Here is a 72,089-nt window from a genome sequence, read left to right as displayed (position 1 = left end):
AAATGTTCACCAATTCCCTCCACTGAGCGGAACTGTCATCAATCTTCATTGAATGTTCTCGGTTCCGAAAATTCACGAACATGACTTTCTTCTTTGCATAATCTAGTTGAATAAGAACGTCCCCTGGTACCCCGTAGGATCTGAATTGTATCCCTCCAAAGAATTTGTGAACTCGTTAGGACCGGTATTGACATTCTAGGTTCATTCATTCGTTACCAAATGCGAGAATATGACAATAAACAAAAAGATTTCTTCGTTGCATATTCTAGTTGATAAAGAAATTTCGCCTAGTACCCCGTAGGATCCGACTTGTATCCCTCCAAAGACTTTGTGAACTCGTTAGGATCGGTATAGACGTTCCAGGTTCATACGTTCGTCTTCAAATGCGAGAATATGACAATAAACAAAATCCTTTCGAACATTTCCGAATAACCGGTAACAATCATAAATTTTGACGTGCGGAAGCGAACATATCGTGTTGTTTTTGGCCCATAATAGTCGCGTTACCATTTTTGCCATTGCATCGGTAACCGTGACTACCCCACAATTTTTCAAACATCAAGTTTTCATCATCTCTTGTTTTCATCATGCTGCATCACCCCGCGCGCTCCCAAATTCATACGAATTTTGACGTTCACATTTAGAAGCGCGGTTCAAATCATATTCGCGAACACCCGACCCCACTCTGCATCAAAAACCTTTGTTCCAATAGATTTTTTTTTTTTTTTTTTTTTTTTTTTTTTTTGCATTTGCCTAAAACTTCACACCAAATGGGCCCAATAGAGAAATCTAGCAAAATATAACTTTAGGCGCTAGATTTTCACTTTGATACACCTTGTGTGGACGCGACTCGGCTCGGTTCGACTCGGTTTTGACACGGTTAGGTCCGGCTCAAGCCCGACGTCACGACATTCCTCCGTCGTGCGCCCCAGAGTTCGACACGCGAAGCACGGAGCGCCACAAACCCATTCCCGTTTACACCTCACCATGACATCATCATTGTGATGTCATGGTGATGTCACAACCTTGTCTCATGTTGACTAAATGAAAGATTAATTTCCAAACATGTGGGCCGAGACATATGTTGGGCCGTGAACATAGACAACAAACAACCCATAAGCTTAGTGGTCAATTGGACGGTGCCTTGGACAGTGGAACTTGGCGGTGATTAACAAACAACACACAACCAAAAGTTATTGGGCGGTTGGGGCGGTGCACCACACAATTCAACAAAACGATGGTGCCTTTTTTTTTTTTTTTTTTTTTATTTAATCAACAACAGTAGCAGCAGCCGTTCTTTCTCTCTCCTGAACCTTTTTCGATACATACCTCCAAAACAGCCACCAAACATGTCACAGATCTTTCGAATCATATCAGTTGAAGTCTTTCGAGCACCCTAACATTCGAGATCTGTTTAATCCTTTGATGTCTGTCACATCTTTCGAAGTCTGTCTCATCCTTCGATAGTTGTGATCCTTCGAAAAAGGTGGAATGATCTGACCCTTCGACAACTTTGAAAATCGTGAAGTTGACTTTTCTGGCACATGTCAGATCTGGATCTGACAAACATGCTGCTATCAGAACTGATCTTTCAAACATTTGACCCTTCGAAACAAAGAATGATCTTTCGAAGAGAAGGTTGACCTTTCGAAAATTTATAAGTTGACCCTTCGAATCAAGGACTGATCTTTCAAAGTTTGAAGATGATATGAACAACAAGAACACAGCAAATGTTCAAATCTGCAGATTTGATGAAAACGTTTTGAAAACGGTTTTTGATGATGATAACTTGAATTTTTAGGAGAAAAACATAAAACCCAACACTCGTTTTATCACAGATCTGGATATTCGGGTCCAGATCTGAGTTTTTCTCATTTTCACTATTTTTACATCTTGAACAAAAACCCACAAAAATCACAGATCTAGAGCACATGTGACTTAGTAAACGGTTAGTTTTACTAAATCGGGCACCATGGCTCTGATACCAATTGTAGGTCCCTGTTTCGGGATCGAATCCGTGAATTTCATGAGTATGTTCAAAGACGGAAGAGATAAGAGATGATAAACAAACAACTTTGTATTAATCCGGTAGTAAAACATTACAAGTCGGCCCGATTACATGATAACCGAACTAATACCAAAGGAGTATACATTCGGGGAGAGATCAAGTGGTGATCTCTCCCAGACACACTGAAGCTCACAGGGAACTCACAAATGAGCTCCCCTTCTCTCTTGTGTTGCAAATGACCAAGTGTTGGTATTTATACCCAACACAGGTTGTATGGTCGAAGGATCTAACTGACTGATCGATAGATCATCTGTCGATCATCCAGCTATCGAAAGATACACATATACCTCGAAGGATCACATATCCTTCGAGGTCCATCCTTCGATGGATATCTTTCGAGCTCATCGAAGGATATACATAATCCTTCGATGCCTTATCCTTCGACACCAACATATACAACCATAATTTGTCTAGCAAACACACACGGTCAACCGAATAACCCTCTCGTTTGACCACTTCAAACGAGCGGGTCTATACACGTTCGATAGACCGTTTCACTAACTATTACAAATTCAGCGTAAATTAATAACTAATCTATTCGACAAGCATCGGACACAAAATCTGCATCAACAGCATTCCACATCATCAACCAATTGGCCAGTGGTCAATTGTCAATGATCATCCACATCACTAACCATGTGAACATATTTTTTTTTTCTAATGCCAAATCCACTGATAATCACTTTAACATTTTTTTTCTAGGTTAAAAAAGTTAAAGCAATAGATACAAATCCATTAATACTACAGGGTCTTGTTTAATTCAGGTTGCCTCTCTCTCATTCCTTGTTGTTATGCATATATGTTCTAAATTCACATTTGTTTATAGTGATTTTATCGATGTTCTTGTCCTCTTGGTCAACATAAATTAACAATTCTTTTGTTTGGGAGTAGGTTAAGTGTAGGTATGCTCTCAGCTAGCTACATAACAATGAATTGGTTTGTACTTTTTTATAAAATTTCATGAATTGTATTATAATTAATGGCAAGTTGTCAATGGTTAAAGAAATGGTTTTTTTTTTCTTTTTGAATGGCAACTTTCATTAAAACGACCCAAAGAGGCCAAATACAGTTAACGAGAAACTAAGACGGAGATGCTACAAAACACAGAAAGAAATCGTTTTATTGCTGTGTTACACCCATGGTCTGATGAAAGAAATTGTTTATTGAGCTTGAATGAAAATAAACTAATATGAAGTTTGTATGACTAGAAAACTTGGCCATTTATTTAGTTTAGTGTAAACGAACGCAATAGTATAGTTATACCACCCCCTTGATACATATTACAAAGGTAACTAATTTGAAAGGCCAACGCCTACTAGTAAACAAAGCAGCAATGCTTGAACATTGTGTGATTTACCGATGTTTTAACAATGTTAGATATGATAGCTGAAAGTTTGACTCCATGTTTTGACAACATATTCTCAAATCTGTGACCGGTTGGACGTCATGTGATGACTCAATAAGTTAACAATGATATATACATAGGTAGGCAGGTAAGGTGATTGACGTTGCTCTATTAAATGATGATTTCATATAGGCTCAACCTTTGGTTCAATATAAGTTAGAGTAACGATGGTATTAAAATCTCCATTAATAATGATTTATGACACTAACTAACATATAAAATATATTCTTAATATACCAAAGTGCTTAAATCGTTAATTTTGTAATTTTATTTAAGCATCCTATATAAAAGTCCATTGTTAGTTAACTTGTAGCAATAATTAACGTGTATACTCCTATACCTGATACAATTTGGGCCTACATGGGCTGAAAATGGGAAATTAAGTGGCCATTTGCCTATGATAGATAGTTGTTGTTGGGCTCAAACCAGCAGCCCAAATGCACTACATATTCTATATTCTATTCTATATTCTATATTCTATATTCTATATTCTATATTCTATAATATAACAATTGATGAAACTCCTTGTGAATAGTATATTAATTGGGCAACTATAACATACTAATTACATTTTGGTCATCCATCTTTTTTGTGTGGAAAAAAAACCTTTTTTATCCACCAATCATATTTATCAAAGATATTTATCAAAGTTAAGTGATGTACTTAGAATATAACTTAACTAGGTTATAACCCGGGTGCTACCCGGGTTGGAGAAAACTATTAAGATAAATATCAAATGTATAAATAAAATAAAATACAAAGGGTTTAAATATATAATATAAACTTTAGTGTCGATACTATATAATATAAACTTTGGTGTCGATACTAAGCTTGTTGAGATATTGGGACAAAAACGCACCAAGTTACTTAGGTATATATAATTCTTAATACAATCACACTATTTCAATCATAAAAACAACTAAACTTTATATAATTGTTTCACATCAATCTTAAATGAATCAAATACTCTAATTGACAATATGGTTTGAAACCTGTACAATCATATCTTGATAACTTGATGTATTTCGATGATCAACCTCCAACTTCAACAACTTCCCTTTGATATGTTGCTTCAAATCCATAATTGATTACCAGTTGGACCCATTCCAAATTATCTGACCAAACTAAGTCTATGGTAAATGTGTGCTTGTAAAGTGAAAAAACACATCCATTATTCAAAAATACTTTCAAGCCATTCAATAGCTTTAAACCTTGTCATAGCTACAAAAAAATGAAAAAAAAAATCAAATAATCAACAACGTTTCTATTGTTTTGTTAGAAATAATTTGAAGGCAAAATTTTAATATATAGATAACTGCTCTTTGGACTTACCTTGAAGGTAGAGTAACACTAAACAATACAGTTTCAAACTTGAGCGAAAAAAACACTAAAGGATACCGTTTCGTAATTATGACATCAGCGAGGACTACATAGCATACCTGAGAGATTGACACGTAGCCAATTCTATGTCATCATATAAGCTCCTTTAATAGATAACATCATGTTCAAGATAACCTCTTTCGTGTTCATGTGAGCAAGAAGAGAGAAAGACACAAAGGATGTGTCAAACACAGTTCACATGATACAAATTTGACACTTGAACCTGTATCATCTGAACTATGTTTCACACCTCCTTTGTGTCTTCCTTTATTCTTTCTCACATGAACACGAAAGAGCTTATATTGAACATGAGTAATAACACAGCTGTCTTCTACATCCATCGCTATATTCAAAGGGCAAATATGGTGAAAATCAAGAAACACAAGATTAATAATACTTAATGTTTTGAATTTGATGGTTGATACCTTTAAGATGAAATCGAAGTGGTGGAAACCATGGTTCTCTTTCACCTCCGCTCCTTCATCTTGGTTTTTGAAACACGCAACTGCATTTGTGATTTCTTGTACTAAATCGACGATTACGCCCATAAGATATTGAGCGTGTATCGCTTCGGGGACACTGCTGTTAAAAGTATAAACGTGGTGACCCGTTTATTCAGTGTTTAATGGTTTTTATTCGATATAATAAAAGGAAGTAAATTGAAAGCTTACTTTAATTTGCCATAAATAAGGAGGGAAAGATTTGATTCTTTTTATTTCTCTTACTGATGTAGGGTTTCTGAATATACCATTGGCTTCAAGAACAACTCTGTCCAATCCGCCGGATATGGCCAGCTTCTTTGCTTCTTCTAATAAATTCATACGCTCGTCATCAAAAATCTCATTTCCGTCACGTATCAAGCAGACCTGACAATGAAAATATATCTAGTTATGACTGGGTCAATTCATGTTGTGTTTTATCTCAAAAAGTTATAAATCTCAAAACCTAAGATTTAAGAAAGGAAAATAGTTTAAACAGGTAGGTTGAAAGTTAATAAAAAACTATTTTAATGGTTTAAACGGTTATCACCCGGGATTGCTTCCCGGGTTGAGAAAATTATTTATATTAGAAAATATTTATGACTAATGCTACTTAAATGTATAAATAAAAAGACTAAACCATGAGGTCAACTAAAGTCCATAAGGTTTTTCCAACACATACAGTATCAAAATATGTCGAAAATTTAACTTTTAATTTTTAACAATTTAATTTATTGTTTTTCACAAGAACAATGGTTATTATCTAATCTTTGAATTCTGGTATGAGGACCCGTAAAACAAATATGAAAACTTAGTAAATTAATTACCTTTGAATACCAAAATCACATATTTTAAGTATTTTTAACACGAGGAGTTGCGCTTCCAACAGTGTATTTTCAAGCTTAAGATATCGGTAACAAATTTCCTGCAACACAATAATCGATTCAGAATAGAGCTAGAGGTGATATTGTTATGAACAAAGAAAGGGTAGAATGGTAAACTGAACGAAAAGATTGTATACCATTGAATGACAATAACTAATTCATGATATAAGTTGTTTAGGTTAATTATTATTATTAATTAATACACACTTAAGATCATACAAAAAAACATGATATATTAATGTCTTCACTATAAGAAGAGTTATAAATTTTTCATGAACTTTTCTTGGCTATATTGAGTTAATATATCCTATTTAAGTGTATGTAGTATTATCACACGAGTGCAATAATTTTTCCATGTCCTGTTTATTTCCAAAATGTTATAATCGTTACCCCCAAGAATCATTTTAACATAGGTTAATCTACAAGAGTTGACCCGGACTAATGTTGCCAAAGTAAAAAAAAACTCCAGTGAATTGAACTCCAATAAATAAAGCATGGTATATACTAACCTCAATTTGATTGCAGATTTGAATGATTGAAGACTGAAAAACAAAACACACATCTCAAAATAATCTGTTAACCTATTAACCTAAAACAGTTCCACACCCACTTACTTAGTACCATCCTTTCCGGTAATTTAAGATCTTGAAATCCCCCAATAAGTCAAAATCGCAACCTGATCCCTGGCCACTATCGCCATATCAAAACGACGAAACTTTAACACTACCACTGCTACCATCCCAGCGACTTCACCACTGCCTTTTTGTCTCTGGTCATCGTGTTTTTCTCCCTCTGCATCACGTTAGAACATACATATAAGATATCAATTTGACCCATTTCCTTTAAAAAAGTAATTTTACACATTTGACCCATTAGCAATAAGATAACCCAAATCAGCCCGTTAGCACAACCATATTCAGTAAAATGACAATATAAAGCAGTTTAAAGATTAGGCGTAGGCTAATTGTCGATGTTGGTTTGAAGCCTATTTCATGTTTATGATATCCATTATATATACCGCCTTGCATATAAGAATAAATATCGGTAATGTTGTACTTGCAGGCTCACCACCCCTGCATGGAATAAAAACATACATGTATTCCACGCAGCCGCAAATATGCCACATAATCAATCTAACAATCACACTTTGAGCCACCAAATGGTCCACGGTCTCTTCCTCATATCCACATATCACACAAGAGGTATCCGAAACGGAAACCACACGCTGCAGAAGCGCATTTTTTTCAGCGATGCAGCCCTGCACGAGCTTCTAGATAAAGAAAATGACCTTTTCTGGAACCCATGGTTCCATCTAAAACCTTCAGCCGCCACCTTGTTCCAGATCTGATTCGCCACCTCATCTCTAAACTGAGTGACTGTGAATTTTTTCCCTCTCCATCCGCGCTTTGACCCCCAACTTTTCTGACCCACCTACTCCAGCTTTGATAGTGTCTTTCAAAACCGAGCATATATCCTTCCAATTTCCAACCAGTACTTCTTAAAGCAAATATATGGAGCCTTCAACTTATAATATGAGTGGGTTGATTTGGATTATATTTTATTTTAAATGGGGAAAATGTTATAACTAAATATAAAAGGGTTATAATAAATAGGTCAAATGGGTCCACGAAGTGTATTTTTAATACAAGACAACGCCTTAACCATTATATTAACTATCACCACAAAAATGAAATCACTTTCTTTATATTGCACACACGACACACTAAATAAGTTATAAAATATATAAAAATATCATACAAAAAGAGTTTTGTGTCAACCCAATCCAACCCATACAATGGTGTTAGAATTTTTAACAACTAACCTTCTCTTTTTTCCCAAGTCTATACTCCAATACCAGTTGAGATCAACTCCGCTACCTGCAAACAACATCAAATACAAAGCTATAAAACTAACAATATTATCTCTTTCAAAATACAAAGCTACCTGCAAACAACATCAAATACCTGCAAGACCATTTCTTCTTTCAAAATGGTCTCCTGCTTCGACTTTCTTGCGTCCATTCAGATTTTCCACGGGTACCACCTGAGAGACCATAATCAGTTGACATTAATCGTATAATTCTAAAGGCTACATATTCAATCAGATCTATATACTAACTCTATTATAGAAAAAAAACCAAATTTGAAAAAAAAAAAAAAAAAACCTTCACTTCCAGAATTCTGAGTAATACTTGGATCTGATACAAAGAGTACACAAGCTTCTATAACCGCCTTTACATTGGAATGTAAATCAAACTTGTCATGACAAAAAAGTTAATATCTCAAGGTGAAATCTTTCGTTGTCTTTTTAACAAAAACAACTAAGCTTAACAAACTAATATCTGATTAGAAGACAACGCACGGTCCTTTAAACCGCAACACTCGAATAGACGAAAATGCGAATTAACAGCAGCAATGGCCGACCGCCGCTGGTAGTCATCACTGGAGTCTAAAATCACAAACTCTGTCCTCTAACAACAATCGAATGCCACAAAATCAACCGTCGGATGTTTGGTAAAAGAAAAGTCTCCTGCTTTCAACGCCTCCAAACCATTTCTTCTTTCAAAAAGGTCCCCTGCTTCGACTTTCTTGCGTCCATTCAGATTTTCCACGGGTGCCAGCTGAGAGACAATAATCAGTTGACATTAATCGTATAATTCTAAAGGCTATATATTCAATCAGATCTTTATACTAACTCTACTATAAAAAAAAAACCAAATTTGAAAAAAAAAACCTTCACTTCCAGAATTCTGAGTAATACGACCTCAGCATCACCAAGTCGACAGTTATAACACAGGAAATTTTCTGTAGGAAAGATTGTTAAGGTTCAAATATTATGTTTAACCGCAAGTGTCTAAATCCAAGTCGAACAGGATAACTGGCGTTGCGAGACATACAAACTGCACTTGAAAAGACTGCATCTGAAATTAACAAAATTTATAAAGTGAAAGTCAAAATTTAAAAACAGATTTTACTCGTATTCCTACTTCTCTATCGTAATTCCAGTTTGATTACACAGATTTTTCAGCCAAAGAAGAGATTAAGGATTCAATAAATCGGAAGTTAAATCATACTCCGTATAAGTTATATCCATTGTAAACTAACCATGAATCCTTCTCAAACAAAGAAGGTGGAGGCGCTGATGATCAAAACGGGGCAACAACTTACCGGTACCTGCCGAAACCAAAATCGGTCAGATTTATGTGTTGGTGGAACCCTAGCCGCCGTCCTTTCGCCATTGCCTAGAACCACAACCATCACAAGAACACCAATGGAGAAACCCTAAATCAACCCATGTCTTGTCGTCTTCCCTCTTCAGGTGACCACCACCGTCACCATCTTCCTCTTGGGCGATGAAACAGACAAATTTTAGAAAAAAGTGAGCTGATAAACGAATGTAAAGTATAGAATCAATATACCTGCAAGTGAATCGGTTTGATTTTGGAACAGCAGGGAGAAGAATGAAGCGGCGGTGAAAGAGATGAAGATTTAGGGTTTCAGAACATTTTTTTGTGTATATTATGAACAAAAGATCTATTATATACGGATCCATTTTTTGATGGGTGGGTCGGAATCAAGATATTCGGATGCCGCATACCCGAATTAATAAGGAGAAATTTTTTGGAGCCAAAACCACTTTCAAGAAGCCCTGTGGTGATGCCACATCATCTCTCAAGCCCTAATAACATGACACCTAAGCCCTTATTTATCATGTTTATATATATATATATAGATTTTGATTTATTAAATTTGTATTCAAATGTAATTTTAATTAGTTACCTTATTTTCTCTATTTAAATCTTGATAAATTTTATTAGAAAAGTTTTTATATTAAGTAATAAGAATGTGTTTTTCTATTTATTTGTTTCTTTTGATCTGAAAATACTCTAGACATAGTTTTTTTCTTTTAATTATGATAGTGAGTGCCAATACCTTAAAGAAGCAAAACGACACCGATCAAACTCCCGTCGCGAAGCACGGAAGAATTCTACTAGTTTTTAAAAACAATCACAGTGGGCCGCTTGCAATTGTTCTTCACATCAGGTGCGTGCTTTCGAACCGCCACTTTTCCCCATAATCACGCTCCCAAAAAGTAATTTATGCCTCCGTTTTAGTTGCTGTTTTGATTCAATCGTTGCCCCCTTTGTGGGTTTGTTGTTTTTTATTGTAAATTTCTGCTATTTGTGACTAGTGTTTTCTTGTTCGTGTTTTTTTTGCGGTTGATTTATGAAATAGAGGGTTTTTACGCAGATGTGAAATTGTGAATGTATGTTGCGCTCTTGTATGTTTGTTGGTTTTGTTTTTGCTTGTTTTGGAAGGGATTTTAGCTATTTAGTTTGCATGCACACCAGGTGTTTGGTTTAATGCCTCAATGAAAGATGCCTCTTTTTTGTTACAATTTTTGAAATGACTTTGTTTTCAGTGTGTAACTATGTGGCGTTTTGGAGCGGATCTCGGTTTGTTAATTTGTATAGAACATCAGATGATGGCTTTGGGTATTTTGTTCTATTCATATCTAAATCATAGATGTAATTGAACACTTGGTAAAATGAATGAAGAGACGAAAGTAACACCATTGGTTTCAATATGTTGGGAATAACTAAGTGTTGGTGCACTTGTGTCTGTACTTTGTCTGTATTCGGTCTGTATATAACGATGTCCTGTCTTGTGTTGTAAGTTGACCAAGTCAACCATCCTCCGGTTTGACTTGGACAACAGATTGTATGTTGAAAGATGTTCTGATCGAAGGATAGTTCCTCGATGGATGGTGTTAATCCTTCGAGGTGCACGAAAGATATGGTTCGACTGATTAGACCTCGAAGGATGATCCTTCGAGGTCAATGCTGATCATTCGAACAACTTGTGATCGATAGATGATCCTTCGGACCATCTATCGGAACCTTCGGATCCTTCGATCAGACATCAGATGTTTCGGGTATATATACCCATGCAGTGTTGAGGACAGAACATAGATGCACACAGACAAGAACAGAGAGAGCATTCTGTCCGAAACACTCACACACACTTAGAGAGTTTATAGAACATTTCTGTAAACATTGAGCTTGTAACCGCACCCTCATTGCATTAATACAAGTTGTGTTAATCGGTGAACTTGTGTGTTTGTTTCTCTACTTGCTACTAACTCGGTTTGCTTGCTAGCTTGGATTCCGCACTCGCTAGTAGGTTTGTATAACAAGGTTTAGGTTCGTAATCCTCCGCGAAATAGGGACCTACAAGTGGTATCAGAGCCTCGCTCTTTACCTTGTTTAAAACCGGGTTTTTACAAGTTTTGGTGTGTTGAAACACTTGGTTTTGCACCTGTTTTTACTTGTTTTCTTGGATTTTCTTTGAGTAAAAACGTGTCTAAACTAACCGGGAGTGTTTAAAGTTGGGTTGGGTAACTTGGAAATTGGTTTTTAAGAAACTTTGTGTTTTCCGGCTAATTTCCGGTGTGTTTCCGGTGACTGGTTCTAGGATAAGGTTATCCATTTTTGGCATAGTTTATTTCAAATCTTGGTTGGTAAGATTGTTGTCAGTCTGCCATACCCTTTTGCCGAAAGTTGACTTACCAACCAATCACCTTTTCACCAACCTTTCACATCAGATCAGTTTGTGTCAGAATCTCTCGAAAGATATCTTTCGACATCGAAAGACTATCCTTCGACATCTGTCGATCAAGGAAGGCTCGAAAGATTGTTATCCTTCGACCCATCCTTCGAAGTCTGAATCATATCCTTCGAGAAAGGAATCTAATCGAAAGACAAGTGTCCGAAAGATAAGGATCCTTCGTATTGGTGAATCTTTCGAGATCTGTTGTTCGAAAGATAGGGATTTAACTCGAAAGATAAGGATCTTTCAAAGGAGAATCCTTCGAGTTCTTGAATCTTTCGACATCATTGTTCGAGATTCAACAGTAATCTTTCGAGTACTGTTGATCCTTCGAACAAGTGTTAATCTTTCGATTGTGGTCAGTTTGTTGTTAACAAGTTTCTGTGATTTCAGATCCTTCGACCAGGATCTTTCAGCTGTGTATCTTTCGGATCATTCTTACTTAGCATTTATTTTGCTCATCTATCATGAATCCGAGTTGGTGGGGAAGTCCGGCTCCAGACAGTGGAAAATACATGAATACCAGTCAATCTCCATCATGGGCCGAATCTCCGGTATCTACATCCTCACAAACAAATGCCACTCAAGCTGGTCAATGGGCATTTGTTTCAAATCAAACTCCGAGTATTCAAAGTCTTCTACTAAGTGAAAGTGAAACCGGAAGTTTAAACAGGCCTCCAAAGTTGATGCATCTTAATGAATATCCGGGATGGGTTGATCGTTTCCATACATACATTCTTGGTCAAAATACAGAGTTATGGTTGCGGTTCACTACAGAATTCGATCAAACTATCGAGGTTGCTGCTTCTTCGACAGCTACATTTGCCGATCTTCCTGATGATCAAAAGAAGACGTATGACTTAGAAAAGAAAGCATACGCTATTCTTACTCAAGCACTGAGCAAGGATATTTATCATCAGTTCGTCAGTTTCAAGACTACGAAGAAGCTGTGGGATGCATTAAAGACAAGAGGAGTAGGTAATGAAGCCACACGTCAACTACGACGAGATCTACTGAAGAAAGAATTCGATGGCTTCACATGTATGGATAAGGAGTCCTTGGGAGATATGACAAGCCGTTTCTATCACCTTCTTACTGAGCTGACCAATTTTGAAGTCACAACGACTCCAACAGAGGTGGTAAAGAAGTTTGCCGATGCATTGCCTCCTCAATGGAATAACTTCCTGGAAATCTTGAAATACAACGGAACGTTGAAAACTACAAATATCAACGATTTCGTGCAGCTTCTGGAGAACAAGGATCAGGAAGAAACGTTGAAGGCAAAGAGAGTTGCAGTGCCACAAAATCCAGAGATGTATTATGGCACCTCCACTACTTCATCTGCAAAAGCCGGTTCACATGCTCCACTTCAAACGGCGTTTGTCACTAGCACGGATATGTATGGCAATCCAGTGCAAGTTCCTGTAAAGCCGCCTCCAACCACAGATCTGTATGGAAATCCAATACAACCACCTCCTCCTCCTCCTGCTCAACAACCACAATATGCATGTTATGGAGGAACATCATCTGCTGCAGGTCAACAATGAAAGCCAAATACAGTACAGCTTGACACTTCAAGTTTCTCTAAAATCAGTGTAGAAGTAGCTAAGGAACACATGGAGCTGCTTAACACTGTAGTGAGCGCGTACTGTGGGTTGATAGAAGGTCAGATTGGGAACATTAATCTGACACAAGAAGATTACAGGCAGATTGATAAGGAAGAGATGGACTTGATGGATATCAAGTGGGCCTTTGCGAGTGCTGTGAGAAGAGCAAAGGATTGGATGGAAAGTACTGGCAGAACCAGCTTGGAAAGTAAGCGAGACACCAAGTATGGGTTCGATAAGCAGGCTGTTAAGTGCTTCAACTGTGGTGAACGGGGCCACTTTAAAAGGGAATGTACAAAGCCAGCACAGCACGGGAATCAAAATCCCTTCAGAAACCGAGGCAACCAGCAGAATCAGAACAGAAACACTGAGCGGTCATTGGTGCCTGCAAATAACCAAACCAACCGAGCACTAGCAGTTCAGGTGGATGAAGGTTGTGACTGGTCAATCCAGTTGGGTGCTGATGCTCCTGATGAAACAGCATGTTTTGCTCAGGTTGTGAAGAAGTTAGTTCACACCAGTGGTGGAGAATCTTCTGCCAGTGGTGGTGAATCATCTGAAGATGAAGATTCGTCTGGTTACAGTGGAAGTGTTGATGAAGAATCATCCAATTCTGGTGATGATCATGTGGGTGAGACATCGAATGCAGCAATTGATGCAGATATTGATGAACTCTTGGAGGAAGCTGCAGCAGAAACTCAAAGAAGATCTATTCTGGTGGATCAAGCTGCTTATACTTCGTCTTCTCTCCATTCAGCCTTTATGGCTAATGTCGACGGTTCATCAAGTCAGGTATGTGTCGATGAACCCACTGCTGTTAATTGTGATGAATGTGCTAGGTTGCATGCTAGATGTGCTGAAATGGAGAAAAGTATGTCTGAGTTGCAAGGCAAACATGATGCTTTACAAGCTAGTTTGTTTGACTTGCAAGACAAACATACTACTGTGAATGAGAATTTGAGTGACTTGCAAAGTAAGCATGACGCTTTGCAAGAGAAATATGATGTGACCTTTCTCCACAATCAGAAATTGACTGTGGATCTCTCAAAATGCACAGAAGCCAACATGTTTCATGAAAACCATGAAAAAGAATTTAAGTCAATGATTGAAACATTAAAGAAAGATAAAACTGAATTGACAAAAATGGTTTCAAGAAAACAGACGGACATTAATTTGTATATCTCTCGTCTTGAAACAATGCAAAAAGAGATGGCTTGTGTGAAAACTGAAAGTGATGCGATCCAACTCAAGCTAGACAGTTATTTGAGCTCTAGCTATGTGTTAGATCACATCATTGATGTTCAGAAGGAAAAGAGGGATGTCACATGCATAGGCTACAAGAAGTGTCCACCACCAGTGAGACATAATTATGACGCCATGCCTGATGAAGAGGACAGGGTATTCTTTGAACCCTCTGTGCCTCTAGATGTTAAGGAGTTTGCTGCAGGACTCGGATACCAAAAGGAAGTATCCTCAGATTCAGATGTGTCAGCAGATACATTTGTGAGTGCTGAACAGAATCAAGATCCTCCAGTTGTGATTGAGGATGCTGATTCGTCTGATGATGAATCTGACGATACTGTCCCAGCAAAGTCTGATGCGGTAGCCAAAAATGAGGACATACCTCTTGAGAATCACATTCTATGTGATCCCCCTGTTCAACCCGCTAAGACTGTTGCAACTGAGTCCTCATCTGCAGAAGAGCCGGAGAGTGTGAATTTGCTGTACACTCTAGTTGGTGATGATAAAATTTACTCAGACAAAGATTTTCCCATTAAGAATGTTAATCAATCCTTAATCTGCAAAGTCTTTGAGAATTCGACGAGTAAGTTCTTGGGAAAGGCAGGACCTAAAGTTCGAGTTACACAGTGTCCGCCTATTCCAAAGGCTGAAATCCGAAAACAATTTGGTAACAAGAAATTACCAACAGTGCCAACACAGCAAAATCACACCAAACCCAAAGGTAAAACACCGGCTCAAGCTAACAAGAAGCCGAATCAAAAGAAGAAGAAAAATGTTAACTTTGTGAAATCGACGGGAACGGACAAAATTGAAAAGTTTGAAAATCAATCTAACTTAGATTTTGTCAAGAAAGCCATTGTCGAGAAAAGAAATGAACCAAGTAGTTCAAAACCTAGTACCTCGGGTTCACAAAGTTCAACATCATCGGCTAGAAGATCACATGATTCTTCGGGGTTTGTAGAACGAAGATCATGTTTTGAGTGTGGAACCATTGGGCACATTATTAGAAATTGCCCATATCTTCATAAGCAGAAAGGAAAGGTTGATGATCCCCGTGGCAAAACTGACCGTAAGCCAACTGTTTCCACAAAACAAGATCCCCGCCTTGTAAAAGAAAGGGAAAAGAAACAGAAACGCCAACAGGTCAAAAAGATTGAAAAAACGATTAAAACCGATGTGGTTCAAAAACAATCTGTTGTTGTAAAACCAGAAGATTCTAAAACTTCAAATCATCAAGAAGTTAAAATTTTAAAGAAAAACACTGGTGAAACCAAACAGACTTGGAAACCAAAAACGGTTGTTGAATCAGGGGGACCATCACAATTCACCAACCATCAAAGACAAGAAGTGATTGTCATTGATGAAAATGGAAGACCCAAGACCACAATGGCTTGGGTCCCCATCTCCAACTAATTCATTTGAGTTCATGTGCAGGGTGCTTCAGGAGGAACTATCAGTAGTCATTGGATTGTTGATAGTGGGGCATCCAGGCACATGACAGGCGACATGAAGCTTCTCTACGACGTTAAATCTATTAGAGGAGGTTATGTTGCTTTTGCTGGAGATAAAGGTGGATATATAACGGGTGAAGGAATGATATCTAACGGGATTGTCAGCTTTGACAAGATCAATTATGTGCAACAACTTGATCACAATCTTCTTAGTGTTTCTCAAATCTGTGACAAGAAATTTTCAGTACACTTTGATGCTAATGGATGTTATGTGCTGAAACCCGGCTTCAAAATTCCAAAAGAATGGATTCTCTTGTCGGCTCCAAGGATAAATGATTTGTACGTCCTTGACATGAGCCAGGCTATTACTACGTCTGCACAAGCAACTTGTTTCGTTTCTAAAGCCACAGAAAAAGACACTATCTCTTGGCACAGACGAATGGGTCACATTCACTTACGAAAAATGAATCATTTGGTTTCAAATGAATTGGTGAATGGTGTTCCCCTCAAAAATTTCCATCTTCAAGACGTCTGTGTTTCGTGCCAGAAAGGAAAGCAAACAAAGAAGAAGCACCCTACAAAGAAGATCAACACAGTGGCAGTTCCTCTTGAACGTTTGCACATGGATTTGTTCGGTCCTGTCAAACACAAGAGTATTCGGGGTGATCAATACTGCCTCGTAGTTACTGATGACTATTCAAGATTTTCTTGGGTTGCGTTCATGGCACACAAGAGTGAAACCTTTGGCATTATCAAAAACTTGATCATTCAGATTGAGAATTTGTATAAGTTGAAGGTTAGGCGGATACGTAGCGACAATGGTACTGAATTTAAAAATCATTCCATGGCGGAGTTCTGCACTTCAAAGGGTATTCTTCATGAGTTTAGTGCAGCTTATACTCCTCAACAGAATGGTGTCGCTGAACGTAAGAACCGCACATTGATCGAGACTGCTAGGACAATGTTGGTAGAGTCACAGTTACCCATTCCATTCTGGACTGAAGCTGTGGCCTCTGCATGCTATACATTGAACAGAGTCCTTACAATCAAAAGACACAACAAGACCTGCTTTGAGCTTCTTCAAAAACGGAAACCAGATTTGTCCTATCTCGAACCGTTTGGAGCTCCTTGCACAATAATCGATCCTAATGGAAAGTTTGGGGCAAGAGCAATTGATGGATACTTTCTTGGGTATGCCACCCCTAACTTACGAGTCTGGAATCTAGAGACTAAAAGGGTCGAGGAATGGTCTGAGGTCAGAGTACAAAGGCACACCTTGCCAGTTAAAAATCCAGGTCAACCTTGGATGTTTGAGTACGATGACTTCTTCAATTCGATCAATGTTGAAGCCGTTGAAGAAAATGCTGCGGCTAGGATGTTTTTCGAGAGTGACAATGCAACAGTTTCACCGGTGGTTCGTCCAATTCTTGTGAATCAAGAACCATCTTCTTCGGTGAACAATAATACTCTCAACAATGAGGATTTTCATGATGCAAATGAATTGAACGAATCTTCAGAGGATGATGAATTTCTAGATGCAGATCAAGAAGCTCCTACAACAGCAGTTCATGGTACTTCAGAGGGTACTCCTCCAGTGGATACACATAGAACAGCTGAGACTACTGCATCATCCTCTTCGTCAATTCCGGGTCTTGAATTGGTTGTTGATCTTAATCTTAACAACTTGGGTATAAATGTTCCAGTTCCAGATAATCCAGAAACAAGGATTCATAATACCCATCCTCAACAAAACATCATTGGAAATGTGCAAAGTGGCGTACAAACAAGAAACATGTTGCGAAACAACAACAATGCAGGCTTGTATGCGGCTATTCGAGAATCCGGGCAACAAAACGACTGGTCCTTCGCGTGTTATGTCTCACAAGAAGAACCAAGAACGTGGAAAGAAGCCTTGAAAGATAGCGCTTGGGTTGAAGCAATGCAGGAAGAACTGCAACAATTCCAGAAGCTGGGTGTCTGGAAACTAGTAGAGAAACCTGCTGGATACAAGAAGATTGGTACCCGTTGGGTTTTCAAATGCAAAAAGGATGACCGCGGAGTTGTTATCCGAAACAAAGCACGTTTAGTCGTTCAGGGTTTTCGTCAGATTGAAGGGATCGACTACAACGAAGTCTATGCACCAGTGGCACGTCTCGAAGCAATTCAAATCTTTCTAGCCTATGCGTCCTTCAAAGGATTCAAGGTCTATCAGATGGACGTGAAAAGTGCATTTTTACATGGTGTGGTTGAAGAAGAGGTGTACGTCGAACAGCCTCCAGGTTTTGAAGATCCTATCCATCCCGATCGGGTTTGGTTGCTCAACAAAGCTCTTTATGGTCTTCATCAAGCACCACGAGCTTGGTATGCAACCTTATCACACTATCTGCTGGAGAACGGTTTTCGTAGAGGTCTTATCGACTGTACTCTTTTCATCAAGGAACAAGATGGAGATCTTCTTCTGGTACAGGTATACGTTGATGACATTATTTTTGGTTCTACTAATGATGTCTTGTGTAGGGAATTCGAGCGCATTATGCAGTATAAATTCGAGATGAGTGCTATGGGGGAAATGACTTTCTTCTTGGGCCTACAAGTACAACAAACGGAGTCTGGGATATTCATCCATCAGACTAAATATGTTGGTGACATCTTGAGCCGGTTCCAGATGTCTGATGCAACGCCCATTGGTACCCCATTGCCAACTAATCACGGAATTACTCCAGACTTGAAGGGAGAAGCTGTTAGCCCTTCAATCTATCGCGCTATGATCGGATCTCTTATGTACCTCACAGCATCAAGGCCAGACATAATGTACCCGACGTGCCTGCTTGCCAGATATCAAGTTAATCCGAAGGCCTCACATCTTGCTGCTGTCAAAAGGATTTTTCGTTATTTGAAGGCGTACCCTGACACCGGTCTGTGGTACCCTAGGGATAATAACTTTGAATTGGTAGCTTTCAGTGATTCTGATTTTGGCGGATGCAAAATCGACGGCAAATCCACAACGGCTGGATGTCAGTTTTTAGGAAATCGCCTAGTCACATGGCAGTGCAAGAAGCAGACGTGTGTAGCTACATCAACATGCGAAGCTGAATACATTGCTGCCTCAAGTTGTTGCTCCCAAGTTCTTTGGATCCAACAACAAATGCGGGACTACGGTTTTGAATTCCTAACTACTCCTATTTACGTTGATAATTCTGCTGCTTTAGATATCACTAGAAATCCTGTGCAGCATTCAAAGACCAAACACATCGAAATCAAATATCACTTCATACGTGATTGCTTTGAGAAAAGGCTAATCGATGTTGTTAAGGTCCACACCGATGACCAACGTGCCGACTTATTTACCAAAGCATTTGACAAATCAAGATTTGACTTTTTATTATTGGTAAATGGCATTAAGGTCAAGCAAGAGTAAAACCAACATCGGAAAATCTATTTTTGTAAATATCTTTGTGTGTTTTAAATTTATCTTAGTTTGTTGATTTTAGGGGGAGTAAATTCAAAAATCGGAAAATACAAAAACATCGAAAAATTTCAAAAACACAAAAACAATAGAAAATCAAAAATGAGTTTCCTGGCGAGTAAAAGAGAAAGTGATAGTACATCAGTGGTCTAACCTAGCCTCTTTAAACCTTAAATGCAAAACGATAAGCAGCTCTATATAAGATGTATCGGTAGGCTCACAATCATTTTAAAGTGTGAAGGGTGATATAAATCTTAATCGACTGAAGACCAGGTGGGAACCATTCATTGGCATATGGTCTTAGTACCGAAATTTCGTTTGATAGATTGCCGAGGTTCTGAGATATTCGGTCTTTATGCTGCTTATCATCTGGGTATCATGGTTGTATCTTTTACCGAAAAATAACGGGGACGCAAGTCTAGATCTTCCATGATACTATACATACGTGTACATATTACATACTGCATTCGACCTCAATAAGTGATAAACAATCACATGTCCAAATCAAATAAGTGATAAAATATCACATTTATCCGGGTGTCAAGTTCGTCTCTCTGCTGTACGGAAGTACTGACCTGTTCACGGACTTGCACCTGTGCCCTCATGCATATGAAAATCAAGTTCCTCATCAATAAGTGATTATATCACATAGGGCTTGTTTTCATTCAAAATAAGTGAGTATCTCACAATTTATACGGTCAAACAGATGATAATCGGTATACTCACCGGTAAGATGAACTCTCATGCATACCTTGATACGGGAATGTGTCGTGATGTGGATGAACACCGGTAGGTAAGTATAAATCATACATTAACGTATCCTCTAAACATGATTACATCTGATAAGTTGAGCTTAAGTGGACAACAATACCGATAATTGTTATAGGATGCTTATCTTAATGTTAACTAACTGAACAACAAGAGTGTTTTGGCATGACCGTACACTGATATGATTCTCTTACCTTCGAAACTCGCAAAAAGAATGTCTGTATATATTTATTTTCTGCTTAACTTTTATTGTTTTCCTTTAAACAGTTTCGTCGTTTGGTGCATATCAGCACGACATTAGCGGTGATCTCGTTTGATAACACTCAAAGGATTTTAAATTGTTGTCTTTTACTTTCAAAAATACCAAAAAGATTTTAGGTGTGTTTTAATATAAACTTTATAAAAGCCAAAAAGATTTTATTTCTGCTTTATTTTCGATCGTACGATGTTGGAGCTCAAGTCTTCGTTACCTGAAACCTGACTGAAAACCGAACTGACTAAATCTTCATAAACGGTCGAAATTTGCATGTTTTGAAAGTTAAAGACTAAAATTGACAAATTTTATTAAACTTTCAAACTGTCGGACGGTGTTTGATTATGACATGGTCATTCGTGTGTCATTTGTTTATACTATATTCCAAGCAGTTGTTCTCATTACGCGTTTAGATTTCTTGCATGTGCAGATTCTAAAGGCTAGGAAAACATGGTCGATGACAAGCTTTGGAATGAAGACACGACGTAAAGGCACTCAAATGATGAAGATGATCGAGTTGCCGCTGATCATCATCAACACCACAAGGATCTCTCTTCATAAAGATAAAGTCTTTTCACGAGCATAACTCAAGGGGGAGCTTATGTTAAGGGGGAGTTTGTCAACACACTTCCTACATGATACGGGTAGTTTGTTGATACACTCTCTGCTTTCAAGACGTGAAGACTTTGAAGATCCTCCGACATTGAAGACTTGAAAGGACATCAGAGTTTTGGTAACTCGAAGACCCAAGACCGTCGAAGTTCGAGACGATTCTACAACCATAGAAGATAAAGACAAAGCTACAGCCAAGGGGGAGTTTGTTGGTGCACTTGTGTCTGTACTTTGTCTGTATTCGGTCTGTATATAACGATGTCCTGTCTTGTGTTGTAAGTTGACCAAGTCAACCATCCTCCGGTTTGACTTGGACAACAGATTGTATGTTGAAAGATGTTCTGATCGAAGGATAGTTCCTCGATGGATGGTGTTAATCCTTCGAGGTGCACGAAAGATATGGTTCGACTGATTAGACCTCGAAGGATGATCCTTCGAGGTCAATGCTGATCATTCGAACAACTTGTGATCGATAGATGATCCTTCGGACCATCTATCGGAACCTTCGGATCCTTCGATCAGACATCAGATGTTTCGGGTATATATACCCATGCAGTGTTGAGGACAAAAAGATAGATGCACACAGACAAGAACAGAGAGAGCATTCTGTCCGAAACACTCACACACACTTAGAGAGTTTATAGAACATTTCTGTAAACATTGAGCTTGTAACCGCACCCTCATTGCATTAATACAAGTTGTGTTAATCGGTGAACTTGTGTGTTTGTTTCTCTACTTGCTACTAACTCGGTTTGCTTGCTAGCTTGGATTCCGCACTCGCTAGTAGGTTTGTATAACAAGGTTTAGGTTCGTAATCCTCCGCGAAATAGGGACCTACACTAAGGTTTTGCGATAGTAACACCATTGGTTTCATTCTGGGTCAATCCAGTCGAATGCTTTTGGACCATTTGGATTCCAACTGATATTCACTCTATTCATGGCAAAAATCAGTTGTCCTTTTTCACCTTTTACTCCAATAATGTATCATAAAAAGCTCTTATGAATGGTAATGGTGTTAGAGTAAGGGCTTATAACAATAATAACATTGCATCTTCTATAGATATGTTTACCCTCTTTTAAGAGTACACTTTCATGTGATTGGCACTACCGCATTAGAAAGAACTTTAGAAGATAGGGCATAATTTGTTAACAATTGTTTTTTAGTTAGACCTTAGATAATCTGGAGTTGGAAGTAAGAAACAAATTCACTTTTTTTTTTTAACCATAACACTAAAAAAGTTAGTTAAGCTGGCTTCTTATATGAGAACCCATATAAAGAAATTAGCAATTACTCGATAACAAATAGGCTTACATGTATATCTGAATAAATTAGAATATTTCTTGCTCAAAACATTATCCCTTTGACCCGTTTTAACCAACCCATTTCTGGCCTCCATTGGTGTATAGCCACTTTTTGTTTGTTTAACAAGGGTAATTCAGAAAAATTTTCAGTTATCTAAAGATGATTTTTATATATATAAGTTCAGTTGTGGGGTTTGGAGAACATGCATGCTTGCCATTTCACTCTATCTAAGCTTTTATAAGTTAAATATTTTTTTAGTTTATAATTTATGCATCATTTTGATAGACAATACATTCTTGCTGAACTGAGGGAGCATAAAAACTCTTATACTGACTTTGACTTTTTTCAACTTGTTTTACTGCTTTCATGCTATTGGTTCAATAGACTTCATTTTTTTCTTCATGACTTAGTGTGTATGTAGTGTAGATTTTTAATAAAATCAGAAAATTGATCATGTGTATTCCTTAGCTTCTTTTGTAAACTAGATCGACATTCATGTCGTAGTATCCAGTAGATCGTTTTTCATGTCTAAATTGGGGATGAGTGCTAAATTAGGGTTCTTGAACCTAAAAGTCGAGGTTTTCCATTTAATTGATTCAAAGAAAAAAAAGTTTGTAAATAACCGGTTATATGGAGGTTTTCCATTTCGCATACCCTTGAACGAGTGACCCACTAACCCGTTTCTTTTTCAGGAAAGTTTATGAGCTTTTATTAACTAATTATGTTATTTGTTCATAAAGTAGAAGTTTAGTTTGATGGCTGTGTATAGATTTGTATGTTGCATCATATCTACTATGCAGATTGCTATTGAAAATGGTCACTTAATCTGTTAATTTGACTATATCTTTGGGATTCATTTGGATCTTTTAGGCTGCTAATGCTCATTTAGTTGTTAGATTACTTTTTACTATTTATTTTATTAATATACAACGCCTTAATAATTTTATGTCCTAGGTTACATTTCTAATATCGCTAGCTTTTAAATGACCGCTCACTCTCTGTGTGTATAGGGATCCGGATGGGGAAAACGGTCAATTCATCAGCCAACATCCGATCGAAAACAGGGTACTCTCTTTTGGTCACTGGAGCAGCTGGTTTCGTCGGAACCCACATCAGCGCCATCTTGAAACGCCATGATGACTGCGTTTTAGGGTTAGACAGTTTTAACAATTATTACGATCCTACCCTCAAAGGGCTCGTCAAGTTTTGTTGGAAAAAAGTGGGATTTTTATTGTGGAAGGGGACATAAACGACACCGTTTTGCGGAACAAACTCTTTGACGTTGTACATTTTACTCATGTGATGCATTTAGCTATCAAGCTGGTGTTAGATACATCATGTAAAAATAGTCACAAATTACAGACAAATTGCTATGAAGTTTGCACACATAAGTTCATACACCGAATTCGCATTCAACTACTTGGCACAATAAGCCGGGGTTGAAGTGATGTAGGTCCCTTTTTCTCGGAGGATTACGAACCTAAGCCTTGTTATACAAACCTACTAGCGAGTGCGGAATCCAAGCTAGCAAGCAAACCGAGTTAGTAGCAAGTAGAGAAACAAACACACAAGTTCACCGATTAACACAACTTGTATTAATGCAATGAGGGTTCGGTTACAAGCTCAATGTTTACAGAAATGTTCTATAAACTCTCTAAGTGTGTGAGTGTTTCGGACAGGATGCTCTCTGCTCTCTATCTCTCGGTGTGACTATCTGTGTGCATCTGTCTACTGTCCTCAACACTGCATGGGTATATATACCCATATACAGCATGTCTTCTCGAAGGATTCGATAGATGGTCCGAAGGATCATCTTTCGGATACAATGCTTTCGAAGGATAAGCAGGGACCTCGAAAGATCATCTTTCGAGGTCTAATCATTCGAAGCATATCTTTCGAGCACCTCGAAGGATCAACATTATCCTTCGAGGTTATCCTTCGATTCAGACAAACATATCAAACATATTCCAACTGTTGGCCAAGTCAATCCGGAGGATGGTTGACTTGGTCAACTTACAGACTACCAAGGACATCGTTTACATACAGACCGAATACAGACAAAGTACAGACACAAGTGCACCAACAAACTCCCCCTTGGCTGTAGCTTTGTCTTTATCTTCTATAGTTGTAGACTCGTCTCGAACTTCGACGGTCTTTGGTCTTCGAGTTACCAAAACTCTGATGTCCTTTCAAGTCTTCAATGTCGGAGGATCTTCAAAGTCTTCACGTCTTGAAAGCAGAGAGTGTATCAACATACTACCCGTATCATGTAGGAAGTGTGTTGACAAACTCCCCCTTAACATAAGCTCCCCCTTGAGTTATGCTCGTGAAAAGACTTTATCTTTATGAAGTGAGATCCTTGGGGTGTTGATGATGGCCAGCAGCAACTCGATCATCTTCATCTATTGAGCGCCTTCTCGTCGTGTCTTCATTCCAAGGCTTGTCATCGACTATGTTCTCCCAGCCTTTAGAATCTGCACATGCAAGAAATCTAAACGCATAATGAGAACAACTGCTTGGAATATAGTTAACATACACACATGACACACGAATGACCATGTCATAATCAAACACCGTCCGACAGTTTGAAAGTTTAAATTTGTCAATTTTAGTTTTTAACTTTCAAACATGCAAATTTTTTGACCGTTTATGAAGATTTAGTCAATTCGGTTTTCAGTCAGGTTTCAGGTAACGAAGACTTGAGCTCCAACATCGTACGATCGAAAATAAAGCAGAAATAAAATCTTTTTGGCTTTTTATAAAGTTTATATTAAAACACACCTAAAATCTTTTTGGTATTTTTGAGATTAAAAGACAACAAGTTAAAATCCTTTGAGTGTTATCAAACGACATCACCGCTAATGTCGTGCTGATATGCACCAAACGACGAAACTGTTTAAAAGAAATAATAAAAGTTAAGCAGTACATAAATATATACAGACATTCTTTTTGTGAGTTTCGAGGGTAAGAGAATCATATCAGTGTACGGTCATGCCAAAACACTCTTGTTGTTCAGTTAGTTAACATTAAGATAAGCATCCTATAACAATTATCGGTATTGTTGTCCACTTAAGCTCAACTTATCAGATGTAATCATGGCGAGGGGATACGTTAAAGTATGATTTATACTTACCGACCGGTGTTCATCCACATCACGACACATTCCCGTATCAAGGTATGCACGAGAGTATACCGATTATCATCTGTTTGACCGTACAAAATGTGAGATACTCACTTATTTTGATTTGAAAACCAAGCCCTTTGTGATATAATCACTTATTGATGAGGAACTTGATTTTCAATATGCATGAGGGCACAGGTGCAAGTCCGTGAACAGGTCAGTACTTCCGTACAGCAGAGAGACGAACTTGACACCCGGATAAATGTGATATTTTTATCACTTATTTGATTTGGACATGTGATTGTTTATCACTTATTGAGGTCGAATGCAGTATGTAATATGTACACGTATGTATAGTATCATGGAAGATCTAGACTTGCGTCCCCGTTATTTTTCGGTAAAAGATACAACCATGATACCCAGATGATAAGCAGCATAAAGACCGAATATCTCAGAACCTCGGCAATCTATCAAACGAAATTTCGGTACTAAGACCATATGCCAATGAATGGTTCCCACCTGGTCTTCAGTCGATTAAGATTTATATCACCCTGCACACTTTAAAATGATTGTGAGCCTACCGATACATCTTATGTAGAGCTGCTTATCGTTTTGCATTTAAGGTTTAAAGAGGTTTGGATAGACCACTGATGTACTATCATTTTCTCTTTTGCTCGCCAGGAAACTCATTTTTGTTTTTCTATTGTTTTTGTGTTTTTGAAATTTTTCGATGTTTTTGTATTTTCCGATTTTTGGATTTACTCCCCCTAAAATCAATAAACTAAGAGAAATTTAAAACATAAAAAGATATTTACAAAAATGATTTTCCGATGTTGGTTTACTCTAGTGCTTGACCTTAATGCCGTTTACCAAAATTAAGTTTTATCAGAAAAGATTTAACAGATTTTGGAAAAATGAGTTGGCATGTCGGTAAGCGGTGCGGACCATGACAACATTGATGAGTTTCACATTGAAACAATCACGTGTGAGGTGATATCCGAGATCAACGTTTCAGGTCAAAGAGTGCTGTTCGAGATAATAATAATTCACAAAGTAGCTCAAATATCGACAAGTATAGGAGAGATTAAGAATTTAGAGGCGTATCCTGCAACTGTTCCGTGCATTGCAAGGAATCTGAGCACTCTCCCAACTGGATATCCACCCGGTGTGGACTTCAAGGTCGAATGTGCAGCTACTGAGAAATCTCTTGACAGCAACAAGCTCATAAACCTCCGGGTCCGGCTGGTCTTCCACATTTCACCAGCGAAGGTCTTTGACTTTCTCTTTCAGAAATGGTGTGCAGATGTTAAATCCACGCCAAGGCATCGACACACATTTCACTTCATTCGTTCCTGTGGACCCGATCAAAAACCATAATGACCAAATTTTGACACGTTCTTCATTTGGTCGAATTTTGCAACTTCATTCATCCAAATTTTCTTTTTCTTTTCTCTCTCTCCATCAAAGGCAACAATCTCTTTTGTCGCCTATCTTGTGCAAGGACATTCCACTGTCAACAATCCTAAGACTATCAATAGTTCCTCCTGGAACTTCCTGCACACTCACTCAGAGATTAGTTGGAGAGGGGGACCCAAGCCATTGTGGTCTTGGGTCTTCCATTTTCATCAATGACAATAACTTCTTGTCTTTGATGGTTTGTAAATTGTGATGGTCCCCCTGATTCAGTAACCGATTTAGGTTTCCATGTCTGTTTTGTTTTATCAGTTTCATTCTTTAAAATTTTAACTTCATTACAATTTGAAGTTTTTGAATTTGTTGATTTTACAGAAACAGATTGTTTTTGAACCACATCGGTTTTAATTGCTTTTTCAATCCTTTTGACCTGTTGGCGTTTCTGCTTCTTCTCCCTTTCTTTTACAAGTCGGGGATCTTGTTTTGTGGAAACAGATGGCTTACGGTCAGTCTTGTCACGGGGATCATCAACCTTCCCTTTTTGCTTATGAAGATAAGGGCAATTCCGAATTATATGCCCAATAGTTCCACACTCAAAACATGATCTTCGTTCAACATACCTCGAAGAATCATGTGTTCTCTTAGCCGATGATGTTGAACTTTGTGAACCCGAGGTACTAGGCTGTGAACTGTTTTGTTCATTTCTTTTCAAAACAGTAGCTTTCTTGACAAAATCTAAGTTAGATTTATTTTCAAACGTTTCAATTTTGTCCGTTCCCGTCGATTTCACAAAGTTAACATTTTTCTTCTTCTTTTGATTCGGCTTCTTCTGGACTTGAGCCGGTGCCTTTCCTTTGGGCTTGGTGTGATTTTGCTGTTTTGGCATTACTGGTAATTTCTTGTTGCCAAATTGTTTTCGAACTTCAGCCTTTGGGATTGGAGGACACTGTGTAACTGTAACATGTGGTCCTTTCTTCCCCAAAAACTTACTTGTCGAATTTTCAAAGACTTTATCGATTAAGGATTGATTAACGTTCTTAATAGGAAAATCTTTGTCTGAGTAAATTTTATCATCACCAACCAAAGTGTACAGCAAGGTCACACTCTCCGACTCCTTCTCAGACGAGGACTCAGTTGCAACAGTCTTAGCGGGTGTGGCAGGGGGATCACATAGAATGTGATTCTCAAGAGGTATGTCCTCATTTTTGACTACCGCATCAGACTTTGCTGGGACAGTATCATCAGATTCATCATCAGACGAATCAGCATCCTCAATCACAACTGGAGGATCCTGTTTCTGTTCAGCAGTTACAGATGTATCTGCTGACACATTTGAATCTGAGGATACTTCTTTCTGGTATCCGAGTCCTGCTGCAAACTCCTTCACATCAAGAGGAACAGATGGTTCGAAGAACACTCTATCCTCCTCATCAGGCATGGCATCATAATTGTGTCTGACTGGTGGTGGACATTTTTTGTATCCTATGCATGTGACATCCTTCTTTTCTTTCTGAACGTCAATGATGTGATCCAACACGTAGCTAGAGCTCAAATAGCTGTCTAGCTTGAGTTGGATTGCCTCACTTTCCGTTTTTACACAGACCATTTCCTTTTGCATTGCCTCAAGACGTGAGATGTACAAATTAATGTCCGTTTGTTTTCTGGAAACCATTTTAGTCAATTCAGTTTTATCTTTCTTTAATGTCTCAATCATTGACTTAAATTCCTTTTCATGGTTTTCATAAAACATATTGGCTTCTGTGCATTTTAAAAGATCCACAGTCAACTTCTGATTGTGGATGAATGTCACATCATATTTTTCTTGCAAAGCCTCGTGTTTGCTTTGCAATGCACACCACTCAGCATTCAAGGAACCATGTTTGTCTTGCAAGTCAAACAAACTAGCTTGTAAAGCATCATGTTTGGCTTGCAACTCAGACATGCTTGCCTCAAACTCAGCACATTTAGCCTGCAAGCTATCACGGTTATCACAGTTTACAGCAATGGGTTCATCGACACATACCTGACTTGAAGAACTGTCGACATTAGCCATAAAGGCTGAATGGAGAGAAGACGAAGTACAAGCAGCTTGATCCATCAGAACAGATCTTCTTTGAGTTTCTGCTGCAGCTTCCTCCAAAAGTTCATCAATATCAGCATCAACTGAGGCACTAGATGTCTCACCCATATTCTCATCGCCTGACCTAGATGAATCTTCATCAACACTCCTGCTGTACCCAGAAGAGTCTTCATCTTCAGAAGATTCACCACCACTGGCGGAAGATTCTCCACCACTGGTGTTAACTACATCCTTCACAACTTGAGCAAAGCAAGCTGTACCATTAGGAGCATCACCACCAAACTGGATTGACCAGTCGCAACCTTCATCCATCTGAACTACAAGTGCCCGGTTGGCTTGATTGTTGACAGGCACTAATGTACGTTCATTATTTCCGTTCTGGTTCTGCTGGTTGCCCTGGTTTCTGAAGGGGTTCTGGTTTCCATGCTGTGCTGGCTTTGCACATTCCCGTTTAAAGTGACCCCGTTCACCACAGTTGAAGCACTTTACAGCTTGCTTATCGAACCCATACTTGGTGTCTCGCTTACTTTCCAAGCTGGTTCTTCCAGTACTTTCCATCCAATCCTTTGCTCTTCTTACAGCACTTGCAAAGGCCCACTTGATATCCATCAAGTCCATCTCTTCTTTATCTATCTGCCTATAGTCTTCCTGTGTCAGATTAATGTTGCCAATCTGACCTTCTATCAACCCACAGTACGCGCTCACTATAGTGTTAAGTAGCTCCATGTGTTCCTTGGCTACTTCTACACTGACTTTGGAGAAGCTTGACGTGTCGAGCTGTACTGTACCTGGCTTTGATTGTTGACTAGCAGATGATGTTCCTCCATAACATGCACGTTGTTGTTGAGCAGGAGGCGGAGGAGGAGGTGGTTGGATTGGATTTCCAAATATGTCTGTGGTGGGAGGCGGCTTAACAGGAACTTGTATTGGATTACCAAAACAATCTGTGCTTGTGACAAACGCCGTTTGAATTGGAGCATGTGAACCAGTTCTTGCAGACGAAGAGCTGGAAGTTCCATAATACATTTCTGGATTCTGTGGCAGTGGAACTCTCTTCGCCTTCAATGTTTCCTCCTGATCCTTGTTTTCCAAAAGTTGCACGAAGTCGTTAAAACTTGTAGTTCTCAACGCTCCGTTATACTTAAGGATTTCCAAGAAACTACTCCATTGAGGAGGTAAGGCATCAGCAAACTTCTTTACCACCTCTGCTTGAGTTGTTGTAACTCCAAAATTGTTCAACTCAGTAAGCAGGTGATAGAAACGACTTGTCATGTCTCCCAGAGACTCCTTATCCATGCAAGCGAAGCTATCAAATTCTTTCTTGAGTAGATCATGACGCAGCTGACGTGTTGCTTCATTCCCTACTCCTCTTGTTTTCAACCCGTCCCACAACTTCTTAGTTGTCTTGAAGCTGACAAACTGGTGATAAATATCCTTGCTCAAAGCCTGGGTGAGAATGGCGTATGCTTTCTTTTCCAGATCATACGTTTTCTTTTTATCTTCGGGAAGATCAGCAAATGACGCAGTCTCTGAAGCAGCAACCTCTATGGCTTGATCGAAATCTGTGGTGAAACGTATCCACAGTTCCGTATTTTGACCAAGAACATATGTTTTAAACCTCTCAGCCCATCCTGGATATTCATTCAAACTCATCAGTTTTGGGGGTCGATTCAAACTTCCTGTTTCGCTTTCGCTTAATAAGATACTTTGTACACTCGGAGGTTGACCCGTTACTAATGCCCATTGATTTGATGGTAAAGCATTTGCTTGTGAAGATGTAGATACTGGGGATTCGGCCCATGATGGTGATAGACTTGTACACGTGTATTTTCCACTATCAGGAGCCGGTGTACCCCACCATGAAGGAGTAACTCCTGAACTTGTATATTTACCACTATCTGGAGCAGGATTCCACCAACTCGGATTCATGATTGATAAGCAAAATAAATGCTAAGTGAATAACCCGAGAGATCACACAGCCGAACGATCCTGTTCGAGAGATCTGAAATCACAGAAACTTGTTAACAATAAACAGACCACAATCGAAAGATCAACTATTGTTCGAAGGATCAACAGTACTCGAAAGATTACTGTTGAGTCTTGAACAATAATTTCGAAAGATTCAAGAACTCGAAGGATTCCCTTTTGAAAGATCCTTATCTTTCGAGTCAAATCCCTATCTTTCGGACACTTATCTTTCGAATAGCTAACTTCCGAAGGATCACACTTGTTCGAATGATCAACAGTGTTCGAAGGATCACTGTTGACTTTCGAGCACTGGCTTCGAAAGACTCAAAATCTCGAAAGATTCACACTTGAAAGATCCTTATCTTTCGAGATAAAACAACTATCTTTCGAAAAGATTCCCTGATCGAAAGATATGTTTCAAACTTCGAAGGACTACTCGAAAGATGTTTATCTATCGAGCTGTCACTGATCGAAGGATGGTCTGTCGATGTCGAAGGATATCTTTCGATGTCGAAGGATATCTTTCGAATGTGCACTGACACACTGACACAGATGTGACGGGTTGGTGAAAAGGTGATGGGTTGGTAAGTCAACTTTCGGCAAAAGGGTATGGCAGGCTGACAACTTTCCTACCAACCACGATTTTCAAACAAGAACTTACCCAAAATGGTAAATTTAACCCAGAAACCGGTGACCGGAACCTTAACCGGAATATTGCCGGAATTCACCAAAACACTCAAAAACAAGTTTTCAAGTTACCCAACCCCACTTTAAGCACTCCCGGTTAGTTTAGACACGTTTTTACCCAAAGAAAATGCAAGAAACTAAGTAAAAACAGGTGCAAAACCAAGTGTTTCAACACACCAAAACTTGTAAAAACCCGGTTTTAAACAAGGTAAAGAGCCAAGCTCTGATACCACTTGTAGGTCCCTTTTTCTCGGAGGATTACGAACCTAAACCTTGTTATACAAACCTACTAGCGAGTGCGGAATCCAAGCTAGCAAGCAAACCGAGTTAGTAGCAAGTAGAGAAACAAACACACAAGTTCACCGATTAACACAACTTGTATTAATGCAATGAGGGTTCGGTTACAAGCTCAATGTTTACAGAAATGTTCTATAAACTCTCTAAGTGTGTGAGTGTTTCGGACAGGATGCTCTCTGCTCTCTATCTCTCGGTGTGACTATCTGTGTGCATCTGTCTACTGTCCTCAACACTGCATGGGTATATATACCCATATACAGCATGTCTTCTCGAAGGATTCGATAGATGGTCCGAAGGATCATCTTTCGGATACAATGCTTTCGAAGGATAAGCAGGGACCTCGAAAGATCATCTTTCGAGGTCTAATCATTCGAAGCATATCTTTCGAGCACCTCGAAGGATCAACATTATCCTTCGAGGTTATCCTTCGATTCAGACAAACATATCAAACATATTCCAACTGTTGGCCAAGTCAATCCGGAGGATGGTTGACTTGGTCAACTTACAGACTACCAAGGACATCGTTTACATACAGACCGAATACAGACAAAGTACAGACACAAGTGCACCAACAAGTGATAATAAATTGAATGAAGACTCGGATTTTTGTTGTATAATGTTGAGGTGTACGAAATTGACAAGTGACAATTACGTATAACATCCTCTCCACAGATTGTCTTCGTTGCTAACACGTGGCATCTCTTCTTCGTTAGTGAGACTTCATCGAACCTCACTAGTGGTAACTTGCTTCAGTGGTTAGTTCCTTTAATCTTCATCAGATGGTAACTCGACATCATAGGCTAGTTCCATAATCCTCATTAGTGGTAACTTGCCATTAGAGGCAAAATTCCATTAATTCCAATCAGAGGTATGTAACTTAGACCATGAACGACAAGTGCCATCAGACGCAACTTGTAACCGCTCCAAGGGTTCCTTGAAATTAACGGCCTAAAAAACAACGAATAAATATCTAGTCAAAGAATCCCGCCAATTTTTAAAACAGACGAAATTAATTAAAACTGCTAAAATTGTGGAAAACCTTTACTTAGAAATTGGAGCTCTAGATGTCCAAATTGGGTGCTGACAGTCGCGAAAACCCTGTTTAGCTTAACTTCAAATGTAATGGAAGTTATGCCCTGTTTAGCTTGAACCATTTTCCAGTCCACTTATGTGTGTCTAGTCGCACCAAATATGAGTATGCTAGATCATGGATCAACTCTGTATCACCATCAATGTGAAGATTAAACATGGTTCTGTACTTTGTACTTTTGTTTTCATTCACCTTGAAAATGAAACAACTTAACAAAATAGAAGCAATGATATTCATCTGCAGCACATACGCAAATTCTTGAGCCAAACAAATTCTTTGTCCCGCTTGTTTTTCTTCATCAAAACAGTAAATCATATCAAAATCGTAAACAAACAATATACATTTTATAATCTAGATACTTTTGCCTTGGTCATGTGACATAACTTTTTACATATCAAGGGTTTAGTTACATGATCTGAACGAAAAAGAAATGATTGATATGGGTTGTGTTTTACTAACCTGCAAAGCTGGAAACAAAGGAGCTTTCTGGATGAATGCAACAATGTGATGAAACCATCTTTCTGGTTCGAACTTATCAAACTTGACCCCCCCCTATTGCATATGGCTGATAAGGTATGGTAATCTCCTTTCTTCACATCATAACCAATAGATACATCATCACCCCGCAAAGCATATAAATCGGCATCTGATGGTATTGTTTCCACCTAAACATTTCAGTCTAGTAAACAAGAGCATATGAAAAGTTGCCAAGTTTGTAGTACTTCACTTTTTTTATAAATCAACTTTAGAGGATGTAAAGTTACCCAAAGTGTATTTTTAAAAAATAACAGCCTTGAAATTGATTTAGTAAAAAAGTTAGGCTATCATTGAAATAGTACTTCTTTTGTTGAGACGCTAATTATTAATAATTATTAATTTATACCACTGGAACTGCATGATGGTCTTGATAGTTCCGTTGAAATCTGCATGAAGATACTGCATCATTTTGAGGCTTTCTTCACTCACACTGTTTGCAAATTCTACAACATTTGTGACATTGTTTCTCATTTTTGTTGTTTCTTTGATTCTGTTGCAGCCTTATCTTGAAGCATGTAAGTGAACCAAGTTAACACAGTAGATGTAGTGCCCTTTCCAGCAATTTTAAAAATTTAAGGGTCAAACAACACTCTTTGACGTTAGTGTCCAAAATCCATTGCTTTTAAAAGTAAATATAACAAGGATGGCTAAAAAACAACTTTTTTCCATTAAAGATGATGTGGAACCTGTTGCATTTATATCCCAGTTATAAAACTATTCTCAAAACAATGAAGAAGAGTAGTAATCAATTTTGAAATAAATATAATCCGTTTGACATCAAGAGTCAAACTGTAGTTCATATTTTGTGGATGTGAGAATTTCAACTCATTTATATATAATAAAAGGGTTCATGTGGTTATCTCAAATGGATCAAACAGTATTATTGAAAAAGTATACTCAAAATGTGTTATTTATACTTATTTGTGTGTGTGTATAATGTGTGTGTGTAACATAATTTGACTTTATCCAAAATTATATTTATTTAATACACCATTAATCCAAAATTGTATTTATTTAATATACCATTAATCTAAAATTACATTATTTCGTGTAATACATAGAGTTTTCAAAGATTTAACTTTTTTATTATTTGGTATATAAATTACAATACACGAGGTTCTTAAAAATATAATATTTATTTATTATTTAATATATAAAATTACATTTATTCAACCCGTGTAATAAATGAGGTTTTTAAAGATATATTGTTTTATTATTTAATATGTAAAATTACATTTTTTTCCACCCGTATAATACACGGGGTAATAATCTAGTTCTTTTATATTTAGATTGACCTTTTTCACTTGAACCAAATCAACTTCAAAAGCATCTTTGAGTAATGAATCCATCGTGCTATCATGAATAAATCCTATGTTATATCATGAATACCAATAATCAAAACCAGGTTGTTATATGATAATGGGATGGTCAAATGTTGTAGACTAAACGGAACTTACACTTATGTCATCGATGCTTTGATTGTTATTTGCTGATTTAGTCATCATATGCCCGGGATTTACCCCATTTTCCTGAAGATTAGGCTGCCAAAGTCTCTCATTCAACTGTGAATGTTCCAACATCACCCAGAATATACTTTACAGTGTCATGGTTAGAGGAACTTGCAAAACATAGTTGTATCATATATGATATTTGATTCGATTGTCCAACTAAATTGACACTTCTGATTTAAGATAATGAGAAAAATGCTTGATTTACGTGTTTTACAAAATGCCATATTTTGAATGGAATTCCTAAAAATGCGTCATTGAACTAACTCAATTCATGAATTATTGAACACACTCGATTCAAGAAAAAAAGCACATATCCGTTCAGCCCCCTCTGATTTGAACAAATTATTGAATTAATCAAACCAAAAGTCAAGGTGATATAAATAAGGGATATTGGCCTTTAATAATCTCTACTAGACGTCATTGCCCACATTGACACCTTTTTTTATTCCCCCTAACAGTCCCATCTTTTATATTAGAGCAATCTTTTATTTTTTGTTGACGAACATAATATTTGTAAAATAATGCAGATTAACATTTAAGAATTATATACATCCTATCAAGGTTTATCAAAACTCTTTTAAGTAAAATTTAGAAATTGGCAATTGCTATTTACTTAATTTAAATCAAATATTGTAGAAGTGCAAAAAAAAAAAAATGGTTTGGATAACCTGACCTAAGACCACACCTTGAATCGGTTTGACCCACACTGATTCCAACGCAACCCAAACTGCCAATATGTATATTTGTTCCTACTCTTGTTACAAAAACCAACTCGAACCTGTTTGAAAATCTGGTATAATATTAGGAAACTAGGGGTTTAAAAAAGCAAAACAATTTCAACACGACCCAAACCGATTAGTGTATATAGGATCAAATATTTTCCTTCATAACTGGCTTACAACCCAACCGATTTTGAATCAAAACGGTTTTAACCAAACAACCTGGCCAAACTGAGCCAGTTTTGCTAAATAAAAAAGAACAAATGTACACCTCTACTATATTCTATAGATGGGACTAGTTGGGCGTAATAACATTCCTTAAATGTAAACCAGTTGGGCTTCCAAGCTCCAACATTAGAACAGTACTGGGCCAGGCCCAAACTAGAAAGAAACCAGGAGCCCATAACTTTGAAAATAAATAACTAGAGGTGTGACGATGTTAATTGTTACCTAATGGTGTGAGCAGCGGTTCGGTGACGGGTCGCCGGAAAAATAATGGCGTCAGCGAGCCATCGGCTGTGATGGGTTTAGAAATCCGATAGGATGTGAAGATGGTTGTATGATGTCGTTTTTCGGGTATTCACGGCAGGAAATCTGTTTTCAATGACTACAGAAGAAAGAAGAAGAATGTAAGGGTTATTTGTTTGAAACAACGACTAGCAATAATTTCTACGTAAGAGACAATTGCTATTTAATTAACAACTACCTCTATTAGTCTCTTATATGTGGATGTAGGGGATATGAGATATGAGAGATTCGGGCCAGTAGTGGGAGCCTCTTCCTTCACACCTTTCTTTCAACTCCTACTCTTGTTACTAACACCCTGAACTCGAACCTGTTTGAAAAATAGGTATAATCAGGGTGTCCCTAAGACCATCCATAAGAACTAGTTTAATACCCGTCCGGTGGACGGGTTACGTTGAACAACGTAACAAACAAAGCTAATCTATATTAAGTGTACACATTTTAGACAACGTTACAAACAAAAGCATAATTCTTTAATTTATAAAAGGAAAACGAACGTCAACAGTTTACAACCACAAAACGATAGAAAATAAAACTAACAGAGTAGTAAAATATGACATGGTGTCAGTTTAATGAAAAAGTAAACTGTTGGCAAAACATATGCATGGTAACGTACAACAACATGGGCGGAAAGTGTAATAACATTCAAACATGGTTTATTGCCTCAACTTTTTAGGCTTTTGGATCATCCTCTTTGATCTCAAAGGGGGCCTCTTTTCGACCTGCTGACTTGATGCCTCGTGCCCATCTGTATACCTGTCCAGTGGACGGGTATATTAATGGTATAATGACAATATATATATATATATATATATATAATATTTATATTTTAACCCGCTATGAGTCATACCCATTTTGACCGAATAGTTTTGGTTTTATAAAAAAAAATTAGAAACCTCTTCTTGGAGTTTATTGCTTAAAACACTTATCCATTTTCCTATCACTACTTGACCAATATAACACACATTGAAAGTCACCCATTTGACCCGTTACCCAACCCGACCATTTTCCTGTCTGTACTTAACCAAAATAAACACAGGTACTAAAAATGGTTTGTTTAACCTGATACCAACCCGTCCATTTTGCATCTCTGCTTATCATGATAAGCAAATTGAACGTAAGGTTAAAAGAGATTTACTAACCGTTATTTTTAGGGGTATTCCTGTAACAGATGTTTGAGTATAACCAACACTGACAAGAATTCCTAAAGTATTACTTGCTGCAAACAATGCTAAAGTTACATGCACATCATGCAACAGTAACATTAGGGGTATTTCTGTAATATATGGTCCTGTTATGAAATCAAAGAGAATAAAAAGTAGTTACTGAGTGTTTCACATCACCATGATCTTGCTTTCTTGCATTTTAGTGTAGTGTATAAAAGAGCAAATGAGAATAAAATTGCTAACAGACCACTTGCGTAAATGAACTTAAACCGATACTCCACTTTCGGTTCCTCATTTTTAGAAACTTTAATCTCTTTCCAAGCAGTGAATTAACAAACTAAATATCTATAAAAATAAATTTCAGTTGGGACGGTGACATTAATTCTATTCAATCATTACAGCTTAATACAACAAAGATAGAACATCTCTATTTTCGAGTGTGTCCATAATACAAGAATACAACAAAAATAGAAGTAAAAAAAGTAACGAAGATGCCCGTAAAACAAATAAATAAAAGTTTCTATGGTCATGATAGCCCAACCACATCAAATCGCTTCAACCTCGTAACGAAGCCATGTAACAATTATTTTGAACCAAAGATCCAATAAATATGTGTGGGTTGGTCATCAAGACGAATGTCACTTTTTTTTTCTTTTAGCATTTTTATACTTTAAAATTACAAATTTAAATATAAAATAGAAATGTTATAAAACAACCATGTTTAATAGCAAAATACAATGTATATTTCTATTTTAATTTTTAAATTGCTATAATGTACCTAATCATTTTAATTTATAGCATAAAAACATAAATTAAAAAAAAAATAAAAATAAATGGGTCAACCCACCACGTTAAACCGAACCCAAGATTCAGCTAAACCCATTTAGGCCCGAAGTCAAACCCGCTTCTCTAATCCGTTTTTAGTTTGCCTGTATGTGTGTGTATAGGATCGCAAAACCTCAAGTAATAATTAATTAGTTGCCTCACCAGGTTGCATGAATGCGTCCAAATCCACTCCAAAATCATATAGCATAGGATTAACAGAAGCAAGCTTCATAGAAAGAAGCTGAAAATTTGTTTTTTTAATTCAGAATTTGCAAAGTAAGTATATTTTCTATAATACTTGACCCACATACTATAAAATTTAGGGTAAGAGCAACTTACAGTTTCCTTTAAAATGCTTGTTATCTTCATTCAGCCTTGTACAAGCATAATTCCCAGCCCTGTACGACTGTTTTTCGCAGCCATTTGCAGCTGTATTTCTCAAAAGTGGTCTAGCCCATTCCACAAGGCATTGTTCTCTGCTAGGTCGTTTTTTGTCCATTGATCGATCTTCTTCCTGTTAGTAGCTCTAGTAAAACGACTCCAAAACTATAAACATCAGTCATGGTTGTCAGGTGACCTGTCATGACGTACTTAGGTGCAGCATAGCCGTGTGTTCCCATCACTCGTGTACTCACATGTGTCTCGTCTCCCTCAGGGCCATCTTTGGCTAACCCAAAATCCGAAAGTTTAGCCGTATAATCATGTTTTTGAGACCAAGTCCATAACATTAAGTAAACATACTTAATAGTAACTCTTAAAAAAATTTCAATTGTAATTAACGTGTTAATTAGTTATAACCAATTTACAAAATGGACAAAGTATGTTTCTGGGTTGCCCGGCCTATACAAAGAAGGACTCATTCCAACCCAAACAACCACCCTGTGACCCTTGAAAGATCGATAAACAAAGAGACTCACCGATCCCAATAGAATATTTGAAGTTCAGAAGTCGCGATAACGGGTTTTTCCTCCCCATGAAGAAAGGCTAGCCCTTTTGCAGCACCAAGTGCGATTTTAATCCTTGTCAGCCACGGCAAAGAAATCGAATACCCTACCCTGAATCCATCCATAAAAAACATGATCAGCATCATTTTGTTTTTTTTATAATCAAAATTAAATAAATGCAAGAAATAAAATATTACTTCTAAATAGTTGACTCTCCAAATTGCCCCTTGCCATATATTCATATACAAGAAGCCTGTTCTTGTCTTCACAACAATAACCGATCAACTTCACTAGATGTGGATGCCTCAATTGCCCCAAAAAGGTCACCTCAGACTATAAACAATAACAATAATCTTATTATAATCAGCAAACAATAATCTTATAAATTAATTTAACGAAAATACAATACTTGCTTACCAGCCATTCATTGTGACCTTGACCACCATCCAAATCCAAGAGTTTAACGGCAACAGGTTGCGCCTCTACTACCCCGGGCCTAAGCTTATCGTCGATGAAGCCTTTATGAATCGTTCCAAAGCCACCTTCACCGAGGTAGTTACTGAAAGCGAAATCATGTGTGATCATAGTAAGCCTTTATGAATTTTTTATATATATAAATTCAGTTGTGGGGTTTGGAGAACATGCATGCTTGCCATTTCACTCTGTCTAAGCTTTTATAAGTTAATTTTTTTTAGTTTATAGTTTATGCATCACTTTGATAGACAATACATTCTTGCTGAACTGACGGAGCATAAAAACTCTTATACTGACTTTGACTTTTTTCAACTTGTTTTACTGCTTTCATGCTATTGGTTCAATCGACTTCATTTTTTCTTCGTGGCTTAGTGTGTATGTAGTGTAGATTTTTAATAAAATCAGAAAATTGATCATGTGTATTCCTTAGCTTCTTTTGTAAACTAGATTGACATTCATGTCGTAGTATCCAGTAGATCGTTTTTCATGTCTAAATTGGGGGTGAGTGCTAAATTAGGGTTCTTGAACCTAAAAGTCGAGATTTTCCATTTAATTGATTCAAAGAAAAAGAAGTTTGTAAATAACCGGTTATATGGAGGTTTTCCATTTCGCACACCCTTGAACGAGTGACCCACTTACCCGTTTCTTTTTCAGGAAAGTTTATGAGCTTTTATTAACTAATTATGTTATTTGTTCATAAAGTAGAACTTTAGTTTAATGGTTGTGTATAGATGTGTATGTTGCATCATATGTACTATGCAGATTGCTATTGAAAATGGTCACTTAATCTGTTAATTGACTATATCTTTGGGATTCATTTGGATCTTTTAGGCTGCTAATGTTCAGTTAGTTGTTAGATTACTTTTTAATATTTATTTTATTGGGGTTGGTTAACGTACAATTGGGCTTAACGTACATTGCGTACGCTGTGAATATATAACATACGATTTTGTTTTTTTAATCACCATGCGATTTTGTTATTTTTTTAGCATGCGATCTGTTATTTTTCCAAAACATGTGATTGGTTTTTTTTACTCATGCGATTTTTTACCCCTATCCAAAAAATCGCATGTTGTAAGTACAAACTTCGGATGTTATATATTCACAGCGTACGCAATGTATGCTAAGCCCAATTGTACAATACACTTTCTAATATCGCTAGCTTTTACATGACCACTCACTCTCTGTGTGTATAGGGATCCGGATGGGGAAAATGGTCAATTCATCAGCCAACATCCGATCGAAAACAGGGTACTCTGTTTTGGTCACTGGAGCAGCTGGTTTTGTAAGAACCCACATCAGCGCCATCTTGAAACGCCATGATGACTGCGTTTTAGGGTTAGACAATTTTAACAATTATTACGATCCTACCCTCGAAGGGCTCGTCAAGTTTTGTTGGAAAAAAGTGGGATTTTTATTGTGGAAGGGGACATAAACGATACCGTTTTGCTGAACAAACTCTTTGACGTTGTACATTTTACTCATGTGATGCATTTAGCTATCAAGCTGGTGTTAGATACGCAAAGCAGAGTCCGTAATCTTATATTCATAGTAACATTGTCGGTTTTGTTAATGTTCTTGAAGTATGCAAAAATGCAAATTCACAGCCTGCAATTGTTTGGGCATCTTCTAGTTCTGTTTATGGGTGAAATACAAAGGTACCCTGTTCGGAAAAAGACCGAACTGATCAACCCACGAGTCTATACATCGCAACGAAGAAAGCGGGAGAAGAAATTGCGCATATGTATAATCATATTTACGGGTTGTCTTTAACGGGTTTGAGGTTCTCTACGGTTTATGGACCGCGGGGTAGACCGGACATATATGGCTGACTTTTTCTTCACTAAAGATATCTTGAAACGAAAACCGATTCCCATTTTTGAGTCAGGTAATCATTGGACCATTGCGCGTGATTTTACGTGTATTGATGGTGTTGTAAAGGGTTGTTTAGGTGCTTTAGACACTACTGAAAAGAGTACAGGAAGTGGTGGGAAGAAAAAAAGGGGCTGCCCTGTTTAAAATTTTCAAATCTAGGGAATACTTTGCCTGTACCTGTTTCGGATCTTGTTAGTATTTTGGAGAAGTTATTGAAAGTGCAAGCGAAACGACGTGTGATGAAGTTGCCTAGAAATGGTGATGTCCCATTTACTCATGCGAATATTAGTTTGGCGCAAAGGGAGTTCGGGTATAAGCCAATGACGGATCTTCAAACGGGGTTGAAGAAGTTTGTTAGATGGTATGAGAAGTATTACGGTTCGGGGAAGAAGAGTGATCATTGAGGCATGGCGCAACATGTTGATGCAAAAAGCGGTAAACTTGTACCTAAATTCTTATTCATTTTTTATATACTCGCATGATTCTTTTGTTAATATTGCAGTTTTTGAAAAAAAAATTATCTTGTTTTCAACTGTTGCTATAAGATGTTGCATCAAGGAGGATTCGTGAACAAGTTTTTGTGGTCCATGGGGGTCTGGTTAACTCGCGCAAATGTAATTTATTGATTATGGATTATTGTAGGATTCGTGACTAATAGACCAAAATTTATTTGGTTGGACTTGTATCATTTCATAGTGTATTCAAATAAACAGAACACATTTGTTTAAATGTTGTGATGTTTGTTGATTGAAGGTCGACTTGCCGTGTGTTTTTTCCTTTTCTTTTTATTATAAATTTCTTGATATGAGTTTGGTTTTGTGATCTCTTGATAATTTCTTTTTCATTCAGGTTTGACTTTAATGATTTCCTTTGTTATGTTATCTCATTACCTGTCTTTCTTTTTCTGGATATTGGAGACATCAGGTCTTTTGAATCTGCATTTAAACTTATTATTGTAATTTGTAAACTGAAGTTGCAATAGTATAAGGGGTCGTTTGGTTCGTGGAATTCTATGGAATTGGAATTTATTCCGTTCATAATCATGTTTGGTTGGACATTGGAATGGAAACATCAAATTCCTTTAGTCGAGGGAATTTAAGAATCGTTCCTCCTACCCATGAAAAGTTTCCATTCCAATGGAATGTTGAGCAAATGACAACAATAACCCTTAAAAACAATTGGATCCACATTAACAAACTGGTCCAAATTATCTCTATATCAAAATAGTTTCTTGTTATACAATCAAATGGTCATGTTTATCGCAATAGAATGGATTTTTATAATTAAATAATATATTATGTTAAGTTCCATTGATTAACGAGTTCTAGACATTGAAATTAAAATAATAAAAAAAAATCAAATAGTAAATTCTTTTATTAAACATCTAGACATTGAAATTAAAATAACAAAAAAAGATCGAATAGTAAATTCTTTTATCAAATAAAAATTGTAGTGATCATTGACCACTGCACACAATCCATGGCGGATTTTTCGTTGAGTTGAGGAGGGGGTTATCAAACAAAAATTGTAGTGATCAATGACAACTGCACACAATCCATGGCGGATTTTTCGTTGAGTTGGGGAGGGGATTAATTTTTTGTCTTTCAAGTTTTTAAACAATTCAATTCCATTAATAAATTTACCGACCAAACATTCCATTAATTTTCAAAAGATTCCATTCAAATTTTAATTCCAGTTCCATTTCTGATTCCATTACAAAACATTCCATGAACCAAATGCCCCCTAAGGTTATCAAACAATCATGTCGTAATAGTGGTTGTGCGTTCTTACCATCTAAATCGCAATCACTAGTTACATAAATCTATTAACAACCTAGGACAATATTTGTGTAAACTTTACAGGTCATGTCTACTTTATTTATCAATTCTTTATAAGATATTGTAACATGGATGGATACCTTTCAAGTTACTTCCAAGTGAATTACATCTTTCTAGGACACAATGTTGTTGGGAGATTGACTTTGTGTGGATCACAATCAAGCTAATACTTAGCTAATACCCTAGATTGATTATTAGTTTGTAACGAAATCTTAATTAAATCAATATTTCAAGTATCACTGTTTCATGGTCAATAGATTGAACATAGCAATAAACAAGAGTAGAAGAACAATTCTTTTGAGCACAAGGAATTAATCAAAATCAAATGTTTTAATACCTCATGTAAAACTAGTAACAAATTTTACAGACGATTTCCTAGATATGTTAGGTTGGGTGGCTTGCAAATTTCCTCTAAAGTTTGCACACATAAGTTCTAGCACCGAATTCATACTCAACTGCTTGACACGATAAGCTATGAGGTCAAGTGATAACTAATTCAATACGGACTCATGTTTTTGTTATCTTGTTGAGATGTACGGAATTGACAAGTGACAATTACGTATAACATCCTCTCAACAGATTGTCTTCATCAAATGATAGGCTAATACGTGGCATCTCTTCTTCGTTAGCGAGACTTCATCAATCTTCACTAGAGGTAACTTGCTTGAGTGGCAAGTTCTTTTAATCTTCATCAGATGGTAACTTGACATCAAAGGCAAGTTCCATTAATTCTTTATTGGTTATAAGTTCCAATCGGAGGTGCGTAACTTAGCCCATGAATGCCAAGTGCCATCAGACGCAATGTGTAACCGCTCCAAGGGTTCCTTGAAATTAACAGCCTAAAAAACAACAAATAAATATCTAGTTAAAAAATCTAGCCATTTTTTACAAGTAGACGAAATTAATTGAGACTGCTAAAATTGGGGAAAACCTTGGCTTCAAAACTGGAGCTCTAGATGACGAAATTGGTTGCCGAGATTTGGGAAAACCCGCCTATAGCATTTGTCCATGCGTGTGGCTCGTCGAGACGTTTATGTCCATTACTTATCCCCCATATAACTTCAAACGTACTGAAAGTTAATCCTTTTTTAGCATGAACCATTTTCCAATCCACTTCCGTGTGTCTAATTGCACCAAATACGAGTATGCTAGATCATGGATCAACTCTGTATCACCATCAATGTGAAGATTAAGCATTTGCACTTTTGTTTTCATTCACATTGAAAATGAAATAACTTAACTAAATAGAAGCAAAGATCTTCCTTCATCTGCAGCACATACGCAAATTCTTGAGCCAAACAAATTCTTTGTCCCTCTTGTGTTTCTTCATCAAAATAGTAAATCATGTCAAAACTTTTGCTTTGGTCATATGACATAACTTGAAGGTTGACTGTTAAACAAGGCCACATAAAATTTTACAAATCAATGGTTCAGTTACATGATCTGAACGAAAAAGGAATGATCAATATGGGTTGTATTTTTACTAACCTGCAAAGCTGTAAACTTAAGGATGCTTTGTGGATGAAAGCAACAATGTGATGAAACCATCTTTCAGGTTCGAATGCATCAAACTTGACCCTGCCTATGGCATATGGCTGACAAGGTATGGTAATCTCCTTTCTTCACATCATAACATATAGATACATCATCACCCCGCAAAGCATATAAATCTGGCGTCTGATGGTATTGTTTCCACCGAAAAGGTTCATCCTAGTAAACAACAGCATATGAAGCTTGCCACATTTGTATTATAAGATGTAAAGTTACCAAAAGTGTAATAAAAAAAATTAAAACCCTTGAAATTGTTTTCGTAAAAAAAACCGGCTTATCATTGAAATATTATTTCTTCTGTTGAGACGCTAATTATTAATATTAATTAATTTATAACTTTCAGACAAAAAGAACTTTCAGTAGGCCCAACCTGTTACGATATGAGCCTCTGACTCTCCTGTAAGTTATGAGAAATTGCTAAATATCTGAGATAGCATACCACTGGAACTTCCGTTGAAATCTGCATGAAGATTCTGCATCTTTTCTAGGCTTTCTTCACTCACACCGTTTTCAAATTCTACAACATTTGTGACCTTGTTTCTCATTTTTGTTGTTTTTTCGATTTCTGTTGCAACTTTATCTTGAATCTCAGTAATGTAACAAGAATGTAAAAAAAAACTCAAGAAGCTTGATAGATTTTCTTCTTTCTTTAACTGCAAATTTAAAAATTCAAGGGTCAAACAACACTCTTTGACATTAGTGGCCAAACCCGTTGCTTATCTTGAATCTCCGTAATGTAACAAGATGTTAAAAAAAAAACAACTTTTTTCCATTAAAGATGATGCTGAACCTGTTGCATTTCCATCCCAGTTATAAATCCATTTTCAACGAAGAATGGTAACCAATTTGTAAATCAATATAATTTGTTTGACATCAAGAGTCAAAACTGTTCTTCATATTTTGTGGATGTGACAGTTTCAACTCATTTATATATAATACAAGGGTTCACGTGGTTATCTCAGATGGATCAAATAGTATTATGTAAGGCCTCCTAATCCAAGATCTCACTCAGCTAAAGCAACCAAAAGGTGTGCGGAATCCACCTGATGATCAACCACTGTAGATGAACACAAGAATGCAAGGATTTGAGAGAGAAATCAAGAATACACAGAGTATTCTTGATGAAGATGAATGACGTCACTCACACAAAGCGCCGCCAGACAAAAAGCACAATGATTAGGGCACAGAAATTCACACATAAATCGTTACCTTGTCTATTCCATATTAAAGTATATATACAAGGTGAAACCCGGACTTTCAACACTAAATAGAAAGCCCGGACAAAACATAGAGCACAAAGCCAACACAGAGTTTTTGCCACAAAACTCAGACAAGCCTAATCTATACAAAACTCAGACAAAGCTAGTCTATATAAACTCTGTCTAAAAATAAACTCTTTCCAAAATAAACTCTTTCTAGCCATAAACTCTTTCTAGCCATAAACTCTTTCCAAAATAAACTCTTTCTAGCCATAAACTCTTTCTAGCCATAAACTCTTTCCAAAATAAACTCTTTCCAACATAAACTCTTTCCAAACTTTGGACATTGTTCGATAAAGACCCTAAATGTTGGAAGCCTTGCACTTATCACCCAAAAGTGCATTAACAAACTCCCCCTTGATCAGTGCATGGTCTTCATTGAACTTGAGATCTTCAAACTTCCATTGGTAACATGGGAGTCATGCACTTATCACCTAAAGTGCATTAACAAACTCCCCCTTGATCAGTGCATGGTCTTCATTGGACTTGAGATCTTCATCCTTTCTTCGAGAGCTGCTTCCTGCCCAGACCTTGTTCTTCACACAGAACTGAACCAACTTGATGGACTGGTCAGCTAGAACACGATCTTCTTCATTGTATTTTAGAGGCAGGCGCCGAAGCTTCTTCAGATGTGCTCCCCTTAAGTTTGCAAGCCAAATCAGATCCAGCACCTTAGCAATCTCCTCCGTCACTTTCGTTTTAGAAATCACTGATTCCCCAGTCTTGAGATGCACGAGCCAGATGCACACAGCTTCTCCAAATATTCCATCTTGAGATGAACGATCCAGATGCACACAGCTTCTCCAATCTAGACATTGAAATTAAAATAATAAAAAAAAATCAAATAGTAAATTCTTTTATTAAACATCTAGACATTGAAATTAAAATAACAAAAAAAGATCGAATAGTAAATTCTTTTATCAAATAAAAATTGTAGTGATCATTGACCACTGCACACAATCCATGGCGGATTTTTCGTTGAGTTGAGGAGGGGGTTATCAAACAAAAATTGTAGTGATCAATGACAACTGCACACAATCCATGGCGGATTTTTCGTTGAGTTGGGGAGGGGATTAATTTTTTGTCTTTCAAGTTTTTAAACAATTCAATTCCATTAATAAATTTACCGACCAAACATTCCATTAATTTTCAAAAGATTCCATTCAAATTTTAATTCCAGTTCCATTTCTGATTCCATTACAAAACATTCCATGAACCAAATGCCCCCTAAGGTTATCAAACAATCATGTCGTAATAGTGGTTGTGCGTTCTTACCATCTAAATCGCAATCACTAGTTACATAAATCTATTAACAACCTAGGACAATATTTGTGTAAACTTTACAGGTCATGTCTACTTTATTTATCAATTCTTTATAAGATATTGTAACATGGATGGATACCTTTCAAGTTACTTCCAAGTGAATTACATCTTTCTAGGACACAATGTTGTTGGGAGATTGACTTTGTGTGGATCACAATCAAGCTAATACTTAGCTAATACCCTAGATTGATTATTAGTTTGTAACGAAATCTTAATTAAATCAATATTTCAAGTATCACTGTTTCATCGTCAATAGATTGAACATAGCAATAAACAAGAGTAGAAGAACAATTCTTTTGAGCACAAGGAATTAATCAAAATCAAATGTTTTAATACCTCATGTAAAACTAGTAACAAATTTTACAGACGATTTCCTAGATATGTTAGGTTGGGTGGCTTGCAAATTTCCTCTAAAGTTTGCACACATAAGTTCTAGCACCGAATTCATACTCAACTGCTTGACACGATAAGCTATGAGGTCAAGTGATAACTAATTCAATACGGACTCATGTTTTTGTTATCTTGTTGAGATGTACGGAATTGACAAGTGACAATTACGTATAACATCCTCTCAACAGATTGTCTTCATCAAATGATAGGCTAATACGTGGCATCTCTTCTTCGTTAGCGAGACTTCATCAATCTTCACTAGAGGTAACTTGCTTGAGTGGCAAGTTCTTTTAATCTTCATCAGATGGTAACTTGACATCAAAGGCAAGTTCCATTAATTCTTTATTGGTTATAAGTTCCAATCGGAGGTGCGTAACTTAGCCCATGAATGCCAAGTGCCATCAGACGCAATGTGTAACCGCTCCAAGGGTTCCTTGAAATTAACAGCCTAAAAAACAACAAATAAATATCTAGTTAAAAAATCTAGCCATTTTTTACAAGTAGACGAAATTAATTGAGACTGCTAAAATTGGGGAAAACCTTGGCTTCAAAACTGGAGCTCTAGATGACGAAATTGGTTGCCGAGATTTGGGAAAACCCGCCTATAGCATTTGTCCATGCGTGTGGCTCGTCGAGACGTTTATGTCCATTACTTATCCCCCATATAACTTCAAACGTACTGAAAGTTAATCCTTTTTTAGCATGAACCATTTTCCAATCCACTTCCGTGTGTCTAATTGCACCAAATACGAGTATGCTAGATCATGGATCAACTCTGTATCACCATCAATGTGAAGATTAAGCATTTGCACTTTTGTTTTCATTCACATTGAAAATGAAATAACTTAACTAAATAGAAGCAAAGATCTTCCTTCATCTGCAGCACATACGCAAATTCTTGAGCCAAACAAATTCTTTGTCCCTCTTGTGTTTCTTCATCAAAATAGTAAATCATGTCAAAACTTTTGCTTTGGTCATATGACATAACTTGAAGGTTGACTGTTAAACAAGGCCACATAAAATTTTACAAATCAATGGTTCAGTTACATGATCTGAACGAAAAAGGAATGATCAATATGGGTTGTATTTTTACTAACCTGCAAAGCTGTAAACTTAAGGATGCTTTGTGGATGAAAGCAACAATGTGATGAAACCATCTTTCAGGTTCGAATGCATCAAACTTGACCCTGCCTATGGCATATGGCTGACAAGGTATGGTAATCTCCTTTCTTCACATCATAACATATAGATACATCATCACCCCGCAAAGCATATAAATCTGGCGTCTGATGGTATTGTTTCCACCGAAAAGGTTCATCCTAGTAAACAACAGCATATGAAGCTTGCCACATTTGTATTATAAGATGTAAAGTTACCAAAAGTGTAATAAAAAAAATTAAAACCCTTGAAATTGTTTTCGTAAAAAAAACCGGCTTATCATTGAAATATTATTTCTTCTGTTGAGACGCTAATTATTAATATTAATTAATTTATAACTTTCAGACAAAAAGAACTTTCAGTAGGCCCAACCTGTTACGATATGAGCCTCTGACTCTCCTGTAAGTTATGAGAAATTGCTAAATATCTGAGATAGCATACCACTGGAACTTCCGTTGAAATCTGCATGAAGATTCTGCATCTTTTCTAGGCTTTCTTCACTCACACCGTTTTCAAATTCTACAACATTTGTGACCTTGTTTCTCATTTTTGTTGTTTTTTCGATTTCTGTTGCAACTTTATCTTGAATCTCAGTAATGTAACAAGAATGTAAAAAAAAACTCAAGAAGCTTGATAGATTTTCTTCTTTCTTTAACTGCAAATTTAAAAATTCAAGGGTCAAACAACACTCTTTGACATTAGTGGCCAAACCCGTTGCTTATCTTGAATCTCCGTAATGTAACAAGATGTTAAAAAAAAAACAACTTTTTTCCATTAAAGATGATGCTGAACCTGTTGCATTTCCATCCCAGTTATAAATCCATTTTCAACGAAGAATGGTAACCAATTTGTAAATCAATATAATTTGTTTGACATCAAGAGTCAAAACTGTTCTTCATATTTTGTGGATGTGACAGTTTCAACTCATTTATATATAATACAAGGGTTCACGTGGTTATCTCAGATGGATCAAATAGTATTATGTAAGGCCTCCTAATCCAAGATCTCACTCAGCTAAAGCAACCAAAAGGTGTGCGGAATCCACCTGATGATCAACCACTGTAGATGAACACAAGAATGCAAGGATTTGAGAGAGAAATCAAGAATACACAGGGTATTCTTGATGAAGATGAATGACGTCACTCACACAAAGCGCCGCCAGACAAAAAGCACAATGATTAGGGCACAGAAATTCACACAGAAATCGTTACCTTGTCTATTCCATATTAAAGTATATATACAAGGTGAAACCCGGACTTTCAACACTAAATAGAAAGCCCGGACAAAACATAGAGCACAAAGCCAACACAGAGTTTTTGCCACAAAACTCAGACAAGCCTAATCTATACAAAACTCAGACAAAGCTAGTCTATATAAACTCTGTCTAAAAATAAACTCTTTCCAAAATAAACTCTTTCTAGCCATAAACTCTTTCTAGCCATAAACTCTTTCCAAAATAAACTCTTTCTAGCCATAAACTCTTTCTAGCCATAAACTCTTTCCAAAATAAACTCTTTCCAACATAAACTCTTTCCAAACTTTGGACATTGTTCGATAAAGACCCTAAATGTTGGAAGCCTTGCACTTATCACCCAAAAGTGCATTAACAAACTCCCCCTTGATCAGTGCATGGTCTTCATTGAACTTGAGATCTTCAAACTTCCATTGGTAACATGGGAGTCATGCACTTATCACCTAAAGTGCATTAACAAACTCCCCCTTGATCAGTGCATGGTCTTCATTGGACTTGAGATCTTCATCCTTTCTTCGAGAGCTGCTTCCTGCCCAGACCTTGTTCTTCACACAGAACTGAACCAACTTGATGGACTGGTCAGCTAGAACACGATCTTCTTCATTGTATTTTAGAGGCAGGCGCCGAAGCTTCTTCAGATGTGCTCCCCTTAAGTTTGCAAGCCAAATCAGATCCAGCACCTTAGCAATCTCCTCCGTCACTTTCGTTTTAGAAATCACTGATTCCCCAGTCTTGAGATGCACGAGCCAGATGCACACAGCTTCTCCAAATATTCCATCTTGAGATGAACGATCCAGATGCACACAGCTTCTCCAATCTTTCATCTTGAGATGAACGATCCAGACCTGAAACACTTAACCCAGGATTAAGAAACTTGACCCCGAAGATATCGGCCCAAACCTGGATCCCAAAAATAACTTCCAATACCCAAGAATAAACAATTGAAATATTAAACAATCAATATTTAATAACTTATTTAAACAATTTTCACAACCCTAGAGTATACTTAATATGATAACTCGCACATAGAAACAAGAAAGCAAAATCTTTTTGTGATTTTTCAAATTTTGACTGAAAAGGAAATAAAACCTAGAACGTATTTACACTAAATATCTTTTTGTGAAGTCGGAGCAAAGGAATCATATCGGTTTTTCTGTCTGTATCCAACACAGAAACCATGGCATTTAGCTTTAATGTTTTAGAATAATGTTGACAGTTCAAGACGTTCAACGGTATTGTGGTCCACTTAAGTTTTAGCACGCTTTCGAACACTGTTTTAGAGATATGGAATTAAGTGTATTAAGCTGACATTAACTATGTTTACCCACCTCAGAATATACTCCCGTATCAAGGTATGCGCGAGAGATCATCTTACTGGTGAGTATACCATTTATCATCTGTTTTTGAACGTATAAGCTAATGTGAGATACTCACTTATTTGAATTTCAGATGCAAAGGGCACAGGAGCAAGTCATTTGTGATAGAATCACTTATTGAGGATAGACTTGACTCCCGCAAGATTTTGTGGGACATGTGATTGTTTATCACTTATTCGGGTCGGGTGCATCATGTTTTGAAGATATTTACACGTATGTATGGTATCATGGAAGATCTAGACTTGCGTCCCCGTTATTTTCCGGTAAAAGAAGCAACCATGATACCCAGATGATAAACAGCATAAAGACCACGTATCTCAGAACCTCGGCAATCTATCAAACGAAATTACGGTACCAAGACCATATATCCGAGAGATGCGCCACACGAGTTACGCAGATCATTATGTTTATATACCAAAAACGGGTTCTTATTTACGCGTAAAACCTACCGATGCAACGTATAATGAAGCTGTCACATTTAACAGTTAATCTCATATATATATAGCCATAGTCCTGCACCAGATACGACTAACCGATGTACTATCATTTCCCTTATATCTCAACACGACTTCATTTTAGATTTTTCCTATGTTTTTGTATTTTTCTGAAATTTATCCTACAACTAAGTAAAATATTTTTGGAGTTTTTTTTTTTTTTTTTTTTTTTTTTAAATTTTCGAAAGCGGTAAGAACTATACAGAAAAGATAAACTAAAGTTTCTATGCGAGTTTGGAAAGCATTTTACTCTGGGTTGATCATGCCAATCATTCGGACCAGATTTTCAAATCTAGCCCGATCGAATGTTTTCGTAAACAGGTCGGCAAGATTATCCAAGGTGTCTACCCTAACCACTTCTATCAACCCCTTCTCAGCACAGTCGCGAATAAAGTGATGCCTAACATCTATGTGCTTAGTGCGTGAGTGATTTACCGGATTGTTTGTTATGGAAATGGCAGAGTTATTATCAACAAGGATAGGAGTTCGAGTAAAATTCAAACCGTAGTCCCTCATTTGCTGCTGAATCCACAAAACCTGAGCACAACAGCTTGAAGCAGCAATGTACTCGGCCTCGCACGTGGATAGAGAAACGGCAACTTGCTTTTTGCATTGCCAATAGACAAGACGGTTTCCAAGAAGTTGTGCGCCGCCAGAGGTTGACTTTCTGTTCATCCGGCACCCTCCGAAATCTGCGTCAGCATACGCCATCAAATCCAGACCACCTTCAGCTGGATACCACAATCCAAGCTTAGGCGTTCCTTTCAGATATCTGAAAATACGCTTGACAGCTTTCAAGTGCGACTCCTTCGGAGTTGATTGGTACCTAGCACACAAACAAACAGAGAACATAATATCTGGTCGTGAAGCAGTAAGATACATCAATGAACCTATCATTGCTCGATATAGAGTCGGATCCACTTCAGGATCTTTCTCATCATCGGGTGAAAGCTTGAGATTTGTCGGTAGAGGCGTGTCATAAGGTAAGCTATCTTCCAATCCAAATCTCTTGAGAATCTCGTGGACATACTTTGTCTGATGCACGTACGTCCCGGTTTTTTCTTGACTCACTTGAAGACCTAAAAAGAATGATAACTCGCCCATCGCGCTCATTTCAAACTTTGACTTCATCACCTTCTCAAACTCACGACACAACTCTTCATTTGAAGAACCAAAGATTATGTCATCAACGTAAATTTGCACGATCAGAAAATCTCCCCCTTTCTTCAAAATGAACAGTGTGGAGTCGATTGCACCACGCAAGAACCCATGCTCCAAAAGATGCTTTGACAATGTCTCGTACCACGCTCGAGGAGCCTGATGGAGACCATAGAGAGCCTTGTCCAACAAATAGACCTTGTTGTCTAACCCTGGAGCTTCGAAACCCGGCGGTTGGGACACATACACAGTTTCATGCAATTTCCCGTAAAGGAAAGCGCTTTTCACATCCAACTGATAGACTTTGATACGCATGTGTGCAGCAAAAGCTAGAAACAAACGAATAGCTTCCAGTCTTGCCACCGGTGCATAAACTTCTGTATAATCAATCCCTTCTTCCTGATTGAAGCCTTGAACAACCAACCGTGCTTTGTTTCTAACAACGACACCCTTATCGTCTTTCTTGCACTTGAAAACCCATTTCGTGTTGATTGCATGCTGGCCCTTTGGAAGATCGACCAAATTCCACACCTTTAACTTGTCGAACTGAGCTAACTCCTCTTGCATCGCCTCACACCAAGAATTATCCTTCAGAGCCATCTGATAGTTCTTTGGCTCTATCTGAGAGATAAAACATTCGTGCAGGCTAAGATTGTAGATTTCTTCTTTCTTGATAGCAGAGAACAAACATTGCATTTCTGAAATACTTCTTCGCGTTTGCACTCCAGCACTTGGATTCCCAATAATATTATCAACAGGATGATGAATATTTGTTCTTGGAACTGGGATTGCCGGAGCTTGAAGATTGTTTCCCAAATTTGATTGAATCTCCCCCTCAGCATTTGCATTACTACTAGAGGCTCCACCATTGCCAGAAGACGCATCAACATTTGGATATGCTGAAAAGTCAACGTATAGATCTCCACTTGTAGTTTGAGCAGCTGCATTAGGGATCTGCTCAGCAACAACATCATTTACGGTCGAAGAATCAGCGACTGGAACATTCGAAGACACATTAGTAGGAATACTTGCTCTCCAGCTCGCATCCACTTCATCTTGGTTCACAAGATGTGTGTATACAACCTCCGAATCTTCTTCTGAAACATCAGGAAGATCAAACGAATCAAATAATTTATCATAATCATAACCGCTTTTGGGACCGAATTCGGACGGTGGAGGATCGAAACTCAAAGGAGTTATATCAAACACGATCTCCACTGTTCGTTTCTTGATGTTATAAACGCGTTTGTTTGGAGTTCCATTGGCATAACCCAAAAAGAACCCAATTTCACCAACTTCCCCCATTTTCGGAGTATCTTTGGTGCGTTTGATAACACACTTAATCCCAAAAGGTTGAAAACCAGAGAGGTTCGGTTTCCTGCCTTCAAGCAATTCATAACAAGTTTTATCTTCTCTTTTGACAGTAAGCACATGATTTAACACATAACATGCAGTGTTCACCGCCTCGGCCCAGAAGAAAATTGGCAATTTTGATTCAGAAAGCATAGTGCGGGCCGCCTCAATTAGGGTACGATTCTTCCGTTCTGCAACTCCGTTCTGTTGAGGAACATATGGAGCGCTGAACTGATGAATGATTCCCATTTCCCGACATAACTCATCCATATACTGATTCTTAAACTCAGTGCCGTTGTCACTTCGGATTTTCTTAATAGGAAGTGAATAATTTTTCTCAAGTTGTTTGAATAAATCTCTTAAAATACCAGCGGTTTGATCCTTTGTTTTTAAGAAAAATACCCATGAATAACGTGAGAAATCGTCAGTGACAACTAAGCAATAAGACATTCCACCAATGCTAGCCACATGGATCGGGCCGAAAAGATCCATGTGAAGCAATTCAAGTGGTTTTTGGATTGAGTTAACTGTTTTCGGTTTATGAGGCTTTCGTTTGATTTTTCCTTTTTCACAAGATTCACATTTGTTGTGCATATTAAAACTACGTAAAGGAACCCCCAACACCAAGTTGTTTTTCACTAAGTGGTTCATTTTTCGCAGATGCACGTGGCCCATTCTCCTATGCCAGAGATACGATTGATCTTCAGTCGCCTTTGAAAGTAGACAAGTCACTGGAGCAGATGAGTTAACCAACGGGCGCATGTCCATGACATATGTGTTATTCACCCTTGGAGCCCTCATAACGATCCAATCTTCAGGAACAACAAATCCCGGACGCAGTACGAAGCAAGCTTTATCAGTGAACAACATCGTGTACTTGTTATCACAGATTTGAGAAACCGACATCAAGTTGTGCTTCAGTTCTTCAACGTAGTTCACTTTATGCAGCGTGATTTTTCCATTTGACACAGAGCCTTCACCGGTGATGTAACCACCCTTTTCACCGGCAAAATTCACATAACCACCACGAAATTGTTTAAAATTGTTCAATAACTCTTTATTTCCTGTCATGTGTCTGGAACAGCCACTATCGATATACCAAATATAGATAGCCCTCTTCAGCTGCTCCTACACTCCCCAACAAAAATTTAGTTAGAGTGTGGGACCCAAGCCATGATGGTCTTGGGTCGTCCTGATTCGTCAACATAAGAAAACTCTTTGAAATAACCATCATCGCCTCTGTGTCCACCATTTCGGAAATTGTTGGAATGAGTCCCCGCAAATCGTGGATTATACGGAGTTGACGATCTGTTGGTATAACCAGAGTTTCCATACCCTCGGCTTCCATAGTTTTGGTAATTGTAATTTTGATTCCTCGGTGACTCAAAATTCCTACCAAATCTAGGAGCATCTTCGTGTCTTGAGAATGATCGTGGATGATTATTCGAATGCGGTCTTTGATTTGGAAATCGGGGGGGTGACGCATTTCGATCATTCACGAATTTGTTCTGTGCATGAGGTCTAGCATAGTTGTTGTTCGAACCTCCAGAACGTTTGTCATTCTCAACGCCTTGAAAGGTGACATGATTTTGTCGTCTGTGAGGGGTTTTCTCACGAGTATCATGTCTTTGAGGCACATTTTCTGATCTGTCCCCACGGTTATTAACAGCGGGTTTCTCCTCTTGATCCTGATTTTGTTGTGATTTAACATTTGGTTTAACAACTGGTTTTACTTCATGTTTAATCACTTTGGTTTTCTCAACCTTTTGATTTTTACCATTTTTCTTTTCAACATTAACTGATTCATTTTGAGGTTTGTCAACAAAAGGTTTCTTTTGATCAGGATCAACAAGTGATTTACCCCTGTCATCTGGACAGTCTGCTGCTAAGTGTCCTTTCCCACGACACTTGTAGCATTTGCGAATTTTCGCAGCATTCTTTGGACGTTCCTCATGATCGGTCGAAGATGAAGAGGCATTTGTGGGATTTTTCAAAATTTGGTTCACAAACTGTGAGTTGGAACCTGTTTCAATTTTTACTTCTTCTTTGATAAAATCCTCCCCTTTAACAAACTCTGTTTTAGGGACATTTTTCAAAGCCTTTTTGTTTTTCCCACGTGACTTTGGTTTTGATTTTTCATTTTGAACTTGATTGAAAATTTCTAAAATCTTGTTGCTTATCAAATTTTCAATGTTTTCAAGGTTCACTTCATTTTTCTTAGACATGCCACTCTTCTTTGACTGATCTGAGTCAGTGACTTCATCTGGTTCAGATTCTGACTCACTTTGTGGTTCAACCGTTAGAGGAGTCTTTGGCACAAAATTTGCCAATTCAGGGTCAATGCTTGGCATCGATGTATAATTATGGTTTACCGGAGGAGGCACCTTGTTATAACCAATGCCAAACATTCCTTCCTCAGATTCTTTGAGACGTTGGCTGTTAATACAGAAGTTCATCACGTCGGATGAATCCCTGAACTTTTCGATCTTTCGTTGCAAATCTAAAATCAGATTATCTTTTTCCAAAATGATTTTGTTCTTTTCCAAAACACAATTTTGATTCATTTCAAGTTCAGATCTTAATTCCTGATTTCTAAGATTACCCACAGCCACAAGTCTCTCAAATTCAGAGATATCATTTTTCAGTGCTTTTATCTTAATTCGGTGTTCTTTATCCGAATTAGACAAAACAGCAATGAGTTCTCTGGATTTTTCTAAATCTGCAATTAAGTTTGTGTTATGAAGTGCATATCTATCAATCTTAGTCACAAACTCAACACATCTAGCACAACGCTTATCTACAGAAGATGATTTTACCTCAATGCCAGCCATGAATGCAGAAGCCTCGTTTTCTACGGAATTTTCTTCCAACCTTTTAGCTTCTGCATCCGCAAATTGCTGCATTTCAGCTGTGGAGATGTTGAATTCAAAGCGTTCTCCTTTTTCTCCATCTTCTGTCTTGCTAGGCTTCTCAACAGTCTCTTCGATCGAAGGACTTTCATTCTCAGTAACATTTCCCGAATCCAACTCTTCCCCAAGAACTTCAGCTACAACTGCAAGCTCCTCAATGCTTGTCTCTTCAACAACCTCTTCAAACACTTCTTCGTTCACAATTTCAGCTATGAAAGCTTGTGACACAATAGCTCCTGAGATGTCTTCCAAAGCACAACCCCAGTCATAAGGCTCAGTCACACTCTGTAAAGGTTGAGCCACCATAGCATTGTTTGTCGAAGATGTGGTATTTTCAGATCCACTTGAACGACCACTTGAGTTGGAGGCAGCATTTGATGTATTGTTTTGAGGTCTTGAGTTGTTTCCTCGGGAGTTGTTGTCTCTGTCAGATCTTTCCATCTTCGGCTTTCGACAATCACGTGCGAAATGCCCGTAGATCCCGCAGTTGTAACACTTTACCTTTGACATGTCGACGCCCATTCGAGTCTTTGTCTGACCCCCTATGAACTTCCTACCCGTCTTCAGCAGAAACTTCTTCGCTCTACGGACTAGCAATGCCATATTGAGCTGTAGATCAAGTTCTTCCATCTCGTCTTGATCTATCTGATCGAAGTCTTCATCGAGACTTGATGGTTCAACGAGTTTCCCAAGACAGAAATTCTCGTATGCAGTCATGAAGGACGCCAACAAACCCATATTTTCTTCAATCAACTTCAACCCGCTTGCATCTATCTTAGGAATGTTCACACTTGTTCCTTGAGATTTCTGAGCGCCACTAGAAGAGTACATCCCTTGATTTGAATTGGTTGTTCCACTTGAGCTGACTGTGTTGCTTATGAAGGCGTGTTCACTTGCATGACCTTCATTTTCCGAATACAAAGCAACACCGACTCCACCATTACTACCCTTATCCGTTGGTTTCGAAGCCTTATACAACTGAGGATCTTGGATCTTCTCGAATTCAGATGCTTGATCTTCCATATTCCAAGCGTAACCCCTCAGCTTCTGAACAACTTCTTCCAATGTAAGCTCTTCGTAGAGAACACCCTCTCTGATCAAAGCAGTGTACATATTCCATTCTCTCGAAAGACAATTCAGAAACTTCTCAACCTTCTCGAATTCAGTGTAGATACCCTCTTTACTTCTATCAAGTTCGCTCAGCAGATGATAAAATCGATTCACTGTGTCATCAAACGATTCATTCTTCAAAGCCTTGAACACAACGAATTGAGTCTTCAAACGTTCGAGACGTCGTTTCTTGTACATTTCGTTTCCTTCATATCGCTGGATCATACTATCCCACAATTCCTTTGAGCTATTTCTCTTACGGAACGTATGAAGTATAGATTGTGTCATTGCCATCGTTATCATTGACATTGCTTTCTCTTCACAGTCATAAAACTTCTTCTGATCGTCAGTAAGCGCCAAGTACGTGTCAATCGTCAACGTACGTACTGGAGTAGCTCCACATCCTTTAACGATGCACAACCAGATTTTGATGTCTTTTGCTCGAACATATCTTTCGAAACGCTCCTTCCACTCAGGAAAATCAAGTTCGTTGATCAACAAAGGAGGTTTGTCGTTACTTCCTACCTCAGCATTGTGCTTGAGGCTTTGCACCATTGTAGTGAGATTGTTGTTTGCCATTTTAGACAACAGTGAACTTCCAAGCAGTGAAGTGAGCTATAGTCAGAGTGTGTACCCCGGATCACAGAAACCTGAAATTAAACACAGACAACAGAGCTCGAACACAACACTGTTAGAAATTTAAAAACTCAGACACCTTTACTGATTAAAAAAATTCGGACACACTGCACTTATACCTCAGACTAGAGTGAGAGTATTAAACTCGGACTCTAACTACAGGATAAAAGTAAACTCAGATGACAAAATCGGACTCAAACTGATTATCTAGAGACTACTCGGACTCAAGATTAAAAACTCAGACTCAAGACAATCTAATAAATTCGGACTCAAGGTGTTCTAATAAACTCGGACCGACTCAAAGGACTTCTAATAAACTCGACAAACTAACTAACTCGGACTAATAATAGTAATATATAAACTCTGACTAGATATTAATTGTTAAACTCGGCCTAGATATCTAATATTAAACTCGGACTAATCTCTAATATTAAAGTCGGACAAGATATTAGGTATAAATTAATAAACTCAGACTGATATATATATATTTAATAAACTCGGAGATGTCAAGGAGACTTACAAACTCAGACTTGTTTCTCGGAGACTTACAAACTCAGACTTGATTCTCGGACAATACTAAAAATTTAAACTCTGACACTATATAAACTACTTTAACTCGGACTCAAAATGAATATATAAACTCAGACACAAGTAAATATAAGCTCGGACTCACGATATTGGGACCAAAACACAAACTCAGACACTAAAAATTACCTAAACTAGATAAATTCGGACCAGACTAACAACTAAACTCAGACACAATTAACTTTAAAAGGAAAACTCAGACAAGGAGAAAGCTCAGACTGAAAGAATTGAAACTCAGACAAGTCTCAAAACTCAGAAGGAACCAATCTTCGGAGTATCTCCCCAATGTGACTACACACTGGTTCAATAATACCCCGGAGACACAAACACAAAGTGTAAACCTCAGACCAAGCTTCCAAAGATTAAAACTCAGAATCTTTATCTCCTTCAAAGCTCTGTATGAACAAGAACAAAAACCCCTGTAAAACCCAGATGAAGAAAACACTAAAAACTCACTAAACTACTCAAAATCCATCATCCAAACACTAGAAATGAATGAAGAATCATGAATAACACACAAAAACTCACTAAAATCTCACTAAACCCAATCAAAGTATGAACTAATCTCACCAAAACCTTCAAACTAAGAACACCTACAGTAGTATGAGCACACTGCTCTGATACCACTTGTAAGGCCTCCTAATCCAAGATCTCACTCAGCTAAAGCAACCAAAAGGTGTGCGGAATCCACCTGATGATCAACCACTGTAGATGAACACAAGAATGCAAGGATTTGAGAGAGAAATCAAGAATACACAGAGTATTCTTGATGAAGATGAATGACGTCACTCACACAAAGCGCCGCCAGACAAAAAGCACAATGATTAGGGCACAGAAATTCACACAGAAATCGTTACCTTGTCTATTCCATATTAAAGTATATATACAAGGTGAAACCCGGACTTTCAACACTAAATAGAAAGCCCGGACAAAACATAGAGCACAAAGCCAACACAGAGTTTTTGCCACAAAACTCAGACAAGCCTAATCTATACAAAACTCAGACAAAGCTAGTCTATATAAACTCTGTCTAAAAATAAACTCTTTCCAAAATAAACTCTTTCTAGCCATAAACTCTTTCTAGCCATAAACTCTTTCCAAAATAAACTCTTTCTAGCCATAAACTCTTTCCAAAATAAACTCTTTCCAACATAAACTCTTTCCAAACTTTGGACATTGTTCAATAAAGACCCTAAATGTTGGAAGCCTTGCACTTATCACCCAAAAGTGCATTAACATATTATTGAAAGACTATACTAAAAATGTGTTATTTATACTTATTTGTGTGCCTGTGTATATGTATATAATATGTGTGTGTGTGTAACATAATTTTTTGATATTTTGATTTACCTTTTTCACTTAAACCGCACATGCTGTGAAAATCAACCTCAAAAGCATCTTTGAATAATGAATCCAACATGCTATCATGAATAAATCCTGTGTTATATCATGAATACCAATAATCAAAACCAGGTTATTATATGATAATGGGGTGGTCAAATGTTGTAGAATGGAATTTGCTATTTGCTGATTGACACTTAAATTGTTATTTGCTGATTCAGTCATCATATGCCTGAGATTTGCTGAAAGGCCAAGTTTTTAATGGAATTACTAAAAATGAATCACTGAAGAAACTCAATTCATGAAATTGCAAAACAGGATAATGAAATTGTTGGCTAGGAAACAACATATCGAACAGATTCTTGAATTTATCAGACCGAAAGTCAAGGTGATATAAAAAATAACCGCATGTCTAATTGAAATAAATTTGAATTAAGAAAAGAAAACATCAGAGTAAGACATGATTTCAATCAAAATAGATATTTAACAGTGAAGAAATATTAAAAAATAGACAAAAGTACCTGCAGTCTATTTCGATTTTGGGGATATGAGAGATTCGGGGCCAGTAGTGGGAGCCTCTTCCTTCACACCTTTCTTTCAATTTTGGGCAATGATCATATATTCCCAAACTCAAAAGTGAAGGTAACAGCGTCTCTGGTAGATCTTTCACCTTTGGGCAATTCCCAATGTACAGATGTTGAAGAGATGTGAGGTGTTGGAGTCCGGTTGATAGTGATTCCAGATTATCAAATGTGGATATTACCAAAGATGTAAGAGAAGAAGGGAAAAGGTGGGACAATTGACTAAAATTCCTCACATCAGGTTCATCATATAAAGATAGTTCAACAAGGGAACCTGGGAAATTCTGATCCCCCCACTCTGATATGGGCTTCTTCAACCCTTCTAGTTTAAGTGAGCACAATTTGGGAGGCCAACGCCCACCATGAATGGAAACATCAATACCTGGACACCTTCTGATTTTCAGATCTTTTAACAAGGCGAGATTCTTTAGCTCAGGTAATGACACTAGACGTTCGCAATTACTAATTGACAAAAAGGTGAGGTTTGATAGCTCAGGTAATGACACCAGACTTTCACATTCAGAAATTTCAAAATGGGTGAGGTTTGATAGCTCAGGTAATGACTCCAGACTTTTACAATCACTAACTGACAAACTGGTGAGATTCGATAGCTCAGGTAATGACACCAGACTTTCACATTCAAAAATTGACAAACGGGTGAGGTTTGATAGCTGAAGCTCTGGAAGTGACATGATATGTGGACAAAATGATACACGCAGGCTGGTGAGGTGAGTGGAGTTACTCAATTTACTGATTGATCTTAGATTTTCCCAAGCAATAATAGTTAGGGTTTCAAGCATTGGCATGCTTGTTTTGTTGATTTTTCCCTCAAGTTTATAACAACCCCATATTCTAACTGATTTGAGCTTATTCCCTCCTTCTTTTGGGAGGTAGACATCTGTAATAACTGAACAACCAATAATTTCCAAACTCTCAATGCTATTTGGACAACATAAACGCTTTATGCTACTACAAGAATTTACATACAAAGTTCTAAGAGATAACAGGGTGCTGCTCCCAAAATTGTCATCCTCCTCTTTCTCTTCTAAACTTACCAAACCTGAACAGAAGTCTAATCTCAATTCCTTTAATCTCACAAGAAGCTTACTTGCCTCTGTTTCTGATTCCCACAAGTATTCTATTTCATTACATTCTTCAATACTTAAATCTTCAACTTCCTTAAGATACCCTATAACTCCTCTCCACACCTCATATATAAGCCCTGATACACAACTTATTGTCAATTTAGTGACTGATGAAGCTACCTGAACTAGACTTCTCAACACACCATCACCACATGTGTCAATTCTAAGAACCTTGAGTGAAGGCAGTGCTTGAAGTGAGACATTAATCAATTGTGGACAATTCTTTACATAAAGCTCTTTAAGGCATGGAAACACTGCTGCTGAACCCTCATTTTTAGTTGACCACCCCTCCCATCCAGACATATCTTCAAATGTTAGCACTTCAAGTGAACGGAAGGCGTTAACATCATTTCCGGTTAACTCCAGACCTATGAGTTTAACCTCATCCATGCCTTGAATATGCAACCTCTTAAGTGATGGGAGCAACCCAAATGGGGGTAGAGATGTGCATTTTTTACAACCACGTATTGACACATTAACCAACTCATGAAAGGAGCGATCACCAACCCAATTTGAAATTTGTGTTCCCCCGTATGACACCATTGAAAGCGTTTTCAACGTATCACTATTAGGTTTCAGCTCATTGAGAACTTCCTCTTCAAGTGTATCCGTTCGTGAGCCATCAAACACATCAACCCATTGCAGCTCTAATCCAGTAATCTTTTTCAGAGATAAGTTCGCCTCCCGTGCATGCTTTGCGCTTTGCACTTTGTGCAATCCCTCAATGGAAACTTTCCCATGGAGATTTGTTAATCCCTTGAGCTCATTTATTGCAAAGCCATCATTTCCTTCAATGATGATCTTGGTGAGAGTCTGAAGGCTTTCCAACTCACCAATCCCCAATGGCAGCTTCTCCAACGGAGTATCTCTTATGTCCAAATGTCGTAACCTTTTAAGATTTAAGAAACTTTTAGGCAGCTTAGTTAACCCCGACACTCAGAAACAATCAATGTCTGTAGATTATAAAGGTTGCCAACATTCTCCGGTAACTCTTTTATATTTGTTCGAGATAAGTTAAGATACCGCAAGTGTTTCAAAGTACCAATGAACTCCGGTACCTCACTTATCTGAAAACGACTCAAAGAAAGGACCCTTAACAATGTTAACTCTGGAAGTAAGTCATCCAAAATCTTAGAGGATAAGTAATAAGAGACCCAACCTTTATCTACACCGAGAGATACTGCTAAAAATGTTCTCAAGCTTTTGGCTCCTTTGAATGCCTCAAACTTTTGGTAACCTACATACTCCTCGCGAGTAAATGACATATGTCGATACTTTGCCAAAGCTTCTGTCTTTGTCTTCATATGATTGTCAAACCTTAGAAAAAATTCTCCGGCAACAAAAGTGGCCAAGTCATTCATCAGATCATGCATGATAAACAATGATTCATCATTAGGTGCATGTTGGAAAAATGACCTTGATAATAAAATTTCAAAATATTCACGGCCCAAGCGTTCTGGTGACTTGGATGGGTTCAAAAACCCTTCTGCCATCCACAATGATACCAACTCCTCCTTGTCAAACAAAAAGTCTTTGGGGAACAAGGAACAGTATGCAAACAACTGCTTCAAATCTGCAGAAAGTTCATGGTAGCTTATCCTAAGTGCCGGAACAATCTTGTCACTATTTTCTACATCTTTACCACTTTCAGTGGCATTACCGATTTCTACATCCCATATCTCGCTATTCAACACGTCATCCCAGTCTTCTCTATCTGTTTTTGTCCTTAAAAGCCTTCCAATTGCCTTTAAAGCCAAAGGCAAACGACCACACTTTTTCACAATACCTTCAGCTTGCGGTTTAAGTGTCGTGTGTGAGTTGAAGTTATCTACCCCCAATGCATGTATTGCAAATAAACGCAGTGCATCTTCATTCGGCAAACTCTCGAGATGGTCTACATTATGCAAACCTATCTGTTTGAGCAATTGATTCTTACGTGTTGTCATGATTATCCTACTTCCAGGAGCACATGATAGAAATGGGCGCACTAGGTTTTCCCAATCCGCATACTTTTCACTCCACACATCATCAACTACTAGTAGAAATCGTTTGTCCTTAAATTGCTCACTGAGAGCCTTTTGAAGCTGATTCAGATCTTTAAATTTCTTGTTTTCTTTAGTCACATCTTGAAGGATAGCATCAGTTATCTTGAAAATATCAAAATCATCTGAAACACAAACCCATGCCTTGGGTTCAAAGTAATCCTGCACCTTTGTATCATTATACAAAAGTCTAGCTAGAGTGGTTTTTCCAACCCCACCCATACCAACTATAGGTAAGACGCTAAAGTTATCCTGAGATGACCCATCATCCCCCAACAACTTGTTAAGAAATTGCTCTTTCTCAACTTCTCTTCCGACAACATCGCGTTCTGGCAAAGAGGTTTCCCTTCTTCTACTAGTATTTCTTGGCTTTTCATCTATCTTAAGCAAACCTAGATCCGTTTTTTGTTTTTCTAGATTTTCTAACTCTCTGTTAATACTATCTAACTTGGGAGACAGCCTATGAGTTAGTGAGAAATTTGTGCAGCATGATGGGATGAGCTTTCTTACCTTGCTGCAGATGATTGCTCTTGATTCCAGGGTCAGCTCACGATGCATGTCTTCGGTAGCCAAATCATCGAGTACGTCATTGATATCGTAAGCCAGATGTTGGAGAGCATTCAGCCATGATTTGACAGATTTATGAGTCACCTCCTTCTGGGAAGCATCGCTAAGCAGATCTTGGATCCTGGACAGTGTGCTCTTCAACTCCTTGAGCTCGTTGTGAATTCCCTGAGCACGAGCAATTCGCTTGAAGGCTTCATCAGACAGCTTCTGGAAAAGGACTTTGATGAGTTCAGTAGCAATAGTTTCAGCCATTGTTTATTGCAATTACTAAAACTGGAACTATGGATCTAAATGATCAATGAGGAGTGCATTGAAATAACAGTTGTAACACATGTTTATAGTACAAAAATAAACCGTATCCTTAGAGAATAACTTGTGGGATTGTAACAAGCTATTCTATTCGTGTGATTATTATGGAAAACTTTTCTTCTTAAATATTCTTGTGCATGTTCTGGCTGGCAGACTTTATCGTCAAAATAAAGCAAAGAATTTGCTTTTCTGTCAAAGATAATCATGTGGCTGTAATTGTAGGAGCATCTAGTAATGGGTTGTTCCGAAATTAAAAAAATAGTTCCTTAGTTTTACTTTTAAAAAAAGGAATAATTGATTTTAATAATCCTAACTATTAGCCATTGGCCGGCATCGGTTCCAACTTCAAAAATAACCAGTGGTGGTCTCACCTTTTCATATATTGTAAACCAATTGACCTTTACTAAACTGAAAACGATAAGAGGACAAAAATAAATTAAGGTTATGTTAGTAAGGGTCCATTATTTTGCAATATGTGAAAAGTGGGATCACCACTGGTTATTTTTTAAGTTGGGACCGTTGTCGGCCAACGACTAATAGTTTGAATTATTAAAATCCATTATTCCCTTAAAAAATTAAATAGTTTGAATTATTAAAATCCATTATTTCCTTGAGTATATATAAAGTTTAAACCTCATTTATTTATTGGCCAAAATGGATATATCAACCTTTCACCAATGATGGCAAAACGTGTGGGTCCTGTAACATGTCAAAACAGGTTATTTTGAAAAATGGATCAGTTAGTCATCTATAGAGGATTTCACAATGAATCCGGTCTCATCCAAAAAAAATCATATTATAGTAATCCATTTAAAAATATGAGGCTACACAAAAGTTTAAGCATTTAAAAGAAATAAAAAATAGATAGACCGCATGACCACATGTAAAAGACTGAAAAGCTATTTCGTGCTCACATTTTTTGAGGAGAAAGAAAAGAAAACGCGATACACTTTTATGTACATTAAATGTAAAATCTTTTTAGTTTAAAATTTGTAACAATGTGATATAATATAACACTTTGTGTCGGAGGAGAAAGAAAAGAAAACGCGATACACTTTTATGTATGTGGATATCCTCTAAATGGTAAAAAAAACAAGCATTTTTTCTTGTTTACTGGGTGTTTACATTTTTTGAAATTATACAGAAAATGTAGCGTTATTTTTGGTACTTTTTTGTAAAATGTTACATATAATGTAATACTTATTGCTCATTTTTTGTTTACTGGGTGTTTACATCTTTTGAAATTGTACAGAAAATGTATGTTTACATGTGGTGTAACTTCATATATATGTATAATATATGTAACATCTTTCTTTGTAGTGTACGTACCAACATGTAACATCTTGTTGTAGGAAGACGACTTTTGTAACAATGTGATGTAATATGTAGGACCGTGTTTGTGACCGAAACCGTGATTAGTGTGAGATCGGTTCAAGACGGGAGAGATTAGAGATGGATAAACACACTTCTTTGTATTAATCCGCAGTATAACATTACAAATCGGCCCGATTATATGATAACCAAACTAATACCAAAGGAGTATACATCCGGGGAGAGACCAATGGTGATCTCTCCCCCACACAATATTGTAGGACCGTGTTTCGTGACCGAAACCGTGATTAGTGTGAGATCTGTTCAAGACGGGAGAGATTAGAGATGGATAAACACACTTCTTTGTATTAATCGGTAATATAACATTACAAATCGGCCTGATTATATGATAACCGAACTAATACCAAAGGAGTATACATCCGGGGAGAGACCAAGTGGTGATCTCTCCCCCCACACAATGAAGCTCACAGGGAACTCTCAAATGAGCTCCCCTTCTCTCTCTAGTGAAAATGTAAGACAAGGGTGGTATTTATACCCACACCCATTTCACTTGCACACACATACGGTCAAACACATAACCCTCTCGTTTGGACACTTCAAACGAGCGGGTCAATACACATTCGTTTGACCGTTTCACTAACTGTTACATATTCAACGTAAAATAAAATCTAATCTATTCGACAAGCATCGGACACAAAATTTGCATCAACAAATTCCCCCTTGTCCATTGCTGTCGAATGCTGAAAATGCAACTGCAATCGATCTTCAGTCAAGTATTCATCTTCTCTGTGTTAACAAATTCCCCCTTGACCGATGATCCAGGTAAGTAGTATCTTGACGCTCCTTGTAAAATATTTCCCCCTTAAAGTACGTGTATCCGTGTTGGGTGTTGTGCAATTTCCTCAATTGACCGATCTTCCGCTGATCTTCCAATAATCCAACCGGCATTTGACAAGGGTTCCATTCTTTTAAGAACTACATCAAGTCTTGATCTTATCGTAAGAACTCTATTTCATACAAGCATACTACACTGATAGAGATTTCTGGTGAACTGTCTTCTGTAAACCGTCTTTGTGGAATCGACCAAGTAATGCACTTTAATCTTCAGCATCAACACTCAGGAAAGTCAGCTAGACCAAGTGTATCCCTTGCAAGCTCAACCAAACGGCACGCTTAGTTGAACTACATCCAGATCTCATTGTCTTGCCTTTGTGAAGTTGACCATGTAATGCACTACGGATCTTCAGCATCAGTACTCAGGAAGTCAGCTTGACCAAGTACATCGTTTGCAAACTCAACGAATTGAGTTACCCCAAGATCCCTGTAAAATCCCAAAGAAACATCAAACCCAAAACCAAATCCTGCAGGTCTTCAGCCTTGAACTATCAACTTTCATAAAGATTCCCCCAGGTCTTCAGTAAACAGTGCTTTAAAACTACTGTCGACTTTAGATACCTGTATGTTTTCGTGCAAAACTCTTCACGCTGGCTGGAGAATTAATTAAAATCCTCAAATATGTATCTGTGCAAAACATTCCACGCAGAACCGTTTGTATCACCAGAAAATCACAAACTCTACCACCTGTGATTGCGTTTAGAAATTTACCGAAGAAATTCAATATTTGAAATTTTTTTACCCCCATTTCTTTGGTAAGATCTCTAAACCTTAACAGATTCTCTCCACTTCAAAGAAACTGTCGTCAATTTCACATGTTCACCAATTCCCTTCACTTAGCGAAACTATCGTCAATCTTCACTGAATCTTCTCGGTTTCGAAAAATCACGAAAGCGACTTTCTTCTTTGCATATTTTAGTTGAATAAGAACGTCCCCTAGTACCCCGTAGGATCCGACTTGTATCCATCCAAAGACTTTGTGAACTCGTTAGGACCGGTATTGACATTCTAGGTTCATTCATTCGTTACCAAATGCGAGAATAGGACAATAAACAAAAAGATTTCTTCGTTGCATATTCTAGTTGATAAAGAAATTTCGCCTAGTACCCCGTAGGATCCGACTTGTATCCCTCCAAAGACTTTGTGAACTCGTTAGGACCGGTATTGACATTCCAGGTTCATACGTTCGTTTTCAAATGCGAGAATATGACAATAAACAAAATGCTCTCGAACATTTACGAATAACCGATAACAATCATAAATATTGACGTGCAGAAGTGAACATACCGTTTTTGTTTTTGGCCCATAGTAGTCAAGTCACCAAAATTTGACATTTGCATCGGTAACCGAGACTACCCCACATTTTTCAAAAAAAAATAGTTTTCATCATCAAACCCTTGAATTTCTATATAAAAGTTATCCTTGCAAAGAAAAAAAATTCAAGCCAAGTATTCCCTAATTTGTCACTTACCATGTGGGCCCCAACCATACTAAAAATTCATAATTTCAAATGTGGCATAAATGTCGTCATTTACACCTTCATGGTGGGTCCCAAGAATAATCAAATGAAGGTGAGATATGAAACCTTAAAACCCCATTCACAACAATTCAAATTAATTCATCTCCTGTTCGTTTGCGGGACCCAATAATCAAAACTTGTGGCCCACATAAAAAAATCAGCTGCAACAAACAGGTGCCATCATCTTTTGTGAGCCCAAAAAAAAATCATTCCATTAGTCACTGGGCTCACATAACCTAGCCCATGCAACCACTTAACTTCCAAACCTTATCTGCAACTTTTTCAGCCAACAACATACTTCCATTCTCTCACTTCTGTGATGCATAGCAAGCAGTCGACATCCATGTCTTCTTCTTTAGTAATACCCAGCATCAAGCAATCCAGTTGTTAGCCTCAAAGAAAAAATTGTGCATCTGCCTCTTTCAAGTCTCCCTCTCCGATTCCAACTTCAAAGAATCAAACCAGACTTCTTTTTTTATATTCGATACACAGACTTCCAACAATCCCATTATCTAACAACCATATCTGTCATCCTCTTCTCTTTCTCGATGAACAAACCCAAAAAAAAATTGAGTAGCCGACAACTCATCTTCCAGCTCCGATTGATTCATCAAAACCCCATAAATTGCTGTCAAAACCCCAAACCGCCAACATTAGATGTCTTCCTTTCTGCGATAATCAGCAAACAGACTTCAGCCGACGAAAGGACTCCGGCGAAACACCAGAGACGATGAAACATGAAGCCGACGAAACTCATTGGGGGACGACGAAACTCATTGTCTGACGAAACGACTCGACAGAGGGTTTCGCCGAAGGGTTTCGTTTCGTCATGGGAAGTGGGGTTTCGTCGGGAACCCTAAAATTTCTTTACAGCCGCCACCACTTCTTCAAGAACGTAGTGTACTGTTCTTTTGCAGATTTGTATAAAAACATTGTATATATGATATTTGATGATGATAACTTGATTTTCTGGTGTGAAATACAAAACCCAAACCTTTTGTACAGTCCGTTCCATCACAGATCTGCATATGCGGGTTCAAATCTGGGTTTTTCTTATTTCACCATACTTTACATCTTGAACAAAAACCACTAAAATCATAGATCTAGAGCACATGTGACTTAGTAAACGGTTAGATTTACTAAATCGGGCACCGTGGCTCTGATACCAATTGTAGGACCGTGTTTCATGACCGAAACCGCGATTAGTGTGAGATCGGTTCAAGACGGGAGAGATTAGAGATGGATAAACACACTTCTTTGTATTAATCAGTAGTATAACATTACAAATCGGCCCGTTTATATGATAACCGAACTAATACCAAAGGAGTATATATCCGGGGAGAGACCAAGTGGTGATCTCTCCCCCACACAATGAAGCTCACAGGGAACTCTCAAATGAGCTCCCCTTCTCTCTCTAGTGAAAATGTAAGACAAGGGTGGTATTTATACCCACACCCATTTCACTTGCACACACATACGGTCAAACACATAACCCTCTCGTTTGACCACTTCAAACGAGCGGGTCAATACACATTCGTTTGACCGTTTCACTAACTGTTACATATTCAACGTAAAATAAAATCTAATCTATTCGACAAGCATCGAACACAAAATTTGCATCAACATAATTTATAATACTTTGTGTTGGAGGAGAAAGAAAAGAAAAAGCGTTACACTTTTATGTATGTGGATATCCTTTAAATGGTAAAAAAACAAGCATTTTTTCTTGTTTACTGGGTGTTTACATTTTTTAAAATTATACAGAAATGCAACGTTATTTTTTGTACTTTTTTTTGTAAAATGTTACCTATAATGTAATACTTAATGCTCATTTTATAGAATATTTTATAGAATGTAACCTTAATAAGATGGTACATATAAAGTAACATTTTTTCCTCATTGGTTACATTTTTTTTTTTTGTAAAATGTTACATATAATGTAATATTTATTGCTCATTTGTAGAATGTAACCTTAATAAGATGGTACATATAAAGTCACATATAATGTAACCTTATTCAACGTGTATATCTAGTTTTTCACCTAATGCTTTTACATTTATTTGTTATATACAACACCGGTGGCCCAAACACCGATAAATTAAATTAAAAAAGTATCGTAAAACAACTTTATGAACAAAATACTTAAGTTACAAAATTTTGCCCCCACAAACGTTAAGGTGCAACATTATTATATAACCTAACAAAGCA

General features: G+C 37.5%; 3 protein-coding genes, 3 long non-coding RNA genes and 1 pseudogene across 10 annotated transcripts; 1 reads left to right on the top strand and 6 right to left on the bottom strand.

The window, feature by feature from the left end:
- Positions 1-4,318: 4,318 nt before the first annotated feature.
- Positions 4,319-5,135, bottom strand: LOC118485546. The gene is made up of 2 exons (XR_004876591.1): positions 4,913-5,135; positions 4,319-4,694 (listed from the first exon to the last, which is right to left on the bottom strand). It is a non-coding gene; the product is annotated as an uncharacterized LOC118485546 (long non-coding RNA).
- Positions 5,136-5,160: 25 nt separating this feature from the next.
- Positions 5,161-9,814, bottom strand: LOC110903532. 5 transcript variants are annotated; one of them, XR_004876595.1, is made up of 11 exons: positions 9,635-9,803; positions 9,384-9,560; positions 8,950-9,136; positions 8,381-8,836; positions 8,181-8,259; positions 8,039-8,093; positions 6,831-7,008; positions 6,726-6,758; positions 6,160-6,257; positions 5,525-5,719; positions 5,312-5,435 (listed from the first exon to the last, which is right to left on the bottom strand). It is a non-coding gene; the product is annotated as an uncharacterized LOC110903532 (long non-coding RNA). The 5 variants fall into 5 exon arrangements; XR_004876592.1 differs by adding an exon at positions 5,161-5,196 and having other exon boundaries at positions 5,279-5,435; positions 6,160-7,008; positions 9,635-9,814; XR_004876594.1 differs by having other exon boundaries at positions 6,160-6,758; positions 9,635-9,813.
- A 29,242-nt stretch (positions 9,815-39,056) lies between these two features.
- LOC110883155 (serine/threonine-protein kinase RIPK-like) lies at positions 39,057-39,995 on the bottom strand. Its single transcript, XM_035982471.1, has 4 exons — positions 39,828-39,995; positions 39,608-39,743; positions 39,384-39,516; positions 39,057-39,167 (listed from the first exon to the last, which is right to left on the bottom strand). Exons 1-4 carry the CDS (start codon positions 39,993-39,995, stop codon positions 39,134-39,136), a joined length of 471 nt encoding a protein of 156 aa, XP_035838364.1. The 3' UTR covers positions 39,057-39,133.
- Positions 39,996-41,023: 1,028 nt separating this feature from the next.
- LOC110886332 lies at positions 41,024-42,167 on the top strand (annotated as a pseudogene).
- Positions 42,168-44,082: 1,915 nt separating this feature from the next.
- Positions 44,083-45,812, bottom strand: LOC110886333. The gene is made up of 5 exons (XR_002562760.2): positions 45,519-45,812; positions 45,086-45,307; positions 44,839-44,987; positions 44,529-44,763; positions 44,083-44,436 (listed from the first exon to the last, which is right to left on the bottom strand). It is a non-coding gene; the product is annotated as an uncharacterized LOC110886333 (long non-coding RNA).
- Positions 45,813-48,109: 2,297 nt separating this feature from the next.
- Positions 48,110-64,146, bottom strand: LOC110864201 (putative disease resistance protein At3g14460). The gene is made up of 7 exons (XM_035981749.1): positions 62,014-64,146; positions 61,502-61,588; positions 49,651-49,933; positions 49,218-49,439; positions 48,971-49,053; positions 48,661-48,895; positions 48,110-48,568 (listed from the first exon to the last, which is right to left on the bottom strand). The coding sequence occupies exons 1-2, from the start codon at positions 63,759-63,761 to the stop codon at positions 61,576-61,578; spliced, it is 1,761 nt and encodes a 586-aa protein (XP_035837642.1). The 5' UTR covers positions 63,762-64,146; the 3' UTR covers positions 48,110-48,568; positions 48,661-48,895; positions 48,971-49,053; positions 49,218-49,439; positions 49,651-49,933; positions 61,502-61,575.
- LOC110886334 (putative disease resistance RPP13-like protein 1) lies at positions 63,684-65,574 on the bottom strand. Its single transcript, XM_022134112.2, has one exon. The coding sequence runs from the start codon at positions 65,480-65,482 to the stop codon at positions 64,142-64,144; it is 1,341 nt and encodes a 446-aa protein (XP_021989804.2). The 5' UTR covers positions 65,483-65,574; the 3' UTR covers positions 63,684-64,141.
- Positions 65,575-72,089: the final 6,515 nt, after the last annotated feature.

This window comes from Helianthus annuus, chromosome 13 (genome assembly GCF_002127325.2).
Source record: "Helianthus annuus cultivar XRQ/B chromosome 13, HanXRQr2.0-SUNRISE, whole genome shotgun sequence".
NCBI classification, from domain to species: Eukaryota; Viridiplantae; Streptophyta; class Magnoliopsida; order Asterales; family Asteraceae; genus Helianthus; species Helianthus annuus.
The sequence above is the reverse complement of the archived record's forward strand: the minus strand, read 5'-3'. Positions and strand labels throughout refer to the sequence as shown.

What these genes read in the sequence shown, in the direction of transcription:
- LOC110883155 (XM_035982471.1), bottom strand. Translation starts at nt 39,995, where the DNA reads ATGATCACACATGATTTCGCTTTCAGTAACTACCTCGGTGAAGGTGGC. An exon ending in AAGGTCACAATGAATGGCTG is followed by an intron (nt 39,744 to 39,827) that starts GTAAGCAAGTAT and finishes TATTGTTTATAG; the next exon opens with TCTGAGGTGACCTTTTTGGG. An exon ending in CAAATATTCTATTGGGATCG is followed by an intron (nt 39,168 to 39,383) that starts GTGAGTCTCTTT and finishes TCTCAAAAACAT; the next exon opens with GATTATACGGCTAAACTTTC.
- LOC110864201 (XM_035981749.1), bottom strand. Translation starts at nt 63,761, where the DNA reads ATGGTGTCATACGGGGGAACACAAATTTCAAATTGGGTTGGTGATCGC.
- LOC110886334 (XM_022134112.2), bottom strand. Translation starts at nt 65,482, where the DNA reads ATGGGTGGGGTTGGAAAAACCACTCTAGCTAGACTTTTGTATAATGAT.